Here is a 72,089-nt window from a genome sequence, read left to right on the forward strand (position 1 = left end):
GGGAGCCGGTCAGAGAGATCAGAGAGCTCCCTCGCCGCCTCCTAATCAACTTCAGCCGCACGCCTCCCAGCAGCCTCACTGGACCACCAATGAGAGACCCACGCCAGCACTCCAGGTAGGGAGGCTGGGTGGGACATTTAAATGTAATTTATTAGTAATTACTTTATTAATTACTGTGTGAGTGTCTGTCAGTGTGTGTGTAAGTGTGTCTATGAGTTTGTGTGTGAGTGTGTATGTCAGTGTGTATGTGTGTGAGTGAGTGTGTGTGTGTGTCTGTCAGTGTGTGTGTGTCTGTCAGTGTGTGTGTAAGTGTGTCTATGAGTTTGTGTGTGAGTGAGTGTGTCTGTCGGTGTGTGTGAGTATGTCAGTGTGTGTGTGCGCATGTGAGTATGTGTGTGTGTGTGTGTTCGAGTATGTGTCTATGAGTTTGTGTGCGTGTGTGTGTGTGTGTGAGTGAGTATGTATTTTTCTGTATGCCTGTCTGTATGTATGTATGTATCTGTATGATGGTATGCCTCTGTATGTATGTATGTGTCTGTATGCCTGTATGTCTTGTACGTATGTTCATAGGCGTGCGCAGCCCATTGTGTGTGGGTGCTGTATGTGTGTGGGTGCTGTATGTGTGTGGGTGCTGTGTATGTGTGTGAGTGCTGTGTATGTGTGTGGGTGCTGTGTATGTCTGTGAGTGCTGTGTATGTCTGTGGGTGCTGTGTATGTCTGTGGGTGCTGTGTATGTCTGTGGGTGCTGTGTATGTATGTGGGTGCTGTGTATGTCTGTGGGTGCTGTGTATGTCTATGGGTGCTGTGTATGTCTGTGGGTGCTGTGTATGTCTGTGGGTGCTGTGTATGTCTATGGGTGCTGTGTATGTCTATGGGTGCTGTGTATGTCTATGGGTGCTGTGTATGTGTGTGTGTGCTGTGTATGTCTGTGGGTGCTGTGTATGTCGGTGGGTGCTGTGTATGTCTGTGGGTGCTGTGTATGTCTGTGGGTGCTGTGTATGTCTATGGGTGCTGTGCATGTCTGTGGGTGCTGTGTATGTCTGTGGGTGCTGTGTATGTCTATGCGTGCTGTGTATGTCTATGGGTGCTGTGTATGTGTGTGTGTGCTGTGTATGTCTGTGGGTGCTGTGTATGTCTATGAGTGCTGTGTATGTCTGTGGGTGCTGTGTATGTCTGTGGGTGCTGTGTATGTCTATGGGTGCTGTGTATGTCTATGGGTGCTGTGTATGTGTACTGTGTATGTCTGTGGGTGCTGTGTATGTGTGTGTGTGCTGTGTATGTCTATGGGTGCTGTGTATGTGTGTGTGTGCTGTATGTGTGTTGGTGCTGTGTATATGTGTGTGTGTGGGTGATTGTGGGGGGTGGAGGTGGGGGTACATTACTTAATATCCCCCCTCCCTTCTTACTTTATGTAGGGAGGGGGGATCTTTCCTTGCTGCTTTCCCTGGTGGTCCAGTGGAGGTGGGGGCAGATCAGTTATCCCCCCTCCCTTCTTACCTTATGCCTGGGAGGGGGGATCCTGCGGCTGCCATCCATCCCTGGTGGTCCAGTGGAGGGGCGCAGGGCTAGAGTTCACTCACGCGAGATCTGAGCGTTGCCGCGGCAACGCTCAGATCTCGCGAGAGGAACCCGGCGGAGCTGCTGGCAAGAGCTCCGCCGGTCCTCTCCTGCCTCCCTCCCTGCATGTGAGCCGGGGAGGGGAGGCTGAGAGCAGAGCCGGCGCTATCCGAGCGCCGGCTCTGCATGAGCCGGCAGGGGAGATCCTGAGATCTCCCCTGCCGGTCTCAATACATAGCGCGTGCCGCGGGGATTAGGGTGTGCCCAGGCACACCCGGCACACCCCGTGCGCACGCCTATGCGTATGTTTCTGTATGTCTCTGTATGAATGTCTGTATATATGTCTCTGTATGCATGTATGTAACTGTATGCCTTTATGTCTCTGTATGTACGTATGTGTGTGTCTGTGTGTCTCTGTATGCCTGTATGTCTTTGTATGCATGTTTCTGTATGTATGTATGTGTCTGTGTCTGTATGACGGTATGCCTCTGTATGTATGTATGTGTCTGTATGCCTATCTATATGAATGTGTCTGTATGACGTTATGTCTCTGTATGCATGCATGTATCTGTATGTGTGTATGTCTTTGTATGCCTGTATGTATGTATGTATGTATGTGTCTGCATGCCTGTATGTCTCTGTATGTATGTTTCTTTATGCCTGTATGTCTGTATGTATGTGCCTGAATGTCTTTGTATGTATGTTTCTGTATGCCTGTCTGTATGTATGTGTCTGTATGACGGTATGCATGTATGCATGTATGTCTCTGCTTGTATGTCTCTGACTGTATGTGTCTGTATGTCTCTGTATGATTATTGCTGTCTTTGTATGACAGTGTACCTGTATGACTTTGACTGTGTGACTGAAAAATTATGCCTGTGTGCCTGTGGCTTGGGAGGAAAGACACACAGGTGAAGATGCATTTTTTTTTTTTAATGAGGGTTGGGGGCGCCAAAATGCATCTTCGCCTGTGTAACTAAAAATCCTAGCACCGGCCCTGCTACGACGGCCAATCAAATCCTCCTCATAGAGGAGCATTGGAGACTGACATGAATGAGCCACAAGTGCCTTGCCCGTATCCAAGTTCTTCTTATAGTAACCACATGGACCACATGACCAAGTTTTACCCAGGTGTTCCTGCATAAGCTCCTCTAGTGTCTGTTTGGAAGACAGTCAGTAGAGGTGGGTTTAATCCAGAAATAGTAACATTGCAGTTTCTACAAATGTTTTATGCTGTGTGGTTCAAAACTATTGGGCCAGTGCATGCAGACCACTTCTTTGACATGAGTTGGTCTGGGTGCCTTTGGTGGACCTTTATGACACCTTTGTGTGTCATTAGGTTGCTTTGTGCTAACACAGGACTGACCCATTTATTTACTAAATTCTATGATTAGGTCATTACCCATTGGTCCACTAAACAGGTACTGTATTTAAGTAATTTTGCAATCCATATAACAACCACGATGTGTCTATTTTGGTCTAATCATTTATATCTCTGACCTACAGATGCCCTGTCTGTCTTTTGTGGTGCTAGACTTTTCACTGGGTCTGTTCCTGGTTGTGATATTGATACCATGTAGGACTCAGCCTCAAAGCGTTTCCTAATCCAGAGCTGTGCTAAATACCAAATGTAAAAGCATCACTCACCCTATTCAATTTCAATGGTGGAATGAGTTTATGTCTTTAGAAATAATCTCTGTAATTCTGCCAGGAGCGACACAATCCAAGCTAAGCAAGTCAAGTTAATCATACAACACAAAAAAAAACAGAATGTGAATTCTATCACATTAAACTATGTGTGGTCCGACACTAGAGAGACTTGATGAGTTTAACTCTATGGTCTACTAAGGCATAGAAGGAGAGTGTAGACAGGAGATGGAGATGTAAAAAGTAATTCAAGGAATTCATATATTTGAGAAATTATAGAAGGGAATACAAAAAGAAATTGGAGAAGACCAAGAAAACGTTTCTAATTGTTAAATGAGTAACAGTAGGGATGGCATGACAAGAAAAGGGGTTTTATAAGAAAAAACAATATAAAACATATGTAGAAAACATACATGATTATTATCTTTTAAATCTGTCAACGTGAATCATAAATATATACTATGGAAAAGATATTCAGATTTAGGAATTTCTGGCTGAAATCGTTTTCAAAGACAGAAAGGTTTTCTGGATCTTATATTCTACTGGGGTGGAGTGGTAAACTGAGCAAAGAAGGGTGTACACTGGTCGATTCTATTTGCTGAGACATGCACTAAGGGCCATCCGATGAGTATTATTGCTTAACGGAGCCTGGTCAGGCACCATTTTCCTTTAAAGCCTTCTCAGCATTGCTGGTAGGAATCCAGGCACGTTCCCCCACCCCAGGCAGATCTCCTCTGGGGTACGGTCGAGTGCTGCTGCTCTTTGGCTGCATGACCAGGCCCCTTTAATGTTTGCAGAGAATGCTGGGAGAAGGGGACTATCTGCCGAGAGAAAATTGGCTAAATGCTCTTGGGTCTGGATGCCAAAAAGGCTTTAATAGGGTGGATTGGTTCTTCAGCCAGGGAAGTCATAAGATAATTAGATTTACCAAAATGGTTTATTCAAGCAATCAGCAGTCTGTACGTGTCTCCAGTGGCACAAGTGTCCACATTGGGAGTTCTGTCCTCTTCTATTCATTTTAAAAATATCCTTTGTCACTGTTACTTATGTCTATATACAGTACATGGAGCCTTTGGCTAGTATAATCAGGAGATCAATAGACATCTTTTCCCTCTAGGCCAGATCGTCATCACCTGAACCGGATTTTAGGTGATGTATGGGACTTGGATATCTACTCCTACTACTTCCATCCTGATCATAGTTTTGATTATGTGATTTTCTCTAATTGGATTGCTAATTTAAACGGTCAGTGCACATTGATACAAAGACTTCTAGACTATACTAAGGACATTTGATGATAGATGGTTTTGCTGGGAACTGAGTGTATTTATCATTGCCGGAGTGCATTCTCTATTACCCTTAACAGGGATATATATATACACATACTGTACCTAGGGTATAAACATTGATGTGGGTGTCCTATGGTTTATCATGGCACACCACCTGGGGTGAGCCGCCAGTTTAATACCGTACCAATACTGGTACCCGTGGCAGGTCACCACACTATTTCGAGATATCTACATCTCAGCTAACACGCAAGGCTAACCCCTGCTAACCAGTGAAGAGTGAAAACCTTCTCACATTGGCACATATATTTATACACTCACAGGCACTTTGGGCCACTACACCCTAGGTGAGCCACAGTACAAGGAGTCTGGCACCCCTGTGTGCTTACTCTAACACCCCTGCCCCATCTGATTGTCACTGTCTCTTACAGACATAACCGACTAATGGAGGACACAACTCCACCCACACAAGATTTCCAAGCCATGATTAACGGCTGCTGCGGCGGCCTCGGTGGAGAAGGCTTTGTTACGGGCGTTACCCCAATCCCATGGTAAAGCAGGCCCCCCGGAACTGGCGGAGGCCCGAGGTTAGAGAGGTCAAAATCGAAATGCCAACAAAAGGGATCTAGCCCTCCAATCTCTAGGATCAAAGGCAAAGCACCTGTCAAGCGATTCAAAGGAGCAGAACCATGGGATCCCAATCCCCCCACTGCCTCTTTCCTCTGACGAAGAGGTTCACCACGTAACCTGAACATTGTGGACGAGTGGCACGAAGACGCCTCACGTTCTGAGGATGAAGAATGGCAAGAAATGCCTCAGCCCTCCTCAAATACATTAAGGAGACTATAATCGGAGAAAATGACCGATGCAGGGACATTCCACACGCTCCGAGGACCATAGTGGCCGAAGAAGGTGTGTTCCTGGACGAACAAGGATTACCACTTTTCAACCCCTATACCATTCGCCACCTGCGATCATCAGAGTGGAACCTCCTCCTACTGGCTATGCAATCCACTAGAGAAAGAGGTCCGGGCACGCCTGAAGACCGAATGCCCTAGGCCACTGCTGCTGGACAAGGTGGCCGCTACCCTGGAGTTCAATGCCAGGGTGGTAGTCTTCATGTCACACTCTGAAAGGGAACCATGCAAGGGCGTGGAGAAAGGCCTTAAGGCTTCACATGATAGGCTCCTAGACTTGTTCGGCCCTATTGCACGTGGGCTCAGCGGGCAATCTGCTTACTGGGCAATGCCAATGCGACACTGTGTACAGAAAGACGCAAATCGGCCCTGATTCGCATCAACAGCAAACTATTGGAGCTAGGAGCTAAAGAACTTTGCCCAGAAGCAAAGAGCCTGCTATTTAGCAACGCCTTTATATCTGAACTTAAAAAAACACGTCAGCCTGTGTACCACGGTAAATAAGGCACAATTGTCTTTGAAGCAGGTCTTCCTCGCTTCACCTTGAGGTGGTGTTTTTGGTAGGGCTGGTCGGCAGAGGAGCCAAGCCACCGTGCGCTTCTGGTTGACAGGCTCCAGATCATACCCACAGTCATCCAACTTCTTCCCTACCGCTATTAAGAGGTCCTCATTCCACATAGGTGCGGACAGGACCAGAGGCACTAAACGACGGGGATGTGGCCGCTTCCCTACGGGTTCACAGACCTGTCCACCTATGCCCAAATTTACCGCTGGCAACCTGTCTCTTTTCTTACAGAACTGAAAAACAATCACCAAGGACCCCTGGGTGCTCCAGACAGTCCAGGGTTACACCATAGAGTTCTACTCGCAACCCGTTCAGACCTCTCCTCTACTTCCAATACACTTATCAACGGATCACAAACTCCTCGTGGACATAGAAATCTGCACCCTTTTTGAGAAAGGCGCAGTGCAATACGCGCCGGGCCGGTTTCTTCAACAATATTTACCTCGTCAAGAAGAAAACCCGAGACTACCGACCGGTTATCAACCTGCGACAACTGAACAATTACATGGTATACAGACATTTCGAGATGGAAGGAATACATCTTCTACAAGACCTCCTCATCGTGAACGACTGGTTCATCCGTCTGGATCTCAATTGTGTGCGTACCTGTCGGTACCCATCGCCCTAAAATGTCGACTTTTTTTGCTTCAGTTGGAGAGGAAAAGCATGCTAGTTCACATGTCTGCCATTTGGCATCAGTTCAGCTCCGTGGTGCTTCACGAAGCTACTGAAAAGACGTACACTGTCTCGTTTACCTGGACGATTTGCTGATCTTCAGCAAATCCGTTTCCAGACTTCGATTGCAGACCAAATTTGTCGTTCACTTTCTGGAATTCTTAGGTTTCGTGGTGAACAGACAAAAATTGTCTCTCTTTCTTTCCCAACTAGTTCAGTTCCTTGGTTTCGAGATCGACTTAAGGACCTGCGTATTATACCACCTTACGGCGAACATCACATCCATAAAGAAGGAACTCAGACGGGCCCTATGGATGGATACCATCCTGGATCGTGGGTCTACTATCCTCCTCCATCCAGGTGATATTTCCAGGACCCTTACACTACAGGGCTATGCAACACCTGAAGGCGAGATGGCTACGCTCCGGACACTCCTACGATCACTGGATTCCACTCTCAGTGGACGTTGTGACGGAACTCCATTGGTGGCTCCTTCACATGCATGCCTGGAATGGCAAAGCGATCTTTGGCTCGTCCCCGTATTTCATTGTGGAATCGGAAGCCAGCCTCTGGGGCTGGAGCTCCCACTGCGCAGACCTCCATATCAACTGCTTGGAACTAATTGTGGGGTCCTTCATCATGCGCAGCCTAGCAAAGACATGTCGAACTGCTGCATCCTTCTCTGATGCTGGACAACATCTTGGCAGTTCAGTACATCAACCACCTAGGCGGAGCCAGATCCCAAGCACTCATGGAGGCCATGAAGGAGAATTCTGCCTATCTCGCAACATTACACTCCGAGCGGAATACCTGTCGGGCATCACCAACCTGACGGCAGACTGGTTCTCACGACATTGGCGGGACACCAGCAACTGGAAACTTAATGTCCAGATTTTCCAGGAATTGATGTATCTTATGAATCCACTGCATCTGGACCAACCTGGACCAAGCACCAACTCCCGAAATACTACAGCTGGCTTCCAGATCTGAAATGCACAGCAGTAGATGCATTACTACAACCATGGCTGCAACAAGGGACCTACGCGTTTTCTCCATTCTACATGATTGCGAGGGTACTACGCCACACATGGACACACAGAGCATCTTTCCTCCTCAGAACTCCGCTGTGGCAGAGCCAAGCATGGTTTCCGGATCTATTGGAGATGTCTCACGAGTCTCCGCTCCTCCTACCAGCATTCCTGCTACTGTTGATGGTATTGCGGCGGGAATCCCATCCCCTTGTCCTAGACCAGAACCAAACCTGGTGGCCTGGATGATTTCAGTGGATCCTGGGCAGTCCATGGCCTATCACAAGTGGCTAAGGACTTCCTATGGGATTCATGGGCTCCCGGCACCAGGAGATGTTATGTCTCCGCATGGTCCGCCTGGAGTAGTTGGTGTCTGGAGAGGGACACCGATCCCTTTACTGCACCTATCCCCGTGATTCTCAATTGCCTATCACATCTCTTCTCCCCTATAGCATGTTATCCGTTCTTTCAAACGGAACCCAGACTGTGTGTGGTCAGGACGCTGATGCGTTATACCGAGATCACCGAGCCCCTCCGAACCTCTTTGGGAGGCCAACTCTTGATCTCATACGTCAAGCCTCATGGTCCGGTGTCTACTACGACGCTGGACAGATGGGTCAGCTGGTTACTATCTTTAGCCGGAGTTGAATCCTGCTTTGGGGCCCACTTAGGTGTGCGGCGCATCTCAAGCCTTATCGGCAGCAGCTTCTCTTGCCGACATTATGCATTGCGCGGATTGGACACAAGAGAGTACCTTCAGATTGTTTTATTTTCACCAGACTTCTCAGGCATCTTTTGCTTTGCTTAAGACTTAGCGTTAAAAATTCAAATATGAAGTCTCCTGTCATGTGGTAAAATTGTAGATTAGGCTAACGTAGTGTACCTATAATCTTAATTTTAGTAATGACTGGAGGCAAATATTTCCCTCCCTCCACCCCTCCCCCCTAATGGTAAGTATTGCATTATTATGTTTATAGGGTACTTCTCTGTTTTGGGGGCTTTATATGTTTATGTGCTGGTTCTGTCCTAAGTTTAGTTGTCAGTTACTACATTATTTTCCTCCTTGACTTACATCATCCATTTGAATTGAATTTAATGTCTATATTATGCGGACAATTTGCAACTCCAAATACCTTTCACTTGTTTCCTTTTCTTTCAGTGTGATTGGTTCTCTTCATGGGACGGACACATCTTTCGACGACTCGTCAAGAACGGACTGTTCGGGTATCGGATCTTATTGTTTATTGAATGTTTTTGACTTACGTGTATTGTTTTATTTTATATGCTGTTTCATTTTCGCTACAAAGAAAGAGGAAGAGCTGGGGCTATCAAAGGCCTTTTGTATATCAACCTATTTTTTTCTGATTGGTTGTTCTTATCTCTGTGCTGCTGGAGATTTCAGTAAAGAGAGTCATGCAAATATTTGCCTCCTGTCATTACCAAAATTAAGATAGGTATAGGTACACGATGTTAGTATAATCTACAATTATATATTATTTTCTTTCTTATAGGCTTGTTGTTTTGGGGTATAGAACTATACAGGCATGTTTTTAATGCACAACAATATCACTTTGTATTATTATATTTATGTATATAATTCAATTGAACCAGCAAATATGAATTTTGCACACTTTTGGCTGGATTTTCTTGGCAGAGGGATCGCAATAGCATTGTTCCTATAGACATCAATTGAGGAATTGCTATTCAGTTAATAAAGTAAACCTTAACTCAACTAAGTCAAAGAAAGCTCTAATTGATCAAAACAATTCATACAGATATAAAAAAAATTGGGCGAAACAGGGCATGTTTATTTATTTATTTATTAATTGGTAAATTGGAAATTAGATGATATATTCAAAATGCTAGATTAGCAAAGGCCCTGGTAGATTTAAATTCCTTCCCGATCCAGGAAAGGTTTTACTTGATGTCTGTTATCAATTTTTGACAAATGTAACTACTGTCACTCCCTCCTTCATATATTAGTATGGGGATTAAGACATATTCGGTGTGTTGTGTTAAATTTAACTACATTTTACAGTGGGTATTTAGGTGAAGTCTCCATTTCTCATTGTTTCGTATCATGAATTGTTCTTGGAGAGGTACTGGCAAGTTCTGGCCATGCTTGAAAGAGCTGTTTCAGTTCACCAAATTATCCCTAAGCTTAAATCTAAAACATTCTCTAATGTAATGCCACCTCTTTCACTCACAATACTTTAAATGAATAACTATCTGTTACAACATACTGACGTAAGTTTCCTTTACAGCAAAAGAAAACGTTTCAGGGCTTTGTAATGTCATATGCCTTACATTTTTTAACACATGGAATTAATTAGCCAGAATCTAGACTTTAAAACTATCCACTAAAAAAAAAATGTTAATCAGTTTTGTGTGCTTTTCAAGGCTGGGTTTATAGTTTGTTTCTTTTATGTAGCATTATTGTACTGTAGATGTGAATTAACCATCATGTTATATGTTCTGTTACTATTCAAAAAACAGATAAACTGTTAAACACAATACGTCAATTCACTAGAACTTAACATCATTATAGTTGATACTTTGCTGCAAAACCAGTCGCAACAGGACTGCTCCATAGGAAACCATAGAAATTGCTAAATGGATATGGTGGGGGGATGCGCAGGGGAGGGCTGGCAGCCTTTGGCCTTGGGGGCAAAACCAGTCAAGTGGCCCATTGCACCACCAAATAAATTCACCATCCATGCCCACCTTTTCCTGGTTTTATAACGGATATTGATGTTATGCTGATCAGTAGCTCTTTGCCATACCCGCTCCTTCACGGCTCTGACTTTCAATGTTGTCAGAGCGCAGGCTGAGAATCTCTGAGCCTGTGCTCCGACTCACTAACTGAGTGCCGGAACCACGAGGGAGAGGATATGATCTGACTGCACCTACTGCTGGTGCGCACCAGTGGACCACCAGCGAATCGTTAAAATTGAATATGCTGGTGTCCCCAACTTGTGAGCGCCTCTGTTGTCATGGCACCCTGCGTGACCGCACAGCTTGCACACCCCCCAACGGCTGGCCCTGCTGACACACACTGATGTTACTACTTAGACATCCTCTCAATATTAATACAGACATCAGAGTAAACACCAATAAACTGTGAAAATAGAGCTGATCCCCCCAAATTTATAAAGATTTGCTTAGTGGATTTGTTGTAAGATTAAATCATGCCTCCTCCTCTCTCTCTCCCATGCGCTGCTCTGTAGGCTGGGAGGAAGTGAAGAGTAATCACATTCTCCCAGCACAGCACCACCTGTGGCTGCATGGGGAACAGCTGTTTAATGTAATGCTTGCAGGACGGCCAGCGGCCGCAGAACCTCTTTGTTCCCGTCTCTGCAAAGGGCTCCAGGCACTGCTTGTTGTGAGTGTGAGCCACTGTAAATTAGGGGCAGAGGGCACTTGCACTGCGGTAAAGATGGATCTGGGCAGGAGGAGAGTGCATGCAATCAGTGCACTACCCTCCTGTGGGTCACCAGTAGACTGGTGCACCTGCCCAGGATCAGAGCCGGTGCAAGGATTTTTGCCGCCCTAGAAAAAAGAAAAATTTGCCGCCCCCCCCCATGTGACATCACAATGCCCCACACATATGATCTGCCATATGAACTAACGCCAGTGCTGCACACAGTGTGTGTTTACATTAGAAAGCCTGCAGGGGCCGGCTATAGACACCAGAACCACTTCATTAAGCTATAGTGTCCCTTTAATGTGAGGTAAATTATAGATTAGTGTCACTTATAATATACTAGATTGCCTACTTACAACCAGATGAGGATGATGATGGGCTGCAGTTTGGCTCCACTGGCTGGTGTAGAACAGGATATCTGGAGGCTGTTTGCAACTGTGGTCACAAAATTCAATGTTCTGGGAGAATTGGAAGCAGCTCCATTTTTTGGGCCCCTTACACAGCTCAAGGTCTGGGCCCCAGGGCCTGATGGTGAGTATGCCCATAAGGCCCACTCATAAGTCCACTTATATGTTCCACCCACCCATGAGTTCGCTCACAGGGAGTGGAGTGTGTAGGGGATGTGTTATGTGTTATTGTAGAGGATCTAATATGTGTGATTATGATATGTAGTGTATAGGGATACCAGTTTGTGTAGGTGATGCAGTGTGTATTTGTGTATAAGAGATGTATTGTGTGTTTCTGGTTGTGTGTAAGGGATGCATTGTGTGAATCTGTGTTTGTATGCATAAGGGATGCAAGGTGTGTGTCTGTATGTGCATTGAGTGTAAGAGAGTGTTTCTGTGTGTATGTAAGAAAAGCAGTGTGTGTGTTTGCATGTGTGTGTAAGGGTTTGCATTGTGTGTTTCTGTGTATGTGTGCAAATAATGCATTGTCTTTGTGTGTAAGGGTTGCATTGTGTGTGTGTGTGTGTAATGGATGCATTGTGTGTTTCTCTGTGTGTAAGGGAAGCATGTTGTGTTTCTGTGTGTGTAGGGATGCATTGTGTGTTTCTGTGTATGTATAGGGATGCATTTTGTGTGTGTGCGCGTAGTGTGAAAGAGCTCCCTGTCTTGCCCCCTGTCCCTTAGAGCTCTCCCCTGCCCTTTAGTGGTCTCTCCTCTCCCCCACCCTCCCCTAGCGGCCTCTTCTTACATTCACCCACCCTCCCTGTGCTTTTCTCATCCCCCCCTCCACCCTCCCTGTGTTCTTCTCACTCCCCCCCATGTGTTCTCCTTAACCCCCCTCCTCCCGTTTTCTTACTTCACTCCCTTGTTCTTCTTACTCCCCCACCTGTTCTTCTTATCCCCCTTCTTCTTTCTCCCCCTTCTTCTTATTGCTCCCCCTTCTTCTTATTACTCCCCCCTTCTTCTTACGCCCTCCTTTTCTTTCTCCCCCTTCTTCTTATTGCTCCCCCTTCTTCTTATTGCTCCCCCCTTTTTCTTCTTACTCCCCCCTTCTTCTTCTTACTCCCCCCTTCTTCTTCTTACTCCCCCTTTTTCTTCTTACTCCTCCTTTTTCTTCTTACCCCCTCTTCTTCTTACCCCCCCCTTCTTCTTCTTACCCCCCTTCTTCTTCTTACCCCCTCTTCTTCGTCTTACTCCCCGCTCTTCTTCTTCTTACTCCCCCTTCTTCTTCTTACCCCCCCTTTTTCTTATCTCCCCTCCTTCTTACTCCCCCTTCTTCTTACTCCCCCCTTTTCTTCTTACTCCCCCTTCTTCTTACCCCCTTCTTCTTCTTACTCCCCCTATTTTTCTTACTCCCCCTCTTTTTCTTACTCCCCCTCTTTTTCTTACTCCCCCTCTTTTTCTTACTCCCCTCCTTCTTACTCCCCCTCCCCCTCTTCTTACTCCTCCCTCCTTCTTCTTCTTACTTTCCCCCTCTTCTTACTCCTCCCCTCTTCTTACTCCCCCCTTCTTACTCCCCCCTCTTCTTACCCCCCTCCTTTCCTTCTTCTAACCCCCCCCCCCCCCTGGGAACTGTCTGTCTTGTGTGGTTTGTTCAGGGATCCCGGGAACAGAGCTCTTGGACCTGTTGGCTATCTGTACTGATCCTAGCAAAGAAAGCGCTAGGCCCGAGAGCCACAAGTGCCCTTGTAAAGGCAGTAGTTGAGACACTGTAGGTGTTGATGCCTGCCTTGGAGGGGAACAGAAGAGGCAAAGGCAGAGGGGTTGACAACTGCCTTGAAGGAGAGAGCTGAACACTGGTTTATTGGAAGTGGCCCTCAGAGACCCCAGTCAAGCCTCGGTGACTGAGTCTGAAGCCCTCCAGGGTCCCTGATAGCAGCTAGGAAGCTGACCTGGCGAAGGTACACAGTCGGAGCACGGGAGCTCCATCACAGCAAGACAGCAAGAGAATACTTGTTCAATGAGACTTGTGTCATAATCATGTTTTGCAACTATAAAATCAATGGCAATGGACTGCAATGCTGGTCAGTCGCATCTCATGAAGGCTCTGCAAGAAATAGCTATAAATGTCACTTTTTGCTCACTTATTGTCTGCATCGACAGACTATATCCGTCTCTAAGCTCCTTGAATGTCTTGTTGCCATTGGATTATACTGATTAGAAGCAGCTCTGATGATATTCAGGGGGATTTTTAGAGGAAGAAATCTGCAAGAGACTTATTAAACGAGGACAAAAGGGAGGTTGCCAGTCCCTCCACCTATTATCTCTCTACTATATGCAGCTTGTATCAAGATCCCCCACTATGTCCCCCTACCACCCAGTGAGGGTATCTCGACAACCATGATATTGTGGCTAACTACACGGTTTAAAAAAAACAGACAAGTGTGTTCTGTCTCATCTAAAATTGTGTACCTTTGACTCCCAGGTCCAAACTAATACAGTTTTTTTGCAAAACTTTGGTTTAAACTCAGCCTCAGACAACAGTCCCTTGCAACTGTGAAGCAGATAGGACCGAGCCTCCAAGTCTCCCACAAAGCGTCCCTTACCTCCAGGGACCGCAAACCTAAAAGATGGCACTTACTCATACCTCCCCACAATCCTGGAGGCCCAAACATCCATGGTCTTACCTACAAGTGAAAGATGGGAACACAGTTCGCTACTGCCCATATTCCAGAAAGCCGAGATCAGGCATCAGTTATTCGACTAACTTTCGACTAATGATTTTTGTTTTAACAAGATTTCTAGTTACTGATGTAACGGGCATGAACAGGACACACTTCAAAGCCTGATACATATTTGAGGCATTTTCCAAGTGCTCAAAAGATTCTGAAGTAAAAACCCTAAGAACTAAAGAAATTTCCCAAAAATGAACCAAAGGCTCAATAGGTGAACATACCTTAAAGACAGCAGTGAGGCATCTCTTGACTTAAGGTTCCAGAGTACATCTAGCACTGGTTAAGGGGAAATTATGTCATTTATATAAGTATATTGCAACCAATAGGTTAATGTATAATGGAATTTTCCACCATTCTGTTTTGAAAGCAAGTTTTCCTTATTTAGACTTTCCTAGAAATAAAAAAAAAAAAAAGCACATAACATCAGGATGTATATTTCTGTGGCATTGTATAAAAAACATGTCAAATATAATAAATACTACACATTTGCTTCTACCATAGCAACATGGGCCAAACCATTGTATGCAATTTCAGAAAAATGGCAGATGGCTGTTTTACAATCCTGACACATTTACTGCTATTGCTCCAGTTGTCAGTAAATATCAATAAATATTTACTCATGTTCAGATGATTTTTCCACAGCCAACATGCAAACAGTAATAAGCTGAATTATTCTGCTGTGCACAAGTCTAGCCAATATTCCTATAGTGTGTGAATCCTACAAACAGCACGCTCACATAGTATAGAGCCTGAAAAGATTGGCTCAAATATGTAGGGCCTGTGTGACTTAAAGGCACACTATAGTCACCAGAACAACTATAGCTTAATGTAGTAGTATAGTCAGTCCATGCAGGCTTTTTTGCTGTAAACACTGTCTTTTAAGAGAAAAGTGCCTACATTACTGGCTAGTAACACCCCTTAATGGCCGTCAATCAGACGACCAATAGAGGTGCTTCATGTTCAGCATCAATTCATCTCTAAGCACGTGCACATTAGCCTCCAAATGTTTTTTTGTTTTGTTTTTTATGAGAAAGCATTAGATCAGTTTTGATGATCTCAGCCAAGGGGGCTGAGTGTGGGCGGAATACATTCTCATTCTTTTTAGGGTACATTCTCATTCTTTTTAGACGAGCAAAGGGGAAGTGGCTGGGAGCATAAAATGGTTTTTTTTTTTTTTTTTTAGTACTTTATTTTTGTGTAAAAGTCTTGTTACAATAACAGCATACCATGGTTGGTGTACATTAGGTATAAGACATATTCAATTACATCATTCCAGACGTATTGTCGGTAGTTCTTTGTCTGCTCTTAGTATCAAGCATGTTATATAACAATGACATTTCACATTTTATGATATACACAAAACTTGGATATCCAACTATCGGTGTTCCTGGATCGATAAACTATCTACGCTATTGTGATCCTTTTAACCAAATTAAATCCTGAATTTCGCTAGTGGTTTGTGTCACCTTTCCCTCTTGGTGCTATCCTGGTCCAGCCAGGTTGTGTGATGCCTATGTTGCTTAGGGATTTGGCACTAAACCCTCTTACGAGATTGGGATAAGAAGGAGTTAAGTAGTGAAAGAGACGAGAAGAGAGAATAGAAAAGGGGGGGGAGGAGGAGTAATATAGGAATAGTGGAGATGAAGGGGAGGTGTGCGTCAGGTCGGTGGGAGCCGGGAGTGTCCGATGCCTCTCCTTTTATGCTTATCTATTGAAGGTGTCTCTTTTAAGTGCATGCCTCGCCTAAAAGGTCGTGAAATGATGCGTCATAGGTTACGTCATTCGCGGAAAAGTTTGCTACTTGTCCATGGTTCCCAGATCTTTTCGAATCTAGCCATGGAACCGCGCACCTTGGCTGTCAAATTATCCATGAGATATACTTCCTTCAAATTGGATATCACCTTCCGAATGGAAGGTAATTTTACCTGTAGCCATGACTGTGCTAGTGTTCTTCGTGCTGCCAGTGTTACTTTATGTACTAATTTTTGTTCCCTGTTAGTCCAGTCATCTAGGGATCTATTTAGCAGGTACGTCCAGGGGTTCAGCTCGGGCGCCCTGTGGAAGATCTGTCTAAGCAAGTCGTATATTTTCGACCAGTAAGTTTGTACCTGAGGGCATTCCCACCACATGTGGAGATATGTGCCCCTGTGGCCACATCCCCGCCAGCAGTCGTCGGATGGTGTTTGGTGCATATGAAATAGTTTTACCGGGGTGGTGTACCACCGAAACATGGTTTTAAAGGATTGTTCCTGGAGGGATACACATATGGATACTGCATTGTTCGCTTCCCATATTTCTCTCCATTCTGTTCCCTCCAGGACTTCTCCCAGATCTCTCTCCCATGTCTCAGTGTATGCGAGTGTTCCCCATTCTGCTGTTTCCGAGCATATGTGTGCGTACATTGTCGTGATAAGTCCTGCTGGTGTGGATTCGTTTAGGCACATTTTTTCATAAAATGTCAATGGGGTTTTCCCTGCTTGTTGTACGAGTGGGCGTCGTGCGAAGTCTTTAAGCTGTATGTACCGAAAAAAATCCCTGGGAGTGAGATGTGTCTCCTGTTTCAGTCGTTCGAATGTGACTATGCCTGCGCTTTCATACAGGTGGCAAGCCCTCCGTAAGCCTGCTCTTTCTAGGTTTGCGAATCCCCTGGCCTCCATTCCCGGAGGGAAGGCCCTGTTTCTTAATAGTGGTAGTAGAGGGGAAGGGGAGCTTGCCAATTTATATTTGGATGCCGATGCGTCCCAAATTCTCAGGGAGTTTAAAATTGCTGGGCATGTGGTTCTGAGGATGGGTCTATCTTCCCTGGGCACCCACATGTGGTATTGTGGTAGATCAGGGCCAGTGAGGTGGGACTCCAGGTCCACCCATCTCCTTACTTCTAGCGGTGCATGCCACATGGCCACCTGTGCTAGTTGCGCCGCTAGGTAGTAGAAATAAAAATGTGGGAGCCCTAAGCCTCCTCTCTGCCTATGTCTGTATAATATGTTTCGGGAGATTCTGTGGCGCCGATTTTGCCATATGAAATTCCCGACTGCCTTTTGCAGTGGGGCTAAGTCGGATTTTAACAATTTGATGGGTAGCGCTTGAATCAGAAAAAGGATGCGGGGTAGCACATTCATCTTAATAGTGTGAATACGCCCGATCCAGGAGATAGGTTTATCCTGCCATTTATCCAGGTCTCGCGTTAGTGTTCGTATGAGAGGTGTATAGTTTAAGTGATATAGTTTGGTATGGTCATTTGGAAGTTGTATCCCTAGGTATTTTATGTGATCCCTAGCTATGAGTATGTTATGAGTTGTCTGCAACGCCACCGTGTCCTCCGCGGACAGGCCCATGAGTAGGGTACTAGATTTTTCCAGGTTGGCTCTGTAGCCTGAGAATGTTCCGAAACGAGTCAGGACTTCGTGTAGTGCCGCCATCGACTCCTTCGGATTTGTAACTGTCAGTAGGACATCGTCTGCATAGGCAGACACTAAAAACTCTTGTCCTCCCACCGTTATGCCGCTTATATTCGGGTGCTTGCGCAGCGCCTGGAGCAATGGTTCCAGGGACAGCGCAAACAACAACGGGGAGAGGGGGCATCCCTGTCGGGTGCCATTCCCCAGTTGGAAGGGGATGCACCTAGCTCCGGTAATTTTGACCTGGGCAGATACTTGATGGTACATAGCTTTGATTGTGGCTATATACTTTCCCGGCAATCCCAGATATTCCAGTAGTTGGAACAGATAGGGCCATTCGACTCTGTCGAAGGCCTTCTCTGCGTCTATTGCGACTATTGCCGTGGGAATCGCCGTGGTCCGCTGTCTCCAAATGAGATCTATATTCCTCCTGGTATTTTCGAAGAGTTGTCTATCTGGTATAAAGCCCACCTGGTCCGGGTGTATTAATGTTTTCAAATGAGGGTTGAGGCGATCTGCTAGGACTTTCGCTAGAATCTTTATGTCGTGATTAATTAGCGAGATGGGTCTGTAGTTGTCGGGGAGTAAGGGGTCTCTACCAGGTTTTTGAAGGAGTATAATGTTTGCCAAGGACATTCCGCTCTCCGGGGTGCCGCCATTCATAAAGTCGTTAAAAAGTCGCTCCAAGTGAGGTGTAAGGTCTTCTCTATACGTTTTATAGTAGGCCCCGTCGAACCCGTCTGGACCAGGGGCTTTATTACCCTTAAGCTGTGCGATTGCCCTGTCTATTTCGTCTCCGGTGATGGCTTCATCCATGCGTGTCGTCGCCACTGTCGGGAGTTTTGGTAGGTCAAGCTGGTTTAAGAAGGTGCTGACATCATTATTTGCCGCTGCCTGAGCGATGGGATCTCTTGGAGAATGGTTGTAGAGCGATTTGCAGTAATCTGTAAACACTTGCGCAATTTCCGATGGGGTGTTTTTTATGGTGCCATCTCTGTGTTTGATTGCAGTGATGTGTGTCCTATGTTGTCGTGGGCGCAGGGTCCTAGCTAAGAGAGTGTCCATCTTGTTGGATTTCTCGTAGAACAACCTTCTAGACCAGGTGATGGCTTTGGCAGCGTCGTCTAGAAGCAGTTCTGTGATAGAATGTCTAGTGCTTCCTAAGCGTTCCAGTATTTGCGGGGTTGGTGCCGTCTTATGTTGTTGCTCCTGTTTTCTCAGCACGTCTAACAGTTGGGTTAATCTCTGCGCCTTCAGTTTTTTCTTTCGAGTGGCCAATTTTATGCACGAGCCTCTGATCACTGCCTTATGCGCTGCCCAAATGGTGCTCGGGGACATGTCTGCAGTATCATTCGTATCGAAATATTCTTGTATGTCTTTTTGTATCTCCTCACGCGAGTCCTGGTCCCTCAGTAAGTGAGGACTGAGTCTCCAATTCCACGATGTCGCTGTACACATGTTCCCCAGGGTAAGGGAAATATCTGCGTGGTCTGACCACGCTATGGAGCCTATCCCCGAGTCCAGGACCCTAGCCATGCATACGTTATTCACTAGGAAGTGGTCGATCCTGGAGTAGGTCCCGTGTGGGGCCGAGAAAAAGGTGTAATCCTTCGTGCTGGGGTGTTGTGCCCGCCAGGCATCAATCAGACCAATGTCCTGCATGAATTCATGCAGAAGTTTGTCTTGGCTCCCCCTGCCCTGTGACCTCAATTGGCCTGGTTTGGAGCTCCTGTCCGCGGCCGGACACGGTACGGCGTTCATGTCTCCCCCCACAATGAGCATACCGTGTGGGAGTGCTTTGAGTTTAGTTGATAGGGTGTCCCAAAAAGCTACGTCTGGTGAGTTGGGAGCATAAATGTTAACCAGATGTATGGTATGGGAATGCATGGTGCCAGTGAGTATGATGTACGTCCCTCCTGGGTCTTGGTCGCTTGTTGTAATGTGTAATGGGCATCTACTGTGTATAAGGACCGCTACCCCATTGTTTTTCCTATGGGATCGCGCTTCATATGAGGTGGAGTATGTGTTAGTTAGTTGGAGTGTCGTATTTTTGGGTATGTGCGTCTCTTGCAAGAAGGTGATGTCGGCGCCCATTCTCTTAACTTCCCTGAACATCAGTCGTCTCTTTTTGGGAGCGTTCAGTCCTTTAACGTTAATAGACGTCAGTTTTAGGGCCATACTTACGTTTGTGATGGGGGGCCGTGCTTATGCGTGTATGACGTCTGTCTTACGTGACACCTATGTGGGATCCCTATGGAGGATTCCTGAGCACCACTCGGAGTGCCCACCGATTCCGACGCAGGTAGATGGGTGACAATAGAGGGGGCAGAAGGGAAAGTATAGAAAAGCTGAGAGAGTAAGAGAATAGTAAGAAATTGAAGATGTCTGGACTTACCAATCGCCAGACCGGAGTGGGGTGAAGTTATCCGTCCCATGTCCACACTTTCAGGAGGGATATGAGACGAAGGTTCCTGTACCACGTGGTTGCCACACCGCGTATATGGTACTTGATTGTGTAACGCAAACTGTTTTTAACCTTATATGTTCAACGACAACCCTTGCCTGGCTGTTCCTGGGGAGTCTTCAACCGTGGGCCTTAACTATCATGGACGTGGGTGGGGTAGTGTGTCCTCATGCCCTCGGTAAACGTTCTGCTGCACGGGCAGGGGGGGGGGGCAGAGGGCATCACCTAGACTTATATCTCGGGACTTTTTTTTTTTTTTTTTTTTATTATTTGTTATTTATTTTTGTTTTTTCCTTTTATTTGTGGTTGTAAATTAGCTGATGTCCTATGTGTTAGTCAACAGGCATAGGCGTGTATCTACTCCCTGGTGAGATATGACGTGGAGCGCGAGGCATGCACATGCACGTCGCAGCTGCCACTGGCATACCCTGTCACGTGTACCCAAAAAGTGGAGGACCACCCGGGGCTTCCCCGTCTCAAAAAATGCCGCAGGGCCACAGGGTTGTTGCGCCCAGGGGAGGGGAGGAAGGGAGGGGGGGGGGGAACGCAGGTCTCTTCCCTTGGTCACAAAAAGGAAAGCATAAATACAACCTTATCTAGTCCATAGGGGCAAGCATTCGCAGTTCTAGTGGAGGTCTGTATATTCCGCAAATACAACATTTAGTAACCACATTATCTAGGCACAACATGTACTTGATCTGGTTTCCCAAACTGCAAATATTCCCAATGTACTACCGTAGATGTTAATTGTAGAGGCTGGTCCCTGCCATCCAGCCCTCTTGTAGCTTAAGCGTTCTATATTTACAGTTTTACATTTGTCCCTGGCTCAACGCTATGTCCTGAGGCGGAACCTCCAGAGCCCGTCTCCAGCTTTCATACCCCCCCCCCCCAATGTCCACGCCGCACACAGCACCCGGTGAGTCCATATGTCCCACATCCATGTGTAAGTCTCCCCAGTTAATCTAGGTTGGTTGATTGAAACCTGTTTGCCCCAATACCTTACTCTCCAGCGGTTTGCCAGTCGCTAGGGAGAGGTGGCAGTTCACCCGCGTCGTTCATCATGGAGGGTATCTGTGCCGGAGCCTGGAGCCCAAGGGCTGCAAATAGGGCTGTCACATCGTCGCCAGGTTGGAGGACGTAGGTCTTGCCATGTTTAAATGTTAGAAGTTTAAATGGGTATCCCCAGGCGTACTTCACGTTGGCTGCTCTCAGGGTTTCCGTGATGGGCTTCCATTCCCGCCTCCGTTGTAGAGTAGCTAGAGCTAGGTCATGGTAGAGCATGATGTCAGCGCCTTGGTAGCGGATTGGGCCTTCCCTGCCTCTCCTGATCAGTGCCTCCTTCGTCTGGAAGTGTAGGAACCGCATTATGATGTCTCTCGGGGTGTTAGTGTCTGATCTCCTGGTGCGCAGCGCCCTGTGGGCTCTTTCAATATGCCACAGGTGGTCTGGGAGCTCAGGAAGTAGAGGTTTGAGTATAGCCGTTACCACATCTATGACAGGGCCTTCCCCTGAGTTCTCTGGGAGGCCCCTCAGGCGTAGGTTATTACGGCGTGACCTGTTCGCCATCTCTTCTATGGCCAGCTCCGCTGCTGCCATTCTGGCGGTTAAGTGATTCACTTGGTGGATTGCTGTGTTATGTGCTGCTGTGGTAACCTCCAGCCTATGCTCTAATTGCGCGGTGCGTTCACCAATGGCGTGCATTTCGCTCCGCAGTACCTGTGTGGAGCGTTCAATTTCCCCTGCCAGGAATTCTTTCACCTCCGCCAGGGTCGCCAGTATAGTCGCTGTTTCCATGGAGCCCTGAGCGCCCCCGGGTTCTGCTGCTGATTTCACTGGGGATCTGGGCGATCCGGCGGCTTCTCGGCCTGTGCCGCCGCCATCTTGTGTACACGCGGGCCCACCTCGCGGCGTCGTAAAGAACTCAGCCACCGATGTCCCCGCGTCCGGTCCCCTTTTCGGGAGTTTCTTGGATTGCCGCTTGTCCATTCTCGACGGGTAAGCTCGGCTGTCGCTGGTTATTTTAGCTGATTTTAGCAATCTGCGGTGTGGATGGAGCGGAGCTCTAGGCACACACGTCCAGCTCGCTCAGTGTCCAGGCCACGCCCCCATAAAATGGGTTTTTAACACTATATGGTTAGGAATACACGTTTGTATTCCTGACCCTATAGTGCTCCTTTAAAGGTGACACACTCCCTTGTCTGGATGCATGGTGAATATACTCAAAGGAAAGCAGAAAAAAATATACCAATAGTGCAGTATGAATGACAGATGATGGTGATAGATAATGTACATATGGCAGAGCTCACCTGATATAGAGCCTATGCAACTGGCTCTACTATATTCACAAAGTACCAAAATATAGGGTGATACTCCCCTAGATGAATGATTGACCAGGCAGCAGAAAGGATATTGCTTGCAGATGAAAAAAATACAATTTATTAAAAATCAAAATAAACTAAGTATGTAAAAACAATGTAAAACCAATCAAAATAAATTGATAAAAGCAATAAGTGTTATGGAACAATCCTCTTTGTCATGTTCGCCATGTTCATACTTTTTAAATCCCAAATACTATGCTCTAGGTATATCTATGGCATATCTTAGGGATGTGCATGGGCAAAAAAATTGGTTTGGTTCAGCACTTCCGAAATTCGGGACTTCGGCAATTCGGGAATTCAGGACTTTGGCAATTCCCTAGCCCTAACCCTAACCCCACCCCTAACCCTTTACCCCTATCCTTGACCCTTACCCCTAACCCTACCCCTAACCTAACCCCTTACCCCAATCCTAACCCTTTACCCTAACCCTACTAGGGTTAGGGGATAGGGTTACGGTTAGGGGTAAAGGGAAGGGGTATATTCACCAAGCATCCAGACAAGGGAGTGTGTCACCTTTAACCCCTTAAGGACCAAACGTCTGGAATAAAAGGGAATCATGACATGTCAGACATGTCATGTGTCCTTAAGGGGTTAAAGGAGCACTATAGGGTCAGGAATACAAACGTGTATTCCTAACCATATAGTGTTAAAAACCCATTTTATGCTCCCAGCCACTTCCCCTTTGCCCATCTAAAAAGAATGAGAATGTACCCTATTTCCAGTGCTGCTAAGATCTGCTAGCGCTGGCTCCGTCCACTCTCAGCCCCCTTGGCTGAGATCATCAAAACTGATCTAATGCTTTCTCATAAAAAAAAAAAAAAAACATTTGGAGGCTAATGTGCAAGTGCTTAGAGATGAATTGATGCTGAACATCAGTGCTGCACAGTGTGCAGCACTGACACATAAAGCACCTCTAGTGGTCATCTGATTGACAGCCATTAAGGGGTGTTACTAGCCAGTAATGTAGGCACTTTTCTCTTAAAAGACAGTGTTTACAGCAAAACAATCCCCTTTGTCATGTTTCTGAGACATTTTCGCCATGTTCATACTTTTTAAATCCCAAATACTATGCTCTAGGTATATCTATGGTATATCTTAGGGATGTGCATGGGCAAAAAAATTGGTTTGGTTCAGCACTTCCGAAATTCGGGACTTCGGCAATTCGGGAATTCAGGACTTTGGCAATTCCCTAGCCCTAACCCTAACCCCACCCCTAACCCTTTACCCCTATCCTTGACCTTTACCCCTAACCCTACCCCTAACCTAACCCCTTATCCCAACCCTAACCCTTTACCCTAACCCTACTAGGGTTAGGGGTTAGGGTTACGGTTAGGGGTAAAGGGAAGGGGTAGGGTTAGGGGTAGGTGTAGGGGTAGGGTTACAAATACAGTAGCGCTAGATACAATGTAAAAACGTTATCACAAAAAAACACTGATGGCTCGCAGTTGAATGGACATGCACCCACACAAACTTCTCTAGAGAGACCTGAAAATGGCTGTCCACCGACAGTTCCAATCGAACTTAACAGAGCTTGAGCTGATTTGCAGGAGCGTCACAAAATACAGAGCAGTTGTGGTGTTGTAAGAACTGATCATATGGATGTTACAAGGAATCACAACATAGATAGTCAACAAAGCAGTGGATTTGCATATTTTGCATTGTTGGCAGTAGATAAGTAGACCAACCACTGTGAATGTTAGTTAGTGCTCAGGAGATCAAGGCTTTTTTTGTCTGCTTTAATTTTCTTTTGTTTGCCAGACCTTATAATAAAAGGCCTGTGTTTTGCTAAATAAATACAACACTGGGTGGTGGTCCCAGTTCACACAATGTACTGACTTTGACTTGCTCTTCACTTCTGCATATTGTCTTGGTTGTCTGGTCTCTGGATCATATCTTCAATGATAAATTCCAGATGCCTCGTTAGACCAACTGGTTTGTCTGACCTTGGTTCTAGCCCAGGCATAGGCAGCCTTCGGCACTCCAGATGTTTTAGACTACACCTCCCATGATGCTTTGCAGGCATTATGGGTGTAAAAGCATTATGGGGGATGTAATCCACAACATCTGGGGTGCCGAAGGTTGCCTACCCCTGTTCTAGCCTAACCTGTCTGTAGAGACTTCTGTAGACGCAGCTGAAAGACACCATAATCACATGGACGTGGATGAATAACTTTAGGGGTAGAATGGGTGTTAACATGAACATGTGTTTATCCTTTTTACATTCTACATTGGATTTTGTATATTGTTGCTAAAATCTCCATATCAGTTTCATGCCTCTGAAACGGTCTTTCTCCTGAAGTGTTTACAGATGCTTCAATGGAAGAACTTAAAAGTCCTTATGGTTAGAAGTGAAAACCAAAATTGTACTTTGACCTCACACTTGAATTGAGGAATGTCTCCTCAATCCCCAATATTGGCATTTATCTACTTAGAAACTAATCAAACCTAAGAAAAAAAAAAATAGAGTAGCCATGCTTAGGAACTTTGAATATAATTACATCTCTCGCTGAGATACCAGCCTCAGGGATACCTTAAACACAAAGAAAAAGCAACCCTAAACTAGATACACTGGATGTCTTAATTATGTAAATAAATTGAATCTACTAACCAGACTTCATCTGCGTTCAACTTTACATTTTTTTTATATGCTAGTCAATTTATTTAACATGGCTGCCAGACCACATGACATATGGGCCCATCTAAAAGATGGCAGACTATGGGGGGCTCAGGAGGGGGGATTTTTTTTTTAACAGTGAGCAGCCACACTGTTTAATAGACACACCCCTACTCGCAGTATAGTGAGTAGGGGCATAATTTACTAATTCTAAGTGACCAGCTTCTATAGAGGCTGGGTCACTTGCTGCACTGGCCAATCACAGCCATGCTATTAGTAGGCATGGCTGTAATGGCTTCTAAGGGCACACAAGTCAAACGCTTGTTGATTGTTGAAGGAAAGGGACCTCAGTTAAGAAAAAGGATAAATGAGTCATTTATTACACGTGAGTTTACAGAGGAAGAGGTTCTATTTCAACTGTCAAAAGTAAAGACAAATAAGTCAATGGGACCTGATGGAATACACCCAACGCTATTAAAAGAGCTTAGTGGTGTACTAGCAAAACCATTAACAGAATTATTTAACCAATCATTGATAACAGGAGTAGTCCCAGAAGATTGGAAGTTAGCGAATGTTGTGCCCATTCACAAGAAAGGTAATAGGGAGGAGTCGGGCAACTATAGGCCAGTAAGCCTAACTTCAGTAGTGGGGAAAGTGATGGAAACCATGTTAAAGGATAGGATTGTTGAACATCTAAAAACACATGGATTTCAAGATCAGAGACAACATGGGTTTACTTCAGGGAGATCATGCCAAACTAATCTTATTGATTTTTTTGATTGGGTAACTAAAATTATAGATCAGGGTGGTGCAGTAGACATTGCTTACCTCGATTTCAGTAAGGCTTTTGACACTGTTGCACATAGAAGGCTTATCAACAAACTACAATCTTTGAGTTTGGATCCCAATATTGTTGAATGGGTAAGGCAGTGGCTGAGTGACAGGCAACAGAGGGTTGTAGTCAATGGAGTATATTCGAAGCTTGGGCTTGTCACCAGTGGGGTACCTCAGGGATCTGTACTTGGACCCATTCTCTTTAATATTTTTATTAGTGATATTGCAGAAGGTCTTGATGGTAAGGTGTGTCTTTTTGCGGATGATACTAAGATATGTAACAGGGTTGATGTTCCAGGAGGGATAAGCCAAATGGAAAATGATTTAGGTAAACTAGAAAAATGGTCAGAGTTGTGGCAACTGACATTTAATGTGGATAAGTGCAAGATAATGCATCTTGGACGTAAAAACCCAAGGGCAGAGTACAGAATATTTGATAGAGTCCTAACCTCAACATCTGAGGAAAGGGATTTAGGGGTGATTATTTCTGATGACTTAAAGGTAGGCAGACAATGTAATAGAGCAGCAGGAAATGCTAGCAGAATGCTTGGTTGTATAGGGAGAGGTATTAGCAGTAGAAAGAGGGAAGTGCTCATGCCATTGTACAGAACACTGGTGAGACCTCACTTGGAGTACTGTACACAGTACTGGAGACCCTATCTTCAGAAGGATATTGATACCTTAGAGAGAGTTCAAAGAAGGGCTACTAAACTGGTTCATGGATTGCAGGATAAAACTTACCAGGAAAGGTTAAAGGATCTTAACATGTATAGCATGGAGGAAAGACGAGACAGGGGGGATATGATAGAAACATTTAAATACATAAAGGGAATCAACACAGTAAAGGAGGAGACTATATTTAAAAGAAGAAAAACTACCACAACAAGAGGACATAGTCTTAAATTAGAGGGGCAAAGGTTTAAAAATAATATCAGGAAGTATTACTTTACTGAGAGGGTAGTGGATGCATGGAATAGCCTTCCAGCTGAAGTGGTAGAGGTTAACACAGTAAAGGAGTTTAAGCATGCGTGGGATAGGCATAAGGCTATCCTAACTATAAGATAAGGCCAGGGACTAATGAAAGTATTTAGAAAACTGGGCAGACTAGATGGGCCGAATGGTTCTTATCTGCCGTCACATTCTATGTTTCTATGTTTCTATGTTTCTATGTTTCTATGATTGGCTGCCCTGCAGCCTTTCAAAACGCGTCATTAAATTGCCGAACTCTGAACTCCAACCCGAACATACAGTGATATGTCCGTGTTTGGGTCAGGGGTCCAAAAAATGTAATGTTCTGTACGAACCCGAACTTTTCAGTTCGGGTTCGCTCAACTCTATTTGTGAACATTGATTCTCATAGTATCATTGATTCTCACTAATGCCATTAAAGAGACATATTTCACTTGACAATTATTATTTTAAAACCAACAAGCAGGCACTTTCAAAGTAATAAACAAGCCTAAATAAAGCAATATAAACTTTGAAAAGTATGTAATAAATGTTTATACATTTACTATAAATGTGGTCAGATTGCATTGTTAGGCACGCCTCTCAGCTAGGGGAGATTCTTCAGCCTCCCCCCTTACCCACCCATCTCAGTTTCAGACCAGTCCACTAATGACAGGAACAGGACATCATTTTGCAGCAGGAGAGATAAACCCAAGTCTGCTCTGTATTATCACACTGATGAGACACCATCTCCTCTCCCCTTGTCAGGATGGTGCAAGGTAAAGAGATATTCCAACTGTGCATGTGTAAATATGTTAGCAATGCCACATGCACTTTTCCAGCATTCCTAGGGACAGGACATTGCTTGATTAAATCAGTGCCCCCCATGGAGTGAGTGTGGAAAGCATAAAAAAAGAAGAACCAGGGAAACATGGAAAAAAATAATACATTTACTGACTTTTTTTCAGCCTGCAGAGTGAGAGAACTGTATCATTCAAAACTTAAGTGTTTGAATGAGACCGATGTCTCAAACATAGGCGTGTGCCTGGGCACACCCTAATCCCTGCGGGACGCCTATGGACTGAGACCGGCAGGGGAGATCTCAGGATCTGCTCCTCTAAGCCTCCATGGGCTGTTGGGGAGATCAAAGATCTACCTCACCGGCCCACAGCAGCATGGAGGGAGGCAGGAGAGGACCCGGGGAGCTCTAGCCAGCAGCTCCGCCGGGTTCCTCTAGCAAGATCTGAGCGTTGCCGCGGCAATGTTCAGTTCTCGCGAGAGTGAACTCTAGCCCCGCAGGTAAGAGTTCACTCTCCACTGGACCACCAGGGATGGCACATGGCAGCAAGGATCCCCCCTCCCTACATAAGGTAAGATGGAGGGGGATATTTACTAATCTGCCCCCACCTCCACGCCCACAATCCATCCAAACAAACAAACAGCACACACACACATCACCCTCAAACACACAGCACACAAACAGCACCCACACACACACAGCACACAAACAGCACCCACACACACACAGCACCCTCACACACACAGCACCCTCACACACACACACACACAGCACCCTCACACACAGTACACTAACAGCACCCTTAAAAACACACAGCACCCTCACACACAACACCCTCACACACAGCACACTAACAGCACCCTCACAAACTAACACACACACACACCACACTCATACACAAACAGCACCCTCACACACAGCACACTAACAGCACCCTAAAAACACACAGCACCCTCACACACAGTACACTAACAGCACCCTTAAAAACACACAGCACCCTCACACACAGCACACTAACAGCACCCTAAAAACACACAGCACCCTCACACACAGCACACTAACAGCACCCTCACAAACTAACACACACACACACCACACTCATACACAAACAGCACCCTCACACACAGCACACTAACAGCACCCTCACAAACACACGACACCCACACACAGCACACAAACAGCACCCTCACACACACAGCAACCTAACACACATCACACAAACAGCACCCTCACACACACAGCACCCTCACACAGCACACTAACAGGACTTTAACAAATACACACAAACACCCTCACACACACATAGCAAACTACCAGCACCCTAACACACAGCACACAAACAGCACCCTCACACACAAGCAGCATCCTCACACACAGCACACTAACAGCACCCTCACAAACACACAAACACCTTCACCCACATAGCACACTACCAGCACCCTCACACACAGCACCCTTACACACACACACACACACACACACACACACACACAGCAGTGTATGTATGTGTGTGTGTATACAGTGGTGTATCCTGGTTTTGTGCTGCCCTAGGCAGGACAAAACTCAGGCACCCCCCACGCCACCCCCACCCAACCTTTCCCCCCGCCCCGCATTCTAAATACACACACACACACATTCACTGACAGATACGCATACACTAGCTAACAGAAACACACACTCGCTAACAGAAACACATACACACTAACAGACACACTCACACTCAGTAAGAGACAAACACACTCAATAACAGACACACACTCACTCACTAGCAGACACAAACTAGCAGACACACACACTCACAGGCACACACACACTAACAGACACACACAGTCAGACACACACACTAACAGACACACACACACTCACTAACAGACACACACACTCACAGGCAAACACACTAACAGACACACACTAACAGAAACACACTAACAGACACACACTAACAAACACAGACACACACTAACAGACAAACACACTAACAGACAAACACTCTAACAGACACAGACACACACTAACATACACAGACACACACTAACATACACAGACACACACTAACAGACACACACACTAACAGACACAGACACTAACAGACACAGACACACACTAACAGACACACACACTAACAGACACACACACTAACAGACACACACACTAACAGACACACACTAACAGACACAGACACACACTAACAGACACACACTAACAGACACACACTAACAGACACAGACACACACTAACACACACACACTAACACACACATTAACACGTTTTTAAAAATTTATTTAAACACCCCCCCAGCCTCCTTACCTTTGGGAATGCTGGTGGGGGGGGTGTCTCTTCCTCCATGGTGGTCCAGTGGCTGCTGGGCGAGCGGCACTGGCTGGCAGGCGAGCGGCACTGGCTGGCGGCTGGCGAGGGAGCACTTCCTCTGAGCTGTCTGCTCAGCTCCCTCGCGCGCCTCAGAGTGAGGCTGGGAGCCGGAATATGACGTCATATTCCGGCTCCCAGCTTCATTCTGCGGCGCGTGAGGGAGCTGAGCAGACAGCTCAGAGGAAGTGCTCCCTCGCCAGCCGCCCACCAGCGCCGCCCGACCGCCCAGCCCAGCATGTCGTTTAGCCTCAAGGCTAACAAGACATTTGCCTTGGGCATTTGGGGGCGGCTTTTTTTGCCGCCCCCTGGAAAATGGCGCCCAAGGCAAATGCCTTGTTTGCCTCGCGGCTAATACGCCCCTGTGTGTATACATATGTATATATATATATATATATATATATATACATACATACATACATACATATACACACGGCGTGTGTTTGTGCTTTAGGGTGCACACCCTAATGCAATAGGCTGCGCACGCCTATGGTCTCAAAGTGATGTCTCTTTAAAGGTAATTGACTCTTAGTTCTAATTTTGATTGTAATATCAACTTGCTAGTAAAGAACCCAACTATGAATATGTTTGACAAACTTTCCATTCTTGTAAAAAAGAAATTAGTTCTCAGTATCCTCTTGCCCCCTGTTTTCTTGCTCTCCCAAAGTTAGAAGGATAATGCAGACATGGAAAAAAAAAAAAAAAACAACAACAACAATCTAATATGAGTGTCAAACCATGTGACCTAGGTTGTCAAGTACTATAGAGCTATAAAGATCTTAAAAAAGTATCACTTTTACATCACTTTTCATATGTTGATTTCTGCAAATTTACCAAATACACCAAAGACTTTTTCACGTAGCCTTTTTTTTTTTTTTTTACAAATAGTTTTGTGGATTGGTTGTTTGACTCTGGTGTTAAGTATTCTAACCCATTAAAAAAACAAACAAAAAAACAACAACACATTTTTCCAACAAAGCTTAAGATAATTTCTTGTCTTCATGTAATTTATAGACGCCATCAAATATTTTATCGGCCATTTTGGTTAATCCATTTTATTGCACATGCACTCTCTCACCTTTCCTCTGTTTCCTTTATTCCTCTTTTTTCGTTCTTTTATTTCGTCTTCTCGATGTTCTAGATGTTCTGTTACAGTTTAATGTTTGCAAACTTGCTTTGCTGCTGGAATTTTTCTCATTAATTTTTTTTTTTTACAAGACAGCATCTTAAAACAAAGATCATTAAATAAACTGTGCAAAGCTTGTTCTTTTGTATAAACTGTTGCATATTTAGTTATTTATACTGTTTAAAAATGTTTAACAGAAATTGCACTATGGTTGAGGAATTACATTTTCCTCTATTTATGCATATGTCCATTTTTGTGCTTATATTATACTTTTTTGCTTTCCAACGAGTTTCCTTTGGGGAGGGGGTAAAAAGATCTTGCACCAGGACCTTCTAGTAATTATTAACATTGCTGATCCTGCCAAGTGTCAAAATACATCTGTGCTGCCCTGGTGCAGATTTGTGTTGCGATAATAGTGGTCTCCATGGGCTAGCAAAATATGTGGTTGCAAATACAGCGTTTCAAGGTCCCTTATGCCATAAATTAAATAAAGCCCTCTTCTGTGTCATTGTTATTCCTCTCTTTTTATTGTACGATCAATACTTTACAAGGATGAACTCTCATAGTCCTTCCTTCATTGACCCATTTTATCTTTTCACTGGGTAAAAAGAACTAAACAATTTTTGCTAAATGAACCAAATTCCTGAAAGCGTGCTGCTGTAAAATACAGTGTATTCAATACGAAAGAAAATGCGTCATTATGTCTTACTAGATTCTGCAATACTGTGTTTTGCATCGACATCCCTGGACAAATAAGACGACTCAAACTATAGTTTCAGTATTCATTCACTCACACACTTCCCTGTCCGTATAGTCAAACCTCCTTAACCCTCTCTCTGCCATTCTTTCATGCAAGACATCACAACATTAAATACAAATTAAAAAACGACTCATTAAAAGATGAGATTTTCCGTGACCCTTGACCTTACTCAAGGGACCTTACAACATTCCTTTATGCATCCTTTCTGATTTTATTTATCTCGTTGTTAGACCCCTTGCATGCTCGCCAGATGCTCCCCACATCTTGGAATGGTTAAAGTTCCATAATTTCTTTTTTTTTTCTTTTTTTCTTTATCGTTAAGTTAAAGAATCTTGGCCATATTCCAAAATTCTTCAGTAGATAAAATCTAAAACCTTGAGGGGACATATTTCTGACTTCATTGTTAACCTTTGCATTTCCGGACGTAGCTTTGTAACATACAGGATTTTTCATTCTGTACCCCGAAACTGGAAAACTTATCCACGATTTTTAAAAAGATCAAGATCGTTCTCATATTTTACCCGCACACTACAAAAGCCCTGATTTGAAGTGCAACATGTGGTACACATTATGCCGTTTAGCAGTTTAAAATAGCATAAAGTATAGCTAATTAAATATGCATGCCTCACATATAACGACACCATAACTATATTACAAATAATGAATAATGCGCCAGGTCAATGTGGATGAAATAATTTGATGCATGTAACTCTTACTGCTGGTGCATCATTAAAGTCCAGCCCCCCTCCCAAAAAAATATTTCACTGTCTGGGTCAAAGAAATCCATTTTTTTTTTTTATCATAAAATTATTGATATATCACTGGTCCTGAAGGGTTAAACATTTATTGTTGTACAGTCTGCAGTAGTCTTTTTTTGACACAGAAATTGCAACTTGATGTCATCAAATTTAATGGACTTGAAATTACGCAGAGAACCCATCTGTAATTAGTTTTCTTTCACAATCACTAATCACTTATCACTAAAAAACAATTTGTCGGGAAAGGTTTTGTACCAGAGTCTCTCGATCCAGAATTAAAACTTATGGCACATATCCATCTTCAGTTCTATTTGTAATGTTCAAGAATCTTGTTTCCACAGGAACCGTCTTTGGATTAAGTCACTGAGGGCAGGGCCGGATTAAGAGCCCAGTGGGCCTGGTGCTGATAATTATGATGGGCCTAATTACAAAATCTCTTTGACCAAAAACACTAAAACAGTCCTACCTCCTAAGCGTCATGTATCTGATGGAGATGATGCTGTAGGGAAACTCATAGGATGCAACTATGAGAAAACACATACCCTTTGCTAATCTCATGCTTTCATCTTTCAAGTAAACCCATACACCCTAACAGCAGTGTCCAGTAAAGCAGGAAGTCTATGGATGCGGTAGAAGGGTGGGCTACTGACACAAATTACATAACCAGAACGGCCGAAAGGGCGAACATACACAAGAAGGGGGAATGTCTGTGTCCCTATGTCTCCCAGTCCCTAAGTGTTTGTGTCCTCATGTTTCCCAGTGTCCCCATGTCACTAGGGGACATTGAGAGACATTGGGACACTGGGAGACATGGGGACACAGATACTAGGGAACACTAGGAGACCTGGGAAGACTAGGAGACCTGGGAAATCTGAGACTCTTGGGGACACTGGGTGACAGACACGAGGGGACACGGGGAGACATGGGGCACTGAGACACTGTGATATATAGGGGACACTGGAGGCTTGATAAAAACCTGGGTACAGGTCAAAATGTTGCGGTGTCCAATAAACCTGCTTAAAGCTATCACAGTGAGTGCCTGAGATTTTTTTTCTTTTATACTAGGGGACACTGAGACACTACGGGCACAGAGACACTACGGGCACAGAGACACTATGGGCACTGAGAGACATGGGGCACTGAAACACTGATACATAGGGGACACTGATACATAGGGGACACTGATACATAGGGGACATTGGAGACTTGATAAAGACCTGGGTACAGGTTGAAACGTTGCGGTGTCCAATAAACCTGCCTAAATCTATCACAGTGAGTGCCTGAGATTTTTTCTTTTATACTAGGGGACACTGAGACACTAGGAGACATGGGGACACAGAGACATTGGGAGACTAGGGGACTTTGGGAGTCTAGGGAACACTGAGACACTAGGGACACTGGCACACTACAGACACTGAGAGACACCAGGGATACATGGGGATACTGAGATACTAGGGACACTGGCTGGGAGACATGGGGACACTGCCATGTCTCCTATGTCTCAAAGTCGCCCAGTCTCCCCATGTCGCCCAGTGTCCCCTAGTGTTTGTATCCCCATGTCTCCCAGTGTCCCTTAGAGTCTGTGTCCTCATGTCTCCCAGTGTCCTGATGTCACTAGGACACTAGGGGATACTTAGAGACATGGGGACACTGGGAGACATGGGGCCACTGAGACACTAGGGACAGTGGCTGGGAGACATGGGGACACAGACTAGGGGCCACTGGGAGACATGGGACCACTGTGTCCCTAGTGTCTCAGGGTCATGGGCATCCAAATGGGGGGGTAAAGGGGGGTACTTGGCCTCCTCCCTCCCCCCCCCCCGGATTTTTCAGCTTGTGCTGCTATTTTTCGTTTTAGTGTGAGAATACAGTGCAATACCAGCACTGGCCAGTAGGTGGCGCTGTGAATTGAGAAAGGCAGGAAGCTACAGCTTATCCCTGCCTCTCTCTCATGACTGAAACCGCAGGGGAGCAGCACAGAGGCAGCCTACAGAGCAGGTAAGTGAGGGATGGGGGGTGGGGGAGACCGCATAGAGGAAGGTAAAGTAGGAGCAGAAAGGTTCTGCAAGGGGCAGGAGGGGTCAGCAAGGAATAGAAAGGGGCAGCAAGAAGCAGGAAGAGGTCAAAAGGTTTTCAAGGAGCAGGAGGGTAAAGTAGAAGGAGCAGCAAGGAGCAGGAGGGGTCAGCAAGGAGTAGAAAGGGTCTGCAAGAGGCAGGAGGGGTCAGCAAGGGGCAGCATGGAGTAGGAAGGGGCAGCATGGAGTAGGAAGAGGCAGCAAAGAGCAGGAGGGGTCAGCAAGGAGTAGAAAGAGTCTGCAAGGGGCAGGAGGGGTCTGCTAGGAGTAGTAAGGGTCTGCTAGGAGTAGGAAGGGGCAGCAAGGAGAAAGAAGGGGCAGAAAGGAGTAGGAAGGGTCTGCAAAAAGCAGGAAGCGTCTGCAAAAAGCAGGAAGGGTCTGCAAGGAGCAGGAAGGGGCAGCAAGGAGCAGGAAGGGACAGGAAGAATCAGAAGGAACAGAAAGGATCAGCAAGGGGCTGCAAGAAGCTGGAAGGGGCAGAGAGAAGCAGGAAGGGCAGTAAGAAGCAGGAAGGGTCTGCAAGAAGCAGGAAGGGCCATCAAGGAGCAGGAAGAGCCATCAAGGAGCAGAAAGGGATCAGAAAGAGAAAGGAGCAGAAGGGCGCAAAATAAGCAGAAAGTAGCAGAAAGGTAAAGGAGCAGAAGGAGTCTCAGAAGACAAAGAAGACTGTGTCAAATAAAGGAGAAGAAAATTAGATTGGAGCACTTCATTCTGGACACCACATCATAAGGCGTTGGTACCTGGGCCTGGCAGGGAAACTTTGGACCTTCTCATCTCCCCAGGTAAAAACAAAGAATATCAGTGTTAATGTGTTCACTTTTATTTACTGAGTGTCAGGAAACACAGAGGGCCGCTGGGTAGGGGTGCCGCTGATTGGCTAGATGGGTCAGCTAGCACTCTAAGCCAATCAGTAGCTCCCCATTCATAAAAACGTAAAACATTTTTATGAATTGGGAACTAGCGATTGGCTTAGAGTGTCAGCTGACCACTCTAGCCAATCAGAGGCACCCATGCACAACGTCAATCTGCACTTTCTGACACTCTGTTTCAGAAGTCGAATACCACTGAGGGACCTGGAGATCTGCAGCTAAAGGAAGCCTTTGGGGGTAAACCATTTGAGAGCGGTTTCACCCCTTCAAAAGAAAGAGCACCCAGGGGCCTCCTTGCATCACAGCATTTTCATTTAGATAAAGTTGTTATGGTGACCAGAATGTTCCTGTAATTTGATGAAAGGAACACTATAGTGTCAGGAATACAAACATATATTCCTGACACCATAGTTGTGAAAACGCTATTCATCCTTGCTTTATGTGAAAATGACTATGCTCCTTCCCTTTCATGACACTGTCAAAAAGGGGCCAAGCATGGATGTCATTACAATTATGCCCCCCCGGAAAAATTCCTGCGGACGTCCATGCTCAGGGTCCCCATGTTGCCCAGTGTCCCAATGTCTCAGCGTCCCCATGTCTCGGAGCTGCTGTCTGGACTCTCTGTGCAGAGCTGCTCCCCCGTGGATCAGTGAGTAGACAGGCAGGGAGGGAGATGCCGTAACATTTTATCACTGCCTCTCTCCACACAAACAGCGACCCCTACTGGCCGGCGCTGGTATTGCAGAATAATCTATGTTTATATTGAGACAGACATTTGTATTGCCGGTATTACTGCAATACCGGCACCGGCTAGGCAGCCTCAAATACCTGAGAAATACTTCTAAGAAATACCTGGCAACCCTAAGAAATACACGAGAAATACCTGGCAACCCTAAGAGTAGTGTGTGGAAAAAAAAAAAATGTCAAAAAAAAAATTTTTTTTTTTTTTTTTTTTTAAACCAATGGGCCTATTCCATGGGCCTGGGCCTGGAGCTGCAGCTCCATCAGCCCCTATGTTAATCCGGCCCTGACTGAGGGGCCATACTGAGTAGTCCCCTATCTCAAGCAGATAGGCCCACACTTAACAGATGTGTAACAGGGTCCCTCTCACGTTCTACTCCAGCTCTATTATCATGGAATGTCTTAAGATCTTAACATCTTTGCCAAGCCTTCTTAATCCTGTCTGGAGAATGCAAGCAGTCGTTAAAGTCTACTAAAAGTAGTGACTTGTTTAACAGGTCAGTCTTAGGACCGTATAGAATAAACTCAACTATGATTTGCGTTTTATTGATATAACTTGTAGAAATAGTACAGTTGAACTTTAGGCCCTGGGGAGATAGCGCAGCTAAGCAGACAAGGGCACATGTAGGAGTGTGGGGATAGATGCATGGGGTTGCTTGGGAAAGAGTGTGTGGGTGGGATTATGTTCTGTGTAAGTTAGTGTGGGGGAGGTCTTACCTCAGTGCCACTTGGGATTCGGGCCAGCAAACAGCTTCCCTCCCACCCGCCCAATTAGTATATTTAGTCGCAGCTAGCCGGGGGTATGTCCTTGCCAATTGAGTTTGAGGGGTTACGTTTAAGTATATGGAATGAGATGAACAAGTTTTTTAAGGTCTCAACCACCCCTGCTTCAACCTCCCCTGCATTAGGTTGCCTGAGGTCTTGTGCCCATCGAGCGTGGATAAGGTCGGCTGATGGCGGGCATTGGAAAGATATGATTTTTATGACGAGGGGGAGGTGAGAGGAAGTGGTGATTAGGAACCACTGTATGTTTATTGGAAAGGACGGTTGGGTATAATTTATGCTTATTTATGTCTAACGTTTTGGTTACAGAAAAAGAAGAGATTTAATAAATAAACTAATGGATGTGTTATGCAGTAATTTAGTTTGTGATAATAAATGCTGTGGCCTGTTTCATCCATACTAAGTGGTCTGTCGTTATTGAGGGGTTGAATGGGGTTAGTTTATGTTCTAGGCTGCATCACGATTCCCCACTACGTGCATACAAGTAATATCAAGAGCTTATGTATACAAACATAAGCAAGCTCATTAGCCTGATATGTTCTTGAATATAACAAGAACACAGAAAAAATATTAAAATAATACATTCCTTAAGAACTGTTGTGTGTATAATCAAAGCGCTTGCAAGTATCGGCATAATGGCACGGGTGTGTCTTAGTAACAGCCACTGATTTGTGGTTACCATTTGGTTAGTCAATGTACCATTACTATAGCAAAATAAACCAAAAAATGTAGATGATCCTCAAGGTACATCCACAACTGCTCGTTCAGAGTATTTTAAATTCAAAATATTTTAAAATTTATGCCAAATCAACATGCAGTGGTAAGCTCCCAACCTCTGTCGTACCATGGCAATCAATGCAATTTATGTCCACCGACACTTTATCAAAATCACCCAGACCGACAGTCCCCCTGTCCTTTTATAGTGAGGTAAATGAAGACACAACCAGCACCTTGAAATCCAAGTCTAACGAGATTCACAGACAATTCCAAACCAGAACATCCATCTACTGCACTACGGAAGGCAGGGTGAGGTTCCCCTACTGGTAATGCCATGTTTCTTCACAATAGAGAGCTACACTAGAGAGGTTTGGTCTAACCTCTCAGATTCCTTCACAATGATCAGCTAGACACTGGATAATGTAGAAAATTTAACTGGTTTTATTTTGGAGAACACAGGATATTTAATACTGCCCTCCGTTTTTCCCATTTGTTCCCTGATTTCACCTATAGATAGCCCCGATTGTGCTATTTGATCATTCTCCCAGGCTTTATATTCCTGCCATTATGGTCAACGGCTGCCTGGGTGTTTTTTTTTTTTTGCAAGCTCTAGGCTTTCCGAGGGAGGGTCCCTCAAGTCCATGAAATCTTTTTTATATATATTTCCAGACACCAGTTGTTGGTGAGATACATCTTTTAGTTTTTACCGGTTTTATGTGATATCACAAGCCATGAAAGAAGCAAGGTCTCAAGTTACATTTTAAACTCACACGGAGAGCTCAGAATTCCTTCCTGGTGTGAGGAACCAGATGACTCAGCTAGCTAAACTTATACAGAAAGAGATCTGATAAGGAACGAGAGTGTCTAATATGTAAAGCAGGTTCAGAGAAAATTGGTTTAAGAATAAAAATAAGTGTTTAATAAGGGAAACTAGAGGTTGAGAGGGAGAGATGGGAAAAAATGTTGGCTTGGACAGAATATGATGCATGCAAAGCAAAAGAGGTCAGAAAAACAACTTGGGCCTGAATGGGGAACTATGCAAAATGGTCTAAGAAAGGAAAAGGGAGTGAAAAGAGAGAATGTCTGCCAAGGAGTGAGGGTTCCTTACGATCAGGCACTTACGGCAAGAACTCCGAGGTCTGATACTTGCATGTGACCTCTCTCAGGGCTCTTCCAATGTACTCAGAGGTCTGAACACCGGTCACTATGGCCTCACCTCCTTTCATGATGTGTTCCTCTTTTGTCAGAAGCACAACCTATCCAACCAAAACACACACGAGTAATCAAGAGCTAGTGTGCATTCATGAATCCTGAAATCATGAACAAACACAGTGCATTTAAAAATACAACCTGGGACAATTTCACACCTTCAAATTGTACTCTTAATCAAAGAGAAATATAGATGACCACCCCCATGAAACAAGGCTAGTTTTTTAACATTCTTAAAGTGTTAACCCCTTAACCCCTTAAGGACAAATGACATGTGTTACATGTCACAATTCCCTTTTATTCAAGAAGTTTGGTCCTTAAGGGGTTAAGGACCAAACTTCTGGAATAAAAGGGAATCATGACATGTCACACATGTCATGTGTCCTTAAGGGGTAAAATGCCAAAAACTGGTAAAAAAAAAAATAGCCAACCTGGAGATATTCTTTAAGTCATTTAGGCAACTCTGTAAGTTACTTAAAAATGTCAGCTAATTTCTTTGTATGATCTATACCTTTTCTGCCATGCACAAAATCTACATGATTGGAATATTTGCCTAAGTTTGTTTCCTAAATTTAGTTGCCAATCAAGATACTCAACTGACACAACTAGAATGTTGACGGCTCTTTTCTATCTATGAAACTAAGGGGCTGCACTCACCTGAACATGCATAAATGGGGTGCTGCTAAGAGGCTGATTTATACAATACACAAGATCCAGCGCACTCACTTATCCATTAAACAGCAACTTCAATGTTGATAGATTGTATTTGTTTTTTTTTAAATCACATAATTTAGGCAAAAATAATAGGGGTTTAGTTACATTATATAATCATACATTGCATAAGCCTGCCAAATAGACATGTGCATTTCATTTCGGTCCGAATGTGGGTACTTCCGAATGTCCGAATAGATGAATTGCCGAATTGCCGAAGTCCCGAAGTTTCAAAATTAACAAATTTCCGAAGTGCTGAAGTGCCAAAGTTCCGAAGTTGCCGAAGTTCCGAAGTGTCAAAGTGCCGAAGTTCCGAAGCACAGTATTGCCTAAGAACTAATATACTTACCCAGTGGAAGAATGAAGAATGTTACAATGTATACAATTTTAAATAAAAAGTATACAATCATAGCCAGGATTCAATTGTAAGCATTTGCAACACTTACAACAATCAAGTAACATACATTCATATAAAATGTAAGTTACTTGGCCAGTCAATGTAATGACAGGAATGAATAAGTAGATAACTCCCTAATTCCCATGGTATTAGGGAGCTATCTACTAAAAGGCTGAAAGACCTATTCTGATTTAGGGCCCCCACCCGCTGCTCAGGGGTGGGGGCCGGGGGGGGGGCAATAGGTCCACAGGCTGCTCACTGTTTAATAGACATGCCCCTACTCGCGGTATAGCGAGTAGGGGCAAAATTGACTAATACTAAGTAATTTTTACTTAGTATTAGTAAATTTGGCTGAAAGCTCTGAAGTTCTGAAGTGCTGAATTGCCGAAGTGCAGAAGTTGCAGAAGTTCCGAAGTGTCGAAGTGCCGAATTGCCGAAGTCCTGAATTGCCTTAGTGTCGAAGTTCGGAATGCCGAACCGAACTGAAAATTTTCCCCATGCACATGCCTACTGCCAAAATGTCAATGTACCCCATTTTTGGCAGGTCCTACTCTAACAGCCTAATGTCTGCTCTTATGAGCTTAACCCACTTGGGAAAAAAATTCCATCCGGAGCTCTCTACAGTACAAGGCTAAATAGTGCCCTGGGATGAGGCCCCTGTGACAGGGAGGGGTGCAAAACCAAGAAGATCCAGCGCACTCACTTATCCACTAAACAGCAACTTCAATGTTGACAGATTGTATTATTTTTTTTTTAAAAACACTTGATCTAGGAAACAGTAATGGGGGTTTAGTTACATTATATGATCATACATATACTTTTTTTTTTATCTGATTAGCAAAGTCTGAAACTAATTCTATTTTACTATCTGGTGTTTATTCTTATCGTTACATGTGATCCACCCATTTAAGATATAAATGTAGATCTGATCCTAGTTTCTGTTTTCTACTATTTGTCTTAGACGTTTGTGTTTCCTAACCAGATTTAAGTATATCTCAAGGAAGATGTGCTTGTTTTCTCTGAGAAGTGAAATATATATAGAAGTTTTATATTAAAGGACCACTATAGGCACCCAGACCATTTCAGATCACTAAAGTGGTCTGGGTGCCAGGTCCCTCTAGTTTTAACCTGTCAGCTGAAAACAAAGCTATGTGCTATGTTTACACTGAGGGTTAATCCAGCCTCTAGTGGCTGTCTCACTGACAGCCACTAGAGACCGCTTCCGCGATTCTCAATGTGAAAATCACAGTGAGAAGACGCTGGATGCCCATAGGAAAGCATTGAGTAATGCTTTCATATGTACTGTTTGAATTCGCGCGACCCTTGCCGCACATGCACATTCGGATCTGACGTCGGCAGAGGGAGGAGAGTTGCCCAGCTTAGAAGGAGCTGGGTGTTGGAGAAAGGTAAGTGGCTGAAGGGGTTCTAACCCCTTCAGCCCAGCGGTAGGGGGGCCCTGAGGATGGGGCGGGGGGGGGGGGGGGGGGGACCTAATGACCCTATAGTGCCAGGAAAACGAGTTTGATAGTGATAGTGATTCCTTTGTGTAGTCCAATGGTGTGTACCATTCATTTGATATCTAGAACAATGCAATATTTTGTTTCCAGAAAGGGTACTCACTTGGCATTATCACAACAATTGGCAAGATCTCTTTTTCTATTTCTCGCAGGAATATATGCAGTTCGTCCTAATCAGTTACTAAGTATGGCTCTCTTTTAACAGAGGTTTTATCTCAGTGCACTTAAGAGGGAACACATATATCTGCTTACCAGTAAAAGATAGAACTGCAAGTTTAGTGATGATAGCACTCAGCCTTAGAATTCAACATGAACGTGAACATGAGTCTGCTCTGTATAATAGAAAAGAGGAAGAGGAATATCATCGATGCGTACGTGGAGATACTCATTGTCTGTCTCTATGTGACCTTAATAGGTTTCCTCTTTATAATGACATGCTCGCATAAGTGGAGTCTGATAGAATTGAATTGATACTCTTCAAAGTCCCTTTTTGGAAAGGTCATGTGGTAGTTTTACATCATAGGACTGCAAAGTCCCAACTATCACGGAAAACTTTTACAGACAGATACCATGTGGCTTTATTTCAGACTCTACACAAGCAAATTATTTTATTAATGCACCACACCTTTTGTTACATTAATTCAGCATTTGTTACGGGAAGGCATAAATCATGTGTGTGCAGGACAAGGACGTATGTCTAAGCACTGATTGTGTCATGGTCCTTCCCATTAAAGGGACACTATAGTCGCCAAAACAACTTTAGATTAATGAAGCGGTTTTAGTGTGTAGATCGTGCCTCTGCAGACTCACTGCTTAATTCTCTACCAAATAGGAGTTAAACCACTTTGTTTATACAGCCCTTGTCCCACCACCACTGGTCGTGACTTACACAGCCTACCTGCACACTCTTGAAAAACAGTTTCTTATCTTTTGCCCTGTTCATAGCCTGCTAGAGTCTGCATCCGCCTCCTGTATGTAATTAAAGTTCAAGTAACAGAGCAGGAGATAATGACTTCTAAAGTAAACACACTGTGCTGTAAAAATAAAACAATTAAATTTGTTTTTTATGGTGGCTTAATAGGTGTGTGTTTGATCTATTAATGACAAAACTTGGGGATAATTCTCATCTCCTAAATCTTTTAGCATTCTAATTCAAATGATTAAAGTCGGCAAATGTTGCGCCAATCAGAAAGGTGATGCCTACTATTTTCACTGGTTTTCATGGTGACTGCCCCTATTTCAGACATTTGCAGCACTTTTTAAAACAAAAAACTTTGCTAATTCTCCCTTTCATAAAATACGGCCAGTCCATGGACCCTCTTCTGAATGACACACGTGACTAGAACACCCAATTAATTTCTAATTGTAGACTACAATGACTGAACAAGAGGTGGCTGTGCTTATCCTTTCCTCTCGCCCCACCACTTACCTGCTTGATCCTGTCCTGTCTCACCGTATCAGATCTCTCTCCTCTTGTCTTATGCCCTCCTTAACACACATCTTCAACTGCTCTCTTTCTTCTGGCACTGTTCCTGCTGCCCTTAAACATGCTACTGTAGTACCCATCTTAAAGGAACCTAAACTCCAACTCTCTCCATGACCCTCTTCAGTCCGGCTTCCGTCCCCTCCACTCTACTGAGACTGCCCTTATCAAAGTCACCAACGACATTATCACAGCTAAATCCAAAGGTCACTACTCCATACTAATTCTTCTTGACCTCTCTGCTGCTTTTGACACTGTTGACCATCTTCTCCTTCTCCAAACTCTTCAATCACTCGGTCTCTGTGACTCTGTCCTCTCGTGGTTTTCCTCTTATCTCTCCCAATGCTCATTCAGTGTCTCCTTTTCTAATGATACCACCACCATTCGTCCTGTCTCAGTTGGCGTCCCCCAAGGCTCTGTCCTTGGTCCCTTTCTATCTTCTCTTTACACTGCCTCTCTTGGCAAACATATTACCTCTTTTGGATTCCAATACCACCTGTACGCTGATGACACCCAAATATATCTCTCCTCCCTGGACCTCTCCCCTGATGTCCTGCAACGTGTCACCTCTTGCCTTTCTTCTATCTCTGATTGGATGTCCTCCCGCTTTCTGAAACTGAATCTTTCCAAAACAGAACTTGTCTTTCCTCCTCCTAATATTAATCCTCCTCTCTCACTCTCCCTTCAGATTGGTGGTACCCATATCAGCCCATCCTTACAAGCACGTTGTCTTGGTGTTACTTTTGATTCTGGCCTCACCTTTGAGCCTCACATCCGGTCTGTTGTCAAACCATGCCAATTCTACCTTAAAAACATTGCCAGCATTCGCCCCTTTCTTACACAAGATGCTACTAAAGAGCTTGCCCATGCTCTAGTAATCTCTCGCATGGACTATTGTAACTCTTCTTATTGGTCTTCCCAATAGCCGTATTGCCCCGCTACAGTCTGTAATGAATGCTGCCGCCAGACTGATTTTCCTCTCTAGTCGGTCCTCTCACACCTCACCCCTCTGTTAGCCCTTACATTGGCTTCCTGTATCCTATAGAAGACAATTAAAAGTGCTAACTCATACCTATAAAGCACTGAATAATCTTAGCCCCTCTTATATCTCTTCACAGATCCATAGGTATGCCCCTTCTCAGTCTCTCTGGTCTACCCGTGACCACCTCCTGACCGCTGCTCGCACCCGTACGGCCAACTCACGCTTGCAGGACTTCTCGCGGGCGGCTCCCTTCTTATGGCATAGTCTGCCTACCGCCATCAGACTCTCCCCTAGTCTTCAATTATTTAAGAAGTGCCTTAAAACCCATTTCTTTAGGAAAGCCTATGGCCTCCCAGACTAATCTCTACCTCACATACCTGTCTCTTGCTCTCTCCTAAAGGGCAGCACTCTACTCTGTCCTCCAGCCCTGCTTCACTCCCACCTTATTTGATTGCTATTTCCTGTCCTAATGTGTTTTGTGCCCCACCTCCGATAGACTGTAAGCTCGTTTGAGCAGGGCCCTCTTCAACCTAACGTTCCTGTAAGTTTTCTTGTAATTGTCCTATTTATAGTTAAATCCCCCTCTAATAATATTGTAAAGCGCTACGGAATCTGTTGGTGCTATATAAAGGGCAATAATAATAATAATAATTGTAAAACCTTAAACTTGTTTTAATCTGCATCTGCTGGACTTTCCCAGAGCATTTCTCCTTGTGAAAGTTCATTAGGTCTTAAACTCATTTGATTTGTCTACCAGACATTTGTCTCGCCAAATCTGTGCTTCTACTGCATGTTCTCTCTATTTATCAAGTTTCCATGGTTAGTTAGGTGGCAGCTCACTCAGGCAAATATCTGGCTTTTTTTTCTCAGTCCCAAAAATAATTCCATAGGTCTAATTTAGTTTTAAGATTTAAGAGAAGCCAGACGGGGAGGACTAAGTGTTTCTTAGCTGGCATCAGATTTGTGCGGCTGACGTCTTGCTAACAATGAGCAGACACCCCTTTTTTGTTGTTTTAAAGTCAGCTGGACCTTGGCAGATATTTGCTTTGCTCACTGACATCACTATTCACAAGAGTTTGCACGTGTAATCTCACCCCCTTTTTCTGTTTATATTAAAATCCATTGAGAAAGAAAAACGGCCTCATTTTTGTGTTTATTTGAAAGTATAACTTTGCCAATCAAACAATGAAAAATTTACTTTTGTACAGAATCCGAAAGTGATTTCATATTAAATAGTGAATTTTTTTTTTTTTTTCATGAATGTTTCCTGTTTGTTTACTGAGCTTGCACATCAAAATCAATTTTTTTCCCCATTAATTTTACTTGGCTATAACAATCAGAGTGAAAAATGAAATTAAATTCATGTTTGGCTGCCTATAACAATTACTCTGAGGAATGTAGTTACCTTGAACTGCTTGCCTAAAAGGATTGGCCAGGATAGTCCTTTAATTTTACAAATGCCTAGGCAACGTCTTCTTGGAGAAGAGTTCTGTCATTAATTACCTGCGTTCTTTTTTTTATTTGTCTTATTCTAGCCTTGGTGCACGATTAATCTAAATTTTATAAAGGACAGGAGGCGAATATTTTGCATAAACCTCCTTTATGGATACCTCCGGCAACAAAGAAACAGTTAACACAAGTTTATGAGGTCAGTCAGTAGCGTAGCAAAATTACAAGATGAAACGAAAACAGTACAATGAGCTCAGATGAACAAGAACAGGGCCGGCAGGTCCATAAGGCGGCACAGGTGGCCGCATAAGGGCGCTAGAGCAGGTGGGGGCGCAAAAATCTGAATCCCCAGCCTTTGGCTGGGGACTCGGATTTTTCAACTCACCTCGCTCTCCTTGCAGCCAGAACAGCAGGAGCAGGGCAGTGAAGTCAGCTGGCCTCCTCTGATGATGTCAGAAGGGGGTGGGACTTCAACTGCTCCCATACATCCCTGTGGTCCTGACTCTATCTGCAGCTCCAGCCTCCAGTGCAGCCCGTCCCACCCCACCACCAGGGAAAGGTTACCCCCTTCTTGGCACAAGGAAAGACCTTTTAGTATGTTTTTGTTTTGTTTTTAAATCAAAACTTTTTTTGGTTTGTTTTTTTAGCAGTCCTTCTCTACTGCCCCTGTGCCCACTCTACAGACCCTCTACAGACTCTACTCCCACCATACTACCCCTGCCCCCCTCTACTGCCCCTGCGCTTCCCCTATAGCCACTTCCACCCACCATACTGCCCCTGCCCCCCCTCTACTGCCCCTGTGCCCCTTCTACAGCCCCTCTATTTCCCTGTACAGCACCTGCCCCCACCATACTGCCCCTGCCCCCTCTACTGCCCCTGTGCTCAGTGGCGTACATACCAGGGTCGCAGGGGTCGCGGCTGCGACCGGGCCCGGCCCACCAGGGGGCCCGGCCGCCCCTGCGACCCGGTATGTATGTCACTTAACCAGCCTCTTCTCCTGGGGGGCCCAGGAGCCGGACACCTCCGGGCCCCCCGAGGCTGGCCCTGCTGTCACCCGGCTGGCCAGTCCTGCGGGCGCGCGAGGGAGCACTCTCCCCTGAGTGCTTCCTCTTCAGCTCCCTCGCGCGCCGCGTACTGATACCGGCGCCGGAAGATGACGTCATCTTCCGGCTCCGGTATCATTGCAGTGCACGGGAGCTTCCTCTTCAGCTCCCGTGCACTGCAATGATACCGGAGCCGGAAGATGACGTCATCTTCCGGCGCCGGTATCAGTACGCGGCGCGCGAGGGAGCTGAAGAGGAAGCACTCAGGGGAGAGTGCTCCCTCGCGCGCCGGCCTGCTTGCCTGCCCGCCGGGTGACCGGCCCCCCAGGAGCCCAGCAGCACCACTGGACCCCAGGGAATCCCCTCAGCACTCCAAAAGGTAAGGAGGCTGGGGGGATTAAAAAAAATGTGTGTGTGTGTGTGTTAGTGTGTGTGTGTGTGTGTGTTAGTGTGTGTTTTACTGTGAGTGTTAGTGTTAGTGTGTGTGTTAGTGTTACTGTGTGTGTTAGTGTGTGTTTTACTGTGAGTGTTAGTGTTAGTGTGTGTTTTACTGTGAGTGTTAGTGTGTGTGTGTTAGTGTTACTGTGAGTGTTACTGTGAGTGTTAGTGTGTGTGTGTTAGTGTGTGTGTTAGTATTACTGTGAGTGTTAGTGTGTGTGTTAGTGTTAGTGTGTGTGTTAGTGTGTGTGTTAGTGTGTGTTTTACTGTGAGTGTTAGTGTTACTGTGAGTGTTAGTGTGCGTGTTAGTGTGTGTGTTAGTGTGTGTTTTACTGTGAGTGTTAGTGTTACTGTGAGTGTTAGTGTGTGTTTTACTGTGAGTGTTAGTGTGAGTGTTACTGTGTGTTAGTGTGTGTGTTAGTGTGTGTGTTAGTGTTAGTGTGTGTTTTACTGTGAGTGTTAGTGTGTGTGTGTTAGTGTTACACACTAACACTCACAGTAACACTAACACACACACTAACACTCGCAGTAACACTAACACACACACTAACACTCAGTGTGTTAGTGTTACTGTGAGTGTTAGTGTGTGTTACTGTGAGTGTTAGTGTGTGTGTTAGTGTGTGTGTTAGTGTGTGTGTTAGTGTGTGTGTTAGTGTGAGTGTTACTGTGAGTGTTACTGTGAGTGTTACTGTGAGTGTTACTGTGAGTGTTAGCGTGTGTGTTAGCGTGTGTGTTAGTGTTACTGTGAGTGTTACTGTGTGTTAGTGTGAGTGTCAGTGAGTGTGTTACTGTGTGTCTGTTACTGAGTGTGTTTGTATTAGTGAGTCTGTTTGATGTCTGTTAGTGAGTATGTATGTCTGTCGCTGAGTGTGTCTCTGTCAGTAAATGTGTGTGTCTGTTAGCTAGTGTGTATGCATGTGTTAGCTAGTGTGTATGCGTCTGTTCGTGAGAGTGTGTATGTGCGTGTCTTCAGCACTTACCTTTCTCCAGTGCCGGACTCCCTTGGCGCTGGGGATCCCTCCGCCTCTCAGCTCCGAATGCGCATGCACAGCAAGAGCCATGCGCGCATTCAAACCGCCCATAGGAAAGCATTACTCAATGCTTTTCTATGGACGTTCAGTGTCTGAGAATCGCGGAAGCTCCTCTAGCGGCTGTCAGTGAGACAGCCACTAGAGGCTGGATTAACCCTCAGTGAAACATAGCAGTTTCTCTGAAACTGCTATGCTTTCAGCTGCAGGGTTAAAACTAGAGGGACCTGACACCCAGACAACTTCATTGAGCTGATGTGATCTGGGTGTCTGTACTGGTCCTTTAAGTGTGTGTGCATCTGCATGCACTGGTGTACATACCGCGGTCGCAGGGGTCGCAGCCCTGCAACCCCTGCGACCAGGTGCCCGCCGCCATGTGTTGCGGCCCCGGCCCGCGCAGAGTAAGCGCACCGGGGCCCCATAGGTCATGTGTACGCCACTGCCTGTGCTACTTCTACAGCCCCTCTATTTCCCTCTACAAATCCTACTCCCACCATACTTCCCCTGCCAGCCCCTCTACTGCCCCTGTGCCCCCTCTACAGCCCTTGCCATCCACCATACTGCCCCTGCCCCCTCTACTGCCCACGAGACCCCTCTATTTCCCTCTACAGACCCTGCCTCCCACCATACTGCCCCTGCCCCCTCTACTGTCCCTGTGCCCCCTATACAGCCCCTCTATTTCCCTGTACAGCCCCTGGCCCCAACCAAACTGCCCCTGCCCCCTCTACCACTGCTGTGCCCACTCTGTTTCCCTCTACAGACCCTGCCCCCACCATACTCCCCCTGCCCTCCCTCTGCTGCTTCTGTGCCCACCCTACAGCCCCTCTATTTCCCTCTATGGCCCCTGTCCCACCATACTGCTCTTGACCCCCTATACTGCCCAGTGTCCCCTTTACAGCCCCTCTATTTCCCTCTACAGCCCCTGCCCCCCACCATACTGCCCCTGCCCCCTCTACTGTCCCTGTGCCCCCTATACAGCCCCTCTATTTCCATGTACAGCCCCTGCCCCCTCTACCATCCCTGTGCCCACTCTTTTTCCCCCTACAGCCACTGCCACCACTATACTACCCCTGTCCCCCCTCTACTGCCCCTGTGCCCCATCTACAGCCCCTCTATTTCTCTGTACAGCCCCTGCCTCCCACCATACTGCCCCTGTCCCCTCTACTGCCCCTGTGCTCCTTCTACAGCCCCTCTACAGATCCTACTCCCACCAGACTTCCCCTGCCATTCCATCTACTGCCCCTGTGCTCCCTCTACAGCTCTTGCCACCCACCATACTGCCCCGTCCCCTCTACTGCCCCAGAGCCCCCTATATTTCCCTCTACAGACCCTGCCCCCCACCATACTGCCCCTGCCACCTCTACTGTCCCTGTTCCCCACATACAGCCCCTCTATTTCCCTGTACAGCCTCTGACCCCCACCATACTGCTCCTGCCCCCCTATAGCACCACGGTGCCCACTTTATTTCCCTCTACAGACCCTGCCCCCACAATACTCCCCCTTCCCTCCCTCTGCTGCCGCTGTGCCCACTCTACAGCCCCTCTATTTCCCTCAATGGCCCCTGCCCCCACCATACTGTTCTTGCCCCCCTATACTGCCCCAGCGCCCCCTCTACAGTCCCTCTATTTCCCTCTATGGCCCCTGCCCCCACCATACTGCCCCAGTGTCCCCTCTACAGCCCCTCTACAGTTCCTGTCACCACCATACTGCCTCTGTACCCCTTCCACAGCCCCTGTCACCGCTCTACTGCCCTTGTGGCCCCTCTACTGCCCCTGTCTCCCCTTCTATACTGCTCCTGTACCCCCCTCTACTGCCTTTGTCCCATCCTGCCCTCTACAGCTTCTGCCACCCCATACAGCCTCTGTCCTCCCTCTACTGCCGCTGTGCCCCCACCATATTGCCCCTGTGTTCCCCATACAGTCCCTGCCCCCCTCAACTACCCATTTACCCCTACCATACTGTCCATGTGACACCACTATATTGCCCCAGTGTCCTCTTTTCCAGCCCCTGTGTCCCTCTCAACAGCTTGTGTCCCCCACCATACTACCCCTGTGTCCCCCTCTACTACCCCTGTGTCCCCCTCTACTACCCATGTGTCCCCCTCTACTGTCCCTGTTTCCCACCATACTGCCCCTGTTTCAACCATATTGCCCCTGTGCCCCCACTACAGCCCCTATGCCCCCTCTGCATCCCCTAACTCCCCTACTTCACACCCCTTCCATTACAGCCTCTATTCCCCCACGTACAGCCCCTAACCCCCGTTTACACCCCATAACTCCACTGCAGACCCTAAACCCCTTTTACACCCTATAACTCAACTACAGCCCCTATTCCCTTACTACAGTCCTTACCCCCCACTACAGCCCCTCTCCCCCAATTGCTGCCCATATCCTCCACACTACAGACCCTGTAACCACTTGCAGTATCAACCTACTTCAGTCCATAACTCCCCTACTACAACACCTATCCCTTACTACATTTCCTAAGCCCCCAATTAAAGCCCCTAACTCTCAACTACAGTCTATGTTCCCCTACTACAACTCACCACCAGCCCCCCTCCCAAGATTAGGTTCTGGATCTGTCCCTGCTCTGTATACCTGTGTCTGTATGACTATATGTCTGTGTATGACTGTGTATGTGTGCTTGTGTCTGTATGTCTCTATATGACTGTGTCCGTATGTTTCTGAATGCCTTGTTCTGTATGTCCCTGTATGACTGTGTGCGTATGTCTCTGTATAACCGTAGACATATGTCTCTATATGACTTGTTCTGTATATCTCTGTGTGACTATGTCTGTGTATATATGCCACTGCATGCTTGTGTATGCATCTCTCTGCTTGCCTGTATGTATCTGTATGCCCTGTTCTGTATGTCTCTGTATGTCTGTGTTTGTATATCTCTGTATGACTGTGTCTTTATTTCTGTATATGACAGTTTCTGCATGTCTCTGTGTGACTGTATGTCTGTGTTTGTATGACAGTGTACCTGTATATGTTGATTGTATGACTGTGTGCCTGTATGACTGTGTTTATTTGATTGTGTGCCTGCAAATTTATGTGTGTGTGTGTGTGCCTGTATGTGAGTGTTGCTATATATCTATGTCTCTATGGCTTGGGAGGGAAAAGATACACAAAGGATGCCATAAAACAATGGAAATTGAAGAGTGAGGACATGGTGAGAAAAATAAAACTTCGGAAAAGAAAATTCACATGACTACTTACCAGCTGCTAAAATATCGGACAGAGAGACGCCCAGATTCAGAGCCGGTGATGCAGCAGCACCTTCAATAAAATGTGCACCAAAGGAGCCTTTCACATCAGCCAGGCCTAAACTCCAGCAAACCCACCATACCACAGTGGTAGCAGAGCCCAGCTTAAAAAAGGGTGTACATGTGAGATCAACAATTGACCAGGAGGGATAAGAAAGAAAAGAAGATGAAGGGTTAATATAACACCGTAAGCAACAGGCCACAAAAAGACAGGGTCGATCAGAAAAATGTTGAACGACCTCGGATGCGAAAGTGAAGGAATGGACGCCAAAGGCATGAACAAACAGAGAAGAAGGGCTGGGGCGGCGCTTTAGAGCTGATGGTGCAGAACTTGTCTTAAGGGAACTCCGTGGAGACCGGCTCCTTTTTATTAAGAGACTTGAGCCATGAAAGCTACTTGTACATTGGTCTAGATGTCATGCTCTAAGTTGATCAGAGCGCTAGAGCACGCAAGCAAGTGTCGGGACTGCTCTATCAACGCAATCTAAGTTGCAGTTCCCTGAGGGTAGGCCTCAGATGGTGGAGGCTTCAGACTAAGATGAGTCGCTCAACCACATGGTGTGTTTAGGGAGCGCAATGGTAGCTGTTGAAAGCCAAATTACGCTTATTCTCACAAAGTTCCGGAGGGACCTCAAAGATATGAAGGCGGACATTCAGTCCATGACCAGGGATTAGTGATGTACCGAACTGTCCGCCGGCGAACAGTTCCCGGCGAAATTAGCGTGTTCGCGTTCGCCACGGCGGGCGGACACATGCGCAGTTCGATCCGCCCCCTATTCGTCATCATTGGGCAAACTTTGACCCTGTGCCTCTCGGTCAGCAGACACATTCCAGCCAATCAGCAGCACTCCCTCCCTTCCACACCCTCCAACCTCCCTCCCAGCATCCATTTTCGATTCATTCGGAAGATGCATGCTTAGTGAGAGGAGGGAAAGTTTAGCTGCTGCTGATTAGATAGGGAAATTGATAGCTAGGCTAGGGTATTCAGTGTCCACTACAATCCTGAAGGACTCATCTGATCTCTGCTGTAAGGACAGCACCCCAAAAAGCCCTTTTTAGGGCTATAACATCAGGCTGCTTTTTTTTTATTTTTTTTCCTGTGTAATGTAATTGCAGGTGCCTGCCTGCCAGCTTCTGTGTGAGGTTCACATTGGATACTGTGCCTATTTGCCCAGTGCCACCACTCATATCTGTTTTAACAATAGGTTAAGCTTTACATTTAAAATAAATATTTTTTTTTCACTGTAATAGAGCAGTTGCCTGCCTGCCAGCTTCTGTGTCAGGTTGGATGCCTTGCCCATTTGCACAGTCAGTGCCACCACTCATATCTGTTTTAACAATTGGTTAAGCTTTAGATTTTAAATAAATATTTTTTTTCACTGTAATAGAAGAGCAGTTGCCTGCCTGCCAGCTTCTGTGTGAGGTTCACATTGGATACTGTGCCCACTAGCCCAGTGCCACCACTCATATCTGTTTTAACAATTGGTTAAGCTTTAGATTTAAAATAAATAATTTTTTTTCACTGTAATAGAAGAGCAGTTGCCTGCCTGCCAGCTTCTGTGTCAGGTTGGATGCCTTGCCCATTTGCACAGTCAGTGCCACCACTCATATCTGTTTTAACAATAGCTTAAGCTTTAGATTTTAAAGAAATCATTTTTTTTCACTGTAATAGAAGATCAGTTAGTTGTCTGCAAGCATCTGGGTGTCAGGCCTACTTCAGCGTGTGCTCTGCAGACCTGTGCCAGCGTGCTTTGACAGTTGCCAATCATATCTGGTGTCTCTATAGCGTGCTTTTACAACCAAAATTTTGTTTCCACTGTAATAGAAGAGCAGTTGCCTGCCTGCCAGCTTCTGTGTGAGGTTCACATTGGATACTGTGCCTACTTGCCCAGTGCCACCACTCATATCTGTTTTAACAATTGGTTAAGCTTTACATTTAAAATAAATATTTTTTTTCACTGTAATAGAAGAGCAGTTAGTTGTCTGCAAGCGTCTGGGGGTCAGGCCTACTTCAGCGTGTGCTCTGCAGACCTGTGCCAGCGTGCTTTGACAGTTGTCAATCATATCTGGTGTCTCTTTAGCGTGCTTTTACAAAGAAAAAAGGTTTCCAGTGTAAGCTAATAGCAGACAGTCAGTGTCCTTCAAGCGGCTCTGTCAGGCCTTCCTTCAGCGTGTGCCCTGCACAACCCTGCCAGCGTGCTTTGACAGTTGCCACTCATATCTTGTGTCTCTATAGCGTGCTTTTACAACCAAAATTTTGTTTCCACTGTAATAGAAGAGCAGTTGCCTGCCTGCCAGCTTCTGTGTGAGGTTCACATTGGATACTGTGCCTACTTGCCCAGTGCCACCACTCATATCTGTTTTAACAATTGGTTAAGCTTTACATTTAAAATAAATAATTTGTTTTCACTGTAATAGAAGAGCAGTTGCCTGCCTGCCAGCTTCTGTGTCAGGTTGGATGCCTTGCCCATTTGCACAGTCAGTGCCACCACTCATATCTGTTTTAACAATAGCTTAAGCTTTAGATTTTAACCCCTTAAGGACACATGACATGTGTGACATGTCATGATTCCCTTTTATTCCAGAAGTTTGGTCCTTAAGGGGTTAAAGAAATCATTTTTTTTCACTGTAATAGAAGATCAGTTAGTTGTCTGCAAGCGTCTGGGTGTCAGGCCTACTTCAGCGTGTGCTCTGTAGACCTGTTCCAGCGTGCTTTGACAGTTGCCAATCATATTTGGTGTCTCTATAGCGTGCTTTTAAAACCAAAATTTGTTTTTCACTGTTATAGATTGAATAGCAGTTACTTGTCTTCAAGTGGGTGTCTCAGGCCTACAGTGTGTGCTCTGCAGAACTGTTCCAGTGCACATTGCCAATCATATCTGGTGTCTCTATAGCGTGCTTTTAAAACCAAAATTTGTTTTTCACTGTTATAGATTGAATAGCAGTTACTTGTCTTCAAGCGGGTGTCTCAGGCCTACAGTGTGTGCTCTGCAGAACTGTTCCAGTGCACATATCTGGTCTCACAGTAGCTTGCACGCATAGTACCACTAATCCCCAAAAAAATGACAGGCAGAGGCAGGCCACCCCGCAGGGGCCGTCGTGGTCGTGGTGCTGTGATTCCCTTTTGCCCTAGAATAATGCCCAGTTTTCAGAAGCCACGTACCCTGAACTTGAAAAGTTCTGAGGACTTAGTTGACTGGCTAACACAGGACACCCAATCTTGTACAGCCTCCGCTCGGAACCTTGACGCACCATCCTCCTCCAGCTTAGCTTCAGGCACCTCTCAAGATAGCACTCACTCGCCTGCCGCCACCACCAAAACTAGCACCACAGCCGCTTTACTTGGTATGTCAGAGGAGTTATTCACACACCCGTTTGAAGAAATGAGTGATGCGCAACCATTATTGCTAGAGGATGTAGATAACAGGGATATGTCTCAGGCAGGCAGCATTAAACACATGGAGGCACGGTGTGATGATGATGATGTTGTACCCACTGCTGCTTCCTTTTCTGAGTTGTCAGATACAAGCGAAGCGGTTGATGATGACGATGCGTCCATGGATGACACGTGGGTGCCCGCTCGGCAAGAAGAAGAACAGGGCGAAAGTTCAGATGGGGAGACAGAGAGGAGGAGGAGGAGACGAGTTGGAAGCAGGGGGGGGTCGTCGCAAGGAGCTAGTGGCACAGTCAGACAGCATGCATCGGCACCCGGGGTCAGCCCGACAGCACGCCAATCAACGCATGCTGTGTCCACCACCAGAATGCCGTCATTGCAGAGCTCAGCAGTGTGGCATTTTTTTTGTGTGTCTGCCTCTGACAACAGCGATGCCATTTGCAACCTGTGCCAAAGGAAACTGAGTCGTGGGAGGTCCAACACCAACCTAGGTACAACTGCTTTGCGTAGGCACATGATCTCACATCACAAACGCCTATGGGATCAACACATACAGTACAAGCAGCACAAGCAGCACGCCTACTCTAAGCCGCCATCCTCCTCCTGGTCCAGCATCTTCAGCCACGTCAACCACTGCTGTCCTTCTTGCCCCATCTCAACCATCCGCCACTCCGTCTCCCGCCTTGAGCAGTTCCCGCTCATCTGCCCACAGTCATGTGTCTGTCAAGGACATGTTTGAGCGTAAGAAGCCAATGTCACCAAGTCACCCCCTTGCCCAGCGTCTGACAGCTGGCTTGTCCGAACTATTAGCCCGCCAGCTTTTACCATACAATCTGGTTGAGTCTGAGGCGTTCAAAAAATTTGTAGCTATTGGGACACCGCAGTGGAAGGTACCCGGCCGGAATTTCTTTTCACAAAAGGCAATCCCCAACTTGTACTCGATTGTGCAAAAGGAAGTCATGGCATGTCTGGCACACAGTGTTGGGGCAAGGGTCCATCTGACCACTGATACCTGGTCTGCAAAGCATGGTCAGGGCAGGTATATCACCTACACTGCGCATTGGGTAAACCTGCTGACGGCTGACAAGCAAGGAATGCGTGGCATTGCAGAGGAGTTGGTGACACCGCCACGAATTGCAGGCAGTCCTGCTGCCACCTCCTCTACTCCTCCTACTCCATCCTCTTCCATAACCTCCTCGGCTGAGTCCTCTTGTGCCGCTGCTTCTTGCTCCACATCAACGGCACCCCCCCAGCTCCCCAGGTACTATTCCACATCCCGGATACGGCAGTGTCACGCCGTCTTGGGTTTGACTTGCTTGAAAGCAGAGAGTCACACCGGACAAGCACTCCTGTCCGCCCTGAACGCACAGGTGGAAAAGTGGCTGACTCCGCAGCAACTGGATATCGGCAAAGTGGTGTGTGACAACGGAAAAAATTTGATAGCGGCATTGAAGTTGGGCAAGTTGACACATGTGCCGTGCATGGCACATGTGTGTAATCTGATCGTAAAACGCTTTGTGCATAAGTACACAGGCTTACAGGACGTCCTGAAGCAGGCCAGGAAGGTGTGTGGCCATTTCAGGCATTCCTACACGGCCATGGCTCACTTTGCCGATATCCAGCGGCGAAACAACATGCCAGTGAGGCGCTTGATTTGCGACAGCCCTACACGTTGGAATTCAACACTCCTAATGTTCGACCGCCTGCTCCAACAAGAAAAAGCTGTTAATGAATATTTGTATGACCGGGGTGCTAGGACAGCCTCTGGGGAGCTGGGAATTTTTTTGCCACGTTACTGGACGCTCATGCGCAATGCCTGTAGGCTCATGCGTCCTTTTGAGGAGGTGACAAACCTAGTCAGTCGCAGTTGTGTGTGTGCGTGTGTATGGCTGTCTGCCTGTGTGTGTGTGTGTGTGACAGGGTGAAGATTTCTTGCACATGGGTGTGACAGGGTGAAGATTTCTTGCACAGGGCGCCCAAAGGCCTAAGGCTGGCCCTGCGCATGGGTCAGTGGCTCTGCACCAGACTTCCCTCCAATTGATCAAAGTTAAAGGATTTCAAGTGGACTGATTACAATTACAGGGCCTCTAAAGAGTCCTGTATTGTTATTTGTCGTCACTACCTTCCCGCGTCGGGAGTGGGTCATTTGCGCCCCTGCTGCCTTCCTTGCATGTGGTAGCTGTTTGTCAGGGATTTGTCAATCCATATCTGCCAAGTGACCCTATGTAGGGGTAACAGTCCCTATTCTGCTCTGTGTCAGTGTGTATCATGGTCTCTGTGGACAGGGAACAGTCTCTATTCTGCTCTCTGTCAGTGTGTATCAGGGGTTTTGAGGACAGGTGTCAATCCATATCTGCCAAGTGACCCTATGTATATTTGATGTCAGTACACAGGAAAAGTTTAAATATTTCTTGTTCTACGTTCTCTGCAACTCCACGCACCGACTCATCCAATACGTGAAGATCTGGGGTTTCTCTGACTCTCCTCAGTAGTGTATCAAACAGAGTCTGCACTGTGGTAACACGGACATCTTCAGGACATAACTCAACTATTTGCAGATAGGCAGTCTGCAGCTTCTCTTTTTCACCTGTTCTCTTCTTTCTCTTATGCGTATTCTTGTCTATATGCAGGTGGTCTCTTGCCTTTCTTTTAACCAATTCGTTCCTTCCATATGGTTTCAAAAGATCTCTGGCATCATTACTTTCAACGCAAATAACGTCATCATAGTTAGTCTCCTCATTATTCACCGGTAAGAGAGTGTTTGCACTGACTACCCACAGCATGCTCTTGCCATTGCCTACTCCACCTTCAACGACAGGGTGCAAGTCCCAAGGAGAAGGATCATTCACTTTATTATCTGTCTTTATTTCACAAGTAGTGCCTGGAACATCCTCATGGGTCACAAGATGTAAATCTGGACTAATGTCAACCCCAGGGTCTGGAAAATCATCAATTTGAAATTTTTCGAATAATCCCAGTGGGCTGCCACATTCTTCCTCCTCTGATGGTATTAAAGTTTGCAGAGATTCACTATGGGGTGGTGTCAAGCATTTTGGAGAACAATTAAGCATCTCCATCCCAATACGTTTCAGATGTCCTATCAGCTCTTCCACCCTATGCGATACTATGGGCAGGCTACCCGTGACGTCATTACTCACGGCCCTATTTCACGCGGACACTCTGTGTCAGTGTGTATCATGGTGTCTGTGGACAGGGAACAGTCTCTATTCTGCTCTGTGTCAGTGTGTATCATGGTCTCTGTGGACGGTGAACAGTCTCTATTCTGCTCTGTGTCAGTGTGTATCAGGGGTTTTGAGGACAGGTGTCAATCCATATCTGCCAAGTGACCCTATGTAGGGGGAACAGTCCCTATTCTGCTCTGTGTCAGTGTGTATCATGGTCTCTGTGGACGGAGAACAGTCTCTATTCTGCTCTGTGTCAGTGTGTATCATGGTCTCTGTGGACAGGGAACAGTCTCTATTCTGCTCTGTGTCAGTGTGTATCAGGGGTTTTGAGGACAGGTGTCAATCCATATCTGCCAAGTGACCCTATGTAGGGGGAACAGTCTCTATTCTGCTCTGTGTCAGTGTGTATCAGGGGTTTTGAGGACAGGTGTCAATCCATATCTGCCAAGTGACCCTATGTAGGGGGAACAGTTCCTATTCTGCTCTGTGTCAGTGTGTATCAGGGGTTTTGAGGACAGGTGTCAATCCATATCTGCCAAGTGACCCTATGTAGGGGGAACAGTCCCTATTCTGCTCTGTGTCAGTGTGTATCAGGGGTTTTGAGGACAGGTGTCAATCCATATCTGCCAAGTGACCCTATGTAGGAGGAACAGTCCCTATTCTGCTCTGTGTCAGTGTGTATCAGGGGTTTTGAGGACAGGTGTCAATCCATATCTGCCAAGTGACCCTATGTAGGGGTAACAGTCCCTATTCTGCTCTGTGTCAGTGTGTATCATGGTCTCTGTGGACACGGAACAGTCTCTATTCTTGTCAGACCTTCCGGCATTCGCTAACCGTGGACTTCCGGGTTCTCGGAGCGCGGCCACTCCCCCTCCTATGACGTGGTCGTTCCCAGGGTTCATAGAGAGTCCGCGTCAACACCACAGTGCTGGATCAACTCGAAAGCTCCCGCGAACTTCAAACTGAATATTTACTTCTACTGTGTATCGGACCCGGACTGTTTAATCATTTACCCTCCTTCTCCTCTCCTACGACCTCGGACTGTTTTGGATATTCTCTTGCCTGCTGCAACCTCGATTCTCTGTGGAATCTCTATCACCAATTTGGATTATCACTCCTTCAAAAGTTAAGTAACCCAGATTGGCTCAACTTAATATATAACCATCCTAAATCTAAGTGGTTCGCTATCTGCTCCACATCAACTCATAATCTTGTTTCCAACACCTACTTATTAATTATCTGCATCCTAAATTGGAACTTCTCGCTGGTTGTGTTAAATTTACCTTATCCTAAAAAAGCTTCAAACACCGCTGCTGGTTATAACCTACCAGGAATTAAAGAGACAGTTCAATTTGATTATCTTTTTTTATTTAAAGTAATAAACATTATCGAACTCAGAAATCTGCAGTTGTTTCCATCTTATCAACAATTGAGCGTTACAGATTGATCCAGCCTAATTAATGGATACAGCAGATCTCACTTCTGAAATCACCAGATTAAACCAAAGAGTGGATACTCTCACTCAAGGCATGCAAGATCTACAGATCACCAATGAAAGAATCCTTACTTATGTAAGGGACTTGCAAACCCATACTCCTCACACAGTTACACACTCGGCTAGTGACCCTGCTGTCTCCAACCCCGAAAAATTCTCTGGAGACAGGTCCCAATACCGAGAGTTCATCAATTCTTGCAAGTTGTTGATTGCATTAAAACCCGATCATATCCCACGGAAAGATCTAAAGTTTGTTCTGTTATTTCATTTTTGAGAGGTGAACCCATGGCCTGGGCTCATTCCTTTCTTGAGAATGATGATCCCATATTGGATTCTCTGGATGAATTCTTTGAAGCCATGTCTCTCCTTTACGAAGACCCAAACAAACAAGCGACTGCAGATTTAACCATTAGAACACTGCAGCAAAGAAACCGGCCTGTTGAAGATTACATTGCTGAATTCAAACGATGGGCACCTGAAACTCAGTGGAATGACATAACTCTACGTAACCAGTTCCGTATTGGGTTATCTGAAGCTGTCAAAGATGAGCTCTCCAGAACTGAACTACCTACTACACTAAATACACTTATTCAACTGTCAATCAGTATCGACAGAAGACTTAGGGAAAGAAAAGCTGAGAAATCACTCACTAGCTCTCTATGGAAAAAACCCTTCACCTCTTCAAAGGCACCGGAGAAACCTATAACTCCCGCTGAACCTATGGAAATAGGGGTTGTGAGAAGTCCTCTTACTCCAGAAGAGAGAACCAGAAGAAGACAACTGAACCTCTGCATGTACTGTGCTTCGCAAGAACATGTGGTCCCAGACTGTCCCCTATTGAAACGTCCAAGAGGCGGTAAGCATGGTTCTACCACGACTATAATGAGTGTACTTCCTTCTAAACCAACCTCTCATTTCTCCTCTGTCTCTCTCATATTACAGTGGGACAAAGAAAGAATTGCGACTAAGGCCATTATTGATTCCGGTGCTAATGGGGTGTTCCTGGACTCATCCTTTGTTACAAAAAATAAAATTCCTTGTGTTCAAAAACGTAATTCCGTCTCTGTCAGAGTTATTGATGGCTCCTTAATATCCTCGGGGCCCATTCGCCTTGAAACTGTCCCTTTAAGGACTACTACTAATTATGTCCATTCTGAATTTCTTGTTTTTGATGTCATAAATTCTCCTCTTTATCCTATAATATTAGGGATAGACTGGTTACGGACTCACAACCCACTTATTACCTGGGCTCCTTTCTCTCTCACGTTTAACTCTGCATATTGCCAGAGAACATGTCTACAACACATCCCCATTTTGCATGTTACTAGGGAATCCACTATACCTTCCAGCTATTCGGAGTTCGCTGATGTGTTCAGTAAAAAGGAAGCAGAGACACTTCCTCCTCATCGACCCTATGATTGTCCGATTGACCTTGTTCCTGGTGCTCCTATCCCTTTTGGACATATTTATCCCCTCTCTGAATCAGAGCTAAAAACCCTCAAGGAATACCTAGATGAAAACCTCCGGAAGGGGTTCATTAGACCTTCCTGTTCACCAGCCGCTTCCAGCATGTTTTTTGTGAGAAACAAGGACCAGACTATACGCCCCATCATCGATTACAGGTCTTTAAATAAAATAACTATTAAGAATCGTTACCCTCTTCCCCTGATCAATGAGTTGATTGAAAGATTAAGAACAGCTACCATCTACACTAAACTTGACCTTCGTGGGGCATATAACCTTGTTAGAATCAAGGCCAATGATGAATGGAAAACGGCGTTCAGAACCCGATATGGTCTTTACGAATATCTTGTCATGCCCTTCGGGCTATGTAACGCCCCTGCAACCTTTCAGCATTTCATTAACGATATCTTCCGAGATCTCCTAGACGTTTGTGTCATCATTTACTTAGATGATATTCTCATCTACTCCAACAACCTTGAAGAACACAGAAAACACGTGAGATGGGTATTATCCAGATTAAGAACACACAAATTATACGCAAAACCAGAAAAATGTATATTTGAAGTCAATGAAATCACTTTTCTGGGATATGTTATCTCCCCTCATTCAATAAGTATGGATACCTCCAAAATAGATTGCATTGTCAACTGGTCTACTCCTACTAATACTAAAGACTTACAACGTTTTTTGGGATTTGCCAACTTCTATAGGAAGTTCATTAAAAATTACTCCAAGGTTGCTCATCCCCTCAACCTGCTCAATAGCAGTAAACGGTCCTTTGCTTGGAACGAAGAGGCTCAAGCAGCCTTTGATGAATTAAAACGGAGATTCACAAGTGCTCCCATTCTTCAACTACCTAATCCTGCTTTTCTCTACGTCATGGAAACGGATGCTTCTGATACAGCTATCGGGGCTGTCCTCTCTCAACACCAAACGCCCCAAGATCCTCTCCATCCAGTAGCTTTTTTCTCACGATCTTTGTCTCCTGCTGAACGAAATTATCCTGTAGGAGAAAAAGAATTATTAAGTATTAAAGCTGCATTCGAAAACTGGCGTCACATACTTGAAGACACACGCACTCCTGTAATTGTTTATACCGACCACAGGAACCTTGAATATCTTCATTCCAACAAAACACTCTCTGCCAGACAAGTACGCTGGAATCTTTTCTTTTCCCGTTTCAATTTTCAAATCATCTACAGACCTGGATCCAGAAATAAAAAGGCAGATGCCCTGTCCAGAATTCACCAAGATCTTCCTGTAAACGAAACTCAACCTCCTAAAATCATAGGTATTATTTCGTCATTAACTGATGATATTAAACATCTTAAAGAAGAAGATCTTGAACTTCCCAAACAAGACAATCTATCAAAAAAGGACGGATTGTACTACTTCAAAGACAGGTTATACATTCCTCCCTTGCTTAGAAATAAAATACTTTCCTTGATTCATGATTCCCCTCTGGCTGGTCATCCTGGTACAAGAAAAACACTGGAGCTGTCTAAAAGATATTACTGGTGGCCTCGCCAGGACAAGACCATAGAATCTTATGTCAAAAACTGCCCAACCTGTCTGAGATCAAAATCTGACCATCATCCACCATTCGGTCAATTACTGAGCCTACCTGTTCCAGAAAGACCTTGGCAGTCCATCTCAATGGATTTCTTGGTAGAACTCCCTCCTTCGCAACATCATACCACCATTCTGGTAGTGGTAGACCGTTTCACCAAGATGTCCCATTTTATTCCTTTAAAGAAATTACCCTCTTCATCTGAACTTGCAAAAGTATTCATCAACAACATCGTGAAACTCCATGGTCTTCCTGAAGAAATCATATCAGACAGAGGAACACAGTTCACCTCCAAATTCTGGAATGAGATGTGTTCCTCCCTCAACATTCAACGTAAATTATCTTCAGCCTATCATCCTCAAACCAACGGACAAACAGAGAGAGTTAACCAATGTCTTGAACAATACTTGCGGTGTTATTGCTCTCATTTACAAGATGATTGGATCACGTGGTTACCAATGGCAGAGTTCTCATACAACAACTCGGTACACACTAGTAGCAAAATGACTCCATTCTTCTCAAATTTTGGATTCCATCCTTCTTCATTCCCCGATCAAGGACTTCCTTCTTCTAATCCATACGTCTCCAACCATAACTCGTTCATGTCTGCCCTCTTCCTCAGGTTACGTGATAACCTTAAAAATGCTTCATCTACTCAGAAAAAGTTTTTCGATACTGGTAGACGACCTTCCCCTACTTACAAGGTTGGTGATCTAGTATGGCTCTCTTCAAAAAACATTGTTACCAACCGTCCCTCAAAGAAACTAAGTTCACTCTTCCTTGGCCCTTTTCGTATATTGTCACTCATCAACGAAAACGTGGTTAGATTGAAACTTCCACCTACCATGAAACTGCATCCAGTCTTCCATGTGTCGTTACTTAAACCACACCACTCCGACCCTTTCATGAGGGATGTTCATACCACTCCTGATCCCATTCTGGTACAAGGTGAAGAGGAATACGAGGTTCAGAGGATTCTCGACTCACGAATCCATCGTGGTTCCTTACAATATCTTGTCCGGTGGAAGGGCTACGGAGTTGACGAAGACTCATGGGTGTCGTCCTCCGCGGTGCATGCTCGTCGACTTATCAACGCGTACCATGCTCGCTACCCATCCAGACCTCGTTGACAGCATCCGGTGGCTGCTTCTTATGAGGGGGGTTCTGTCAGACCTTCCGGCATTCGCTAACCGTGGACTTCCGGGTTCTCGGAGCGCGGCCACTCCCCCTCCTATGACGTGGTCGTTCCCAGGGTTCATAGAGAGTCCGCGTCAACACCACAGTGCTGGATCAACTCGAAAGCTCCCGCGAACTTCAAACTGAATATTTACTTCTACTGTGTATCGGACCCGGACTGTTTAATCATTTACCCTCCTTCTCCTCTCCTACGACCTCGGACTGTTTTGGATATTCTCTTGCCTGCTGCAACCTCGATTCTCTGTGGAATCTCTATCACCAATTTGGATTATCACTCCTTCAAAAGTTAAGTAACCCAGATTGGCTCAACTTAATATATAACCATCCTAAATCTAAGTGGTTCGCTATCTGCTCCACATCAACTCATAATCTTGTTTCCAACACCTACTTATTAATTATCTGCATCCTAAATTGGAACTTCTCGCTGGTTGTGTTAAATTTACCTTATCCTAAAAAAGCTTCAAACACCGCTGCTGGTTATAACCTACCAGGAATTAAAGAGACAGTTCAATTTGATTATCTTTTTTTATTTAAAGTAATAAACATTATCGAACTCAGAAATCTGCAGTTGTTTCCATCTTATCAACAATTGAGCGTTACAATTCTGCTCTGTGTCAGTGTGTATCAGGGCTGGGCTTTGAGGACAGGTGTCAATGTTAGGTGATTTCTGCCCTTTATGGATTAAAAGCAGACTCTGCATCAACTGTGCAATTTTCCATGGGAGTTTTGCCATGGATCCCCCTCTGGCATGCCACAGTCCAGGTGTTAGTCCCCTTGAAACAACTTTTCCATCACTATTGTGGCCAGAAAGAGTCCCTGTTGTTTTTAAAATTCGCCTGCCCATTGAAGTCAATGGCGGTTCGCCGGTTCGCGAACATTTGCGGAAGTTCGCGTTCGCCGTTTGCGAACCGAAAATTCCAGGTTCGCGACAACACTACCAGGGATATTAAGAACGAGGTGAACTTGGATCTCGTATTAGTAACCTCATAATCATATAGTATGCTTGCAGGAGACCATATTTTGCTAGATTGAAAAATCCCTTCTTAAGAACACCCGATTTCCCCATATTGCTATTGAATCCCCCTCATAATAGACGCCAAAGGCCTTAATATTTTTTTAATGTGTAAATGGTTAAGAATTTACACTGGTCAATTTATATGCACCTAATACTAAAGACATACATTTTCTTACGTTATTATTTACCAAGATAAAACAAAGATCTGGATTGGGGGTGAGGCCAGATGTGAGGACGCTGCCAGAGCCATGACACTGCTTCCCTCTCAATTTCGCTCTCTCCTCCACCCTCAAAGGTATTAGCTTCTACTGAAGCAGTTTCACAATGTATTCCACTTACTTCCACTTTTCTTGAATGCAAACACCTCAGCACGTTGCTGATTCGTGGGGTGATGGGAGGTTTAAATATGTTGCTCACTGTCTGCTCATAGATTATAGCAGTTACTACTCTTAGCCAATACGGGGATGATTATCCGGTCTCTCTTCAACTGTCACTGGGTGATAAATTCAATCCGCCCGAGTGAATCATTTCATGTCATTCTGATTTCTGGCGTCTTTATTTCCCTTCAGTCCATGAGGCGTTCTTTGATCCTATAGTTGTGGCGTTAATTCTGTGATACCTTATCTCCAGGGCCGGCGCCACCTGTAAGGCGACCTAGGCAGCCGCCTAGGGCGCAACTTACCAGGGGGCGCCGGATCCCTGTCCCCGCTGCGCCTCCTCATGTGCGCCGCCTGAGCGCTTTAGCAAGCCCCAGGCGGCGCAGCACGCATGGAGGGCGGCCGGGTTTATGACCGGCAGGAGGGAAGCGCAGAGCGCTCCCTCCTGCCGGTCTCTCCATGTAGAGTGGCCGGGCGGCGCGGAACGCGGGACAGGAACCTTTGTTTCCTGTACCCGCCGCCGGCGGAATGACAGGAAGTGCTCACTCAGTGAGCATTTCCTGTCATTCCGCCGGCGGCCGGGTACAGGAAACAAAGGTTCCTGTCCCGCGTTCCGCGCCGCCCGGCCACGCTACATGGGCAGGAGGGGAGGGTAAGGACCACTAAGGGGGGGGAGGGTTAAGGACCACTAAGGGAGGGGGTTAAGGACCACTAAGGGGGAGGGGGGGTTTAAGGACCACTAAGGGGGAGGGGGGGTGTAAGGACCACTAAGGGGGGGAGGGGGGGGTTTAAGGACCACTAAGGGAGGGGGGGGTATAAGGACCACTAAGAGAGGAGGGGGGGGGGTATCGGGACCACTAAGGGAAGGGGGGGGGAAATAAGGACCACTAAAGGGGGGGGTGGTATAAGGACCACTAAGGGAGGGAGGGTATAAGGACCACTAAGGGGGGTATAAGGACCACTAAGGGAGGGGGGGGTATAAGGACCACTAGTGGGGGGGGGTATAAGGACCACTAGGGGAGGGGGGTATAAGGACCACTAGGGGAGGGGGGGTATAAGGACCACTAGGGGAGGGGGGGTATAAGGACCACTAGGGGAGGGGGGGGTATAAGGACCACTAGGGGAGGGGGGGTATAAGGACCACTAAGGGGGGGGGGGGTTAAGGACCACTAAGGGAGGGATGGGGGGGGTATAAGGACCACTATGGGATGGGGGGGTATAAGGACCACTATGGGATGGGGGGGTATAAGGACCACTATGGGATGGGGGGTATAAGGACCACTAGGGGAGGGGGGGGGATAAGGACCACTAGGGGAGGGGGGGATAAGGACCAGTAGGGGAAGGGGGGATAACGACCACTAGGGGAGGGGGATAAGGACCACTAGGGGAGGGGGGATAAGGACCACTATGGGAGGTTGGGGGGATAAGGACCACTATGGGAGGCTGGGGGGATAAGGACCACTATGGGAGGTTGGGGGGGGATAAGGACCACTAGGGGAGGGGGGATAAGGACCACTAAGGGGGGTAAGGACCACCAAAGGGGGGTAAGGAGGGAGGACTACTAAGGAGAGGGGAGGAGGGTGATTACCACTAAGGGGGTGGGGGGAGTAGGGGAAGGTCTACTAAGGGGTTTGGGAGAGGGAGGACCACTAAAGGGGGAGGGGGGAGTGAGAAGACCACCAAGGGGGACTGCAGAGGGACAGGGGGCCAAGGGAGAGCACTAAGTGACAGAAGGGGAGAACACGGAGGGACAGAAGGGAAGGGGAAATCAATAATTGAGGGGAGAGCACTATGAATTTTTTTTAAAAAAAAAGAAAGCTGTTCCCATCTCAGTCCCTATCCTACCCCACAAACCCTCTCTTTTACACTACACACATACACAATGCATCCCCCACACACACACACAGAAACATACAATGCATTCCTACTCACACACAGACACACCTGAAACACACAATTCATCCCTTACGTTCTCTTACATAATTAATGCACCCCTTACAGACACACACTGCATTCAATTACATACACAGAAACAAACCTTGCACCCCTTACACACACACACCCAGAAACATACAATGCATTCCTTACACGCAAACACACACTACATCCCCTATAAACACACTACATCCCTTACACAAATTGCACACATAAAACATCCCCAACTCATGGATGGGCCATGTAGGTGGATTTATGGGTGGGCATTGTAGGCGTATGCCCCCTGGGGGCCCAGACCTTGAGCTGTGTAAGGGGCCCTAAAAAAATGGAGCTGCTTCCTGTTCGTTAATTGTTGTGAGCACTGTTAAAAACAGTCTCCAGAGAGCCTCTTCTACACCAGACCTGTGGAGCCAGACTGAGCCCATCATCAGCCTCTTGTCCTCATCTGGTGGTAAGTAGGCAATCCAATATATTATTAGTGGCACTAATCTCTAATTTACCTCACATTAAATGGATACTATAGTCACCAGAAGCACTACAGCATAATGTAGTGGTTCTGGTGTCTATAGCCTGTGCCTGTAGGCTTTTTAATGTAAACACACTGTCTTTTCAGATAAGACACTTTGTGAAGACTGGCGTTGGCCCATATGGCAGAGCATATGGGCGGGGCATTGTGATGTCACATGGTGGGCTGGACATATGGGGGGGCGGCAAATTATTTTTTGCCTAGGGCGGCAAAAATCCTTGCACCGGCCCTGCTTATCTCCTTGTCCTCCTCTCATGTGTTGGTTGGGTTTATTTGCTGATGACAACATGGTGGCCCTAACTGAGCCTATAAAATCTCTTCTTGGCTCTCTCTTGTATTTTCTCACGTGGTATATTTCTCTAAATTCCAGTCTTTACCAGTTGAACTTTTGCCCATATATGTTCAATTTTACCAGTTACCTTCTGATTACTTATTTAGAAAGACGCATCCCCAATCTCTCCTTGGAAAGATGGGTGACAAATGGTATACAAGTTCTTTGGTAGTGATGTGCTTTCAGGATATACATGAAAATTACTATATCCCCCAAGGAAGTTTCTATAAACATCTTCAGATAAGACAATTTTTTCAGACATCTTCAGATTAGACAATTTTTACAATCACAAATTATGTTGGGTATAACACAAATCTCAGAGTTATTGCTTCTAACACATAAGCATGAATTTGCCAAACACTGTACTACTCATTTGTGTTTACATTACAGCCTAGGGATACCTCCACTGGCCACTTCTAAGATGGCTGCTAGAGGTGCTTCCTGGGATAGTGCTGCACAGTGTGACTGCCATTCAGTGTCTCCACCCTCAGCATGGAGACACTGAACTTTCTCATAGAGATTCATTGATTCAATGCATGTCTATGAAGAGATGCTGATTGGCCAGGGCTTTGTTTTATTTGTGCTGGCTCTGCCCCTTATCTGCCTCCTTGACAGTCTCAGCCAATCCTATTGGAGAGCATTGTGATTGGCTCACAGAATCACTTCTGGGGATTTCGGGCAAGCAGGCATATCAGAGGCAGAGGCAGCAGCTGCAGACTTAAATACACGTAAGATTTTATTATATTTAGGGAGGCATGAGAGGATCAGCGGGGGCTATATGATCATTTTAACACTATAGGGTCAGGAATACATGTTTGTTTCTTTAAATAGAATAGCCTGCAGTGACAGGCTGTAGACACCAGAACAACTGCATTAAGCTGTAGTTGATCTGGTGACTATAGTGTCCCCTTAAACTTACTGTTTATACATGTATGCTTCGCTTGACTAGAATATAATATTGATGTTCTTGTTTTGACTGTTGGGGCATTACACGTTTGCTGTATTTTTGTGCACAACAAAATATGAAATAAAAAATAAGAAAAAAACATGAGCAAAATGCTTTTTTCTTTTGGAACCTATAAAAGAAATAACATTTTAAAATTTAGAATGACTAAAGTTGCATACATTGGACTTATTAATCAAAGAGCTTAAAAACTGATTACAATTCAAGACGATTCAGGAAATGCCTCCACCCAATGATGCATGTGGGGTCCAGCACTTTCTGGGTATGGTCAATTACATTTCCACAAATTCCACAGTGATGTGTCAGACATGTTTAACCCCTTAAGGACCAAACTTCTGGAATAAAAGGGAATCATGACATGTCACACATGTCATGTGTCCTTAAGGGGTTAATAAGCCAGTAAGGTCATTTGCACATCAAGCTACCTGTGGGTATGAACACAACTATGGCAAGCAATTCTGATAAAAATAATCTGTTGCACATTCCCATGTCTTGAAATATTAGAACCTTGATCAGGAATGAATGTAATGCATTTGAGAAAGTTCCAGCTGCATTGATCGTACAGGAGAAGATTCCTGCTGCATTTATAACAGCAGAATGCGGATATGTTAAAACTGAGAAGGAGGTGCACATTGTGCTGTTTAATAACCATCACTGCTCTGAAAATAACTCCAATGAATAAAACATTGTTATCACTTATAATGTGTGTTAAAGGGACTCTACAGTGACCAAAACAACTTTAGCTTAATTAAGCATTTGTGGTGTATAGAGCATGCCTGTGAAGTCTCACACCTTCCCCAGCTGTGACTCACAGCCTGCATGAAACAATTGTTTAATTTTCAATCAGATGTTAACATACTTTAGAAGTCTTTATCTCCTGCTCTGTAAATGTAACTTTAATCTCACACAGGAGACTCCTGCAGGTTCTAGCAGGCTATTAACAGAGCAGGACACAAGAAATTCTAGATTAAACTAAATGTGCAATAATGGAAGTTTAAACATTGGTTCTTTTAACAGGAAGTGTTTGGAAAGTCTGTGTTGGTCACATGCAGGGAGGTGTGACTAGGGTTCATAAACAAAAGTGATTTAACTCCTAAATGGCAGAGAATTGAGCAGAGAGACTGCATGTGCACAGTCTATACACCAAAACTGCTTCATTAAGCTAAAGTTGTTTTGGTAACTATAGTGTTTCTTTAAGCTTTTTTTCCCATGTGATGCTCCCTTTTTTTTTTTTTTTTTTAATTCTTTATTTTTGTGCGCTTGGTTTGGCAAGTTAACAGTTTCCTACATAAAATGGTAGGACAATTTCAAGCGGTACAGTATAACAGTGTTAACATTGAGCTTGCAAAGTTGTGAAGCACATTTTCATATAACAGACAGGCTTGGTGACATACCCGGGGTTGGTAAGGTTGCTACATGATTGGTGTTATGTGTGTTATTCCCCTGGTGTACTACAAGTGTGGAGGTGTGATGCTCCCTTTTTTAAAAAAAAAATACATTTAAAGATTTAGCGATTATCATTGCAATTCAGATCAATCAAGGCACAGCCAGGGTATACATTGCATTATAAAAGAACCATTAGGAACATGTTTCTCTGCCTCTGCGAACTATGTTCTCTCCCGGCCATCGATTACACAAGTCAGAATTTGTGACTCGCTCAATTTGACCGACAGGTTCAATTGTGGATGGCAAGCTTAATTTAGTATATATGGCACTATAAAACTTGTTCTCGCTTTGAGAAAAAAAAACATTAGACTCATAGTAAACTCAGAAATTGTTTATGAAGACCATATAGTTGCAAGTGCGAAAGTACAAGTAAGTCGTACAATTGTCTCACAGCACTGATAATTATGTATACATACAGTACAATTTTTATGGGCAATTCTCGGTGGACAACTGTGTCAAAGGGAATTGGGCCAGCCCCTCTTAATCATCTTTGGACCTTTAATAAGGAGGGATGTGTTTTGTGAGTTGAATCTTTTTATATGTAGAGTTTTGAATCCAAATAGACAAGCTCTGTTTGGCTCCAGTGCCTGATGTACTAATTCATATATTTCACAAAAACCCTGAGAAAGTGACTCATCCTGGCTCAACTACTCAAAAGCTTAGCCGCTAGTATTATCTGAGAACAAATATTGTACTAGATGATAATTTCTTCAGGCATGAGACACGAGACCTCACACAACCTGATACTTGCGAATTTACATTCATACACACACGCTAATATATAATAATTAACAAGCAAGGTAGCAAACCAGAAGAGTCTGATTATCAGGGGTGTTTTCTAGGTGGCAATAAAACTAAGGGCTTCAGCCCAAGGATACATTTTAGGGCCCTTTCCACATATATGTCCTAAGTCAAAGCCTAAATACTTCTCTGGACTGGAACTTTTCAACCAATAGATCAGTGGGGTGTCTGGATGAAGAAGAATGAAGCATACACTGAAAAGAACACTCTGCCTACAGTTAAGCATGATGGTGGCTCGCTGATGCTCTGGGGCTGCTTTGCATCCTCTGGCACTGGAACCCTGCAGCTTGTGGAAGGCAAGATGCATTCATTGAAGTACCAGGAAAACCTAGGATGAAATATCATGCTGTCTGTGAGGAAGCTGAAGCTGGGCGTCATTGGACCTTCCAACAAGACAATGATCCCAAGCATACCTCAAATTTCACCAAGGCTTGGTGGCAGAAGAAGTTCTGGAAAATTCTACAGTGACCATCACAGTTACGGGACTTGAAACCCATAGAAAATCTCTGGTGGGAGTTGAAGAAGGTGGTTGCAGCACGCAAGCCCAAGAATACTACTGAACTGGAGGCCATGAGCAATGGGCTAATATTCCTCAAGAATGCTGCCAGAAGCTGGTGTCTGGCTATTCATCTCGATTTCAGCAGGTCATAACAGGAAAAGGGTGCTCTACTAAAGATGCCATGAAGGGGTTGAATCATTTTGAGATTGGAGAAATCATTATAAGTTGCATTTTCAATTGAAAGTGGGAAAACCACTTGAGCCATGCATTGTGTTGAGCTATTCCAATTGCTTTTGTTTGATTTGTTCATTGCAAACTGCCTAAAGTCTGTAAATTTTGACAATAAACCTGATTGTCAATGGGTGTTGTATAATTTTGATTACGATTGTAATTATAAAATCCACTCTTGCTCTATAAACCTAATGCCATGCTTATCTTTCACCACACTATGATGTATAATGAACTCCAAATATGGAGCATTAAAATGTCACTTATATAACTGAAGGTGTGTTTT

This window comes from Pelobates fuscus, chromosome 5 (genome assembly GCF_036172605.1).
Source record: "Pelobates fuscus isolate aPelFus1 chromosome 5, aPelFus1.pri, whole genome shotgun sequence".
NCBI classification, from domain to species: Eukaryota; Metazoa; Chordata; class Amphibia; order Anura; family Pelobatidae; genus Pelobates; species Pelobates fuscus.